The sequence below is a fragment of the Alnus glutinosa genome, chromosome 9 (genome assembly GCF_958979055.1).
Source record: "Alnus glutinosa chromosome 9, dhAlnGlut1.1, whole genome shotgun sequence".
Taxonomy (NCBI): domain Eukaryota; kingdom Viridiplantae; phylum Streptophyta; class Magnoliopsida; order Fagales; family Betulaceae; genus Alnus; species Alnus glutinosa.
In genome coordinates, this window is record NC_084894.1 from 1,027,746 (window position 1) to 1,099,834 (window position 72,089).

A 72,089-nucleotide genomic window follows, 5' to 3' on the forward strand; every position below is an offset into this window, starting at 1 on the left:
CATGAATCTTATTGCCCAACACCGACAATATAAAATGGGCAAGTGTACCACGGGGGTTTGTGAGAAAAGTATGGGTGAAAGTGAAACTGCAAAATTCCACTGTGTTAAAGTCTTTATTGTGCCCTACCCATTACCCAAGCAGATAATTCTAGATGCATGCTTCAAAAGGAAGACAAGGACTTGGAACAGGAACCTATATGGCTACATGGAATATAATCTTCTTCAATTACCTAACTCACACCCCATAGGCTATACGCCAGAATTTATTAGTAAGATCCAAGGAAAGCAATTTGCTTTTCATTTTCAACAATCTTTTAAGCTTTTCAACCCCACAAACTACAGGCCTAGGCTGCTCACTAATTCTCCCCGTCGACCTTTTCAACCCCAGGAACTAGTATTATATATACGCTACCTGCTCGATCAATAATTCTCTCCGGCCGGCCGCCAGCCATTTTTCATGACATGCGTGTGTTTGAAGCAAATTAATTTTTGAACTATTAGACTGGCAATAGACTCCTTAGAGCATTGTCATCCGATGATCTATTTTCACCTTTAAGGTAGAATAGATAACAAAAACTTCAAAAACTCACTTCAATATTGGATTATCTAAATAAAAGCTAGAATAGATTTCTCATCCATTTGTGAATAATGCAACTCCATATGTGGACTTGCACTATTCACATATTTAAAATTATTTTATTGTTTTTCTTTCACCTTTTGTCTTCTTTTACAATTAAAAGAATATTTAACTGTAAAAATACTTATTTTAATAAAAAAGAAGAAAATTTAGATAATCGAATGGGAATGCTCTTAAGATAATTCTAGTTCCTACCGCTTTTTTACTTATAATATAATTAGGCCTTGTTTGATAAGAGAGTGTGAGTTGGGGGTAGTAATAAGAAGTGATGGATGTGATATAAAGTAAAAAGAATTTGTATGAAAAAGTGAAAAAATTTTGTATTGTAGTGAATTTTTTATTTAAATAGTAATAAAAAATTATTGATGTGATATAAAGTTATAATGTTTTGAAGTTGATTTTTTTTTGTGAAAAGTGAAGAAGGGAATGAAGAATTTTCTCTCCTTTGCCAAACAAGCCCTAAGAGAAAGAAGACAATGACTAGTACCAGCTACAAGGCTAGATATATGGCCAGATTGGTAACGGCTCTAATTACAGAACAAGATAAGATTACACGAGTGATTGATGGCGGCCAAAAGGGGTCAGAGGAACATTTGATAGTTAAGTTATCATGGTATTTTTTTAAAAGAAAACCTAACAAAGAGAGTGGGGGATAAAAAAAATGTACGTATTTTGAGATGTATCCCTTTTAATGGAAGAAACTCCTCGTCCAATACGATAACATTGGTGTCAATGGTGTGTGATTTTCCTTATAAGGTGTGACTTTTCTCGTTGGTTGCATTAATAGTTGTCTAGTGATTGATGAGCGTATATGGTTTCTATATATGTGGAGACAATTTTAAAAGTTGTCAAGTGAGTTTATTTGTGATTGTGTGATCAGATGGCTAGTTGGAGCACTCTTAGTAGCTTTTCATTGTTTTCGTGTGTTTTTTTTTTTTTTTTTTTAAATAAAAATAAAAATTAGGGAACTAAACTACTTTTTATTTTCTCATCTAAATACACTTCACAATAACTTCTCTTATCTTTTCCTGTACCATTAAAATATTCTTTATTTACAAAATGCAAGTTCCCTATGTACTCTCGTCTTTTTTTAGAAAATCTCAACACCATTCTCAATGAAAGGCAAATAAATGACAGAAATATTTTGTGGTAAAATAATGAATAGAGAAGTTCAAGTGTTACCCAATGCATTGGGTAGTAGTATTGTACGTAGCTTACCCAATGTTTAAGAAATGTATAGGTATTTGTTGTATGTGGCTATTTGGAAATTTTTTTTTTTTTAAATAATTTTTCTTATATTTAGGGAAGGGAAGAGACTTTAGAAAAGCTGTTGAGAATGCTTTAATTATTTTTCCTAAATTTTTTAGAATTTTCCCAATGTTTATGACTTAATTATTTTCCATGTCAAAGCTGTTTGAGTGGGCTTATAGTATTATTTACTTTCGCTCTGACATGCATGCATGCATATGGACTACAACAATGTCACATAATTCATGCATTTCTAATCAATTTTAGACTTTCCCAATCTAATGAGCTTTTTAAGGTGGTGCGTTTCTGACTCACTTGCCAAATGCCTTCGCAATGATTTTATGTTATTAGATTGTCTGAATAATAAATAAATGTAAGTAGCTTAAAAGATGGATTATTTATTCCACTCCAACAACATGCATGCATACAGACTATAACAATGTGTCTCTAAGAGGTAGCTCAATCGACTGTGGACCACGTCTTATGAAGTGAATGTCACTAGTTCGAATCCCACATCCCCATCTTATATGGACATGTAAAAAAGAAAAAAAGAAAAAAAAAAGAAAAAAAGACTACAATAAAGTCACAGAATTTATGCATTTCTTGTCAACTTTAGACTTTCCCAATCAAATGAACTTTTTAAGGTGGTGCATTTATGACTCACTTGCCAAACGCATTAGGAATAATTTTATATTATTAAATTGTCGGAATAACACATAAATTTAGGTAATTTAAAAGATGGATTACATATGGAGCTACTTGTTCCGAATAGCCTAATATGCAGACTTAATAGTTGTTTAGGGCAAATAAGCCTTATTATCTTTTTTTTAGGTTGATCGAATTTTTATATTATTCAGACAATCTAATAAGATAGGATCTTAGTCGAAACGTGCATGTTATATTATTTTTCATGTAAAAGCGGCTTGAGTGACCTACAGAACATATTATATAATTTTTTAAGGGTTTAGATTTAATTGTATTTTTTATATATAAATAAAATAAAAACTTAAAATTAAATCTAAACTGTAAAACAAACTACAAACCTAATTAAGCCTAATCCTTAATTATAATTTACATGCCCTCCAACATGGATGCATATATACTACTGTTAAATTAAGTCGCAGAATTTATGCATATATTTCTAATTAACTTCGGACTTTTCCAAGAAAAGCAATTTGCTTTTCATTTTCAACAATCTTTATGGCTTTTCAACCCCCACAATCTCTTTACCGTTAAAAAAAAAAAGAAAAAAAAGCCTGAATTTATTAGTATTATCTTTTTAGCTTTTCATTTAATTCTAGTTATTTTTCTTATTGGTTGCATTAATTAATTGCGGTTTGGTGATGGATGAAGGTTTTGATGGATCAGGACCTCTCAAATTCTTTGCCCGAATTTGATACAATTCGGGCAGGTTGTTGTGAGTAAGTATTTATGAGATTTACCTGACCGGATAAGCAGTTGGGCAGCCCAACTTTTATTTAGTCAGGTGGGTCTCATAAATGCTCACTCACAACTACCTACCCAAATTCTATCAAATTCGAGCAAAAAAATTTGAGGGGATCTTAATTCAGTTTTGATAGCCGTCGAGTGAAAACATTTTTGTGAGTACTGTTATTGTGTGATTTGATGGCTGAGTTATGATGTAATTATTTTATATGTACTTGAACATGCATGTGTAGCAGTGTACCCATTAACTACAATTAATAAGGTCACAGAATTTTTACTTTAGGTCTCACGTTTGGTTTAAATAAAATTTTTTAAGGCATTTTGATTATTTTTATCTTACATTTAGTTTCTATTTTTTAACTATTCTTTGGACATGAATTAATAAAAAATTGATGAAAGTCGTAGATATATAATATTTTATTGTAAAAATTTTATTTATATTTATAATTTTATAATTACTTTATAGCATGTGGTTATGATTTTGCAAAACTTTATACTTTATAATATAAAAATTTTATATTCATAATTTTTTAATCATTGAAATACTCAAATCTTTTATTAAAAAAAGAAAAGGACAACTTTTCAATGGAGTGCGCCTGTAACTCAGTCTTGCCAATCGCCTTTATAATGATTTTATGTTATTATACTGATCGAATAACACATAAATTTAGGTAATTTAAAAGATAAATGATGTATGGAGTCTATTTGTTTTGTTCGAATAACACATAAATTTAGGTAATTTAAAAGATGAATGACGTATGGAGTCTACTTGTTTCGAAGCCTAATTAGCATGCAAGATTCAAGGCAAATGATCGATCTTTATAATCTTTTTATTTTTTATTTTTATTTTTAAGCTGCCTGAATTTTTATATTATTCACATTATCTAATAAACATAGAATCTTAGTTCAAACATGTTAATTATATTCTTTTTCATGTAAAAAAATGCTTGAGTGGCCCTGTAGTCTAATCAATTTAGACTTTTCCAACATGAATGCTTATGAACTACGTTAATGTCACCGAATTTATGAATTTCTAATCAATTTTAGACTTTTCCAATCTAATGAACCTTTCAAGGGTTCTGGCTTTATTTGACAAAGTACTGTACAGAACAGAATAGAGTAACACTATTTTTAACCTTATTTTCATATTTTTTAAAAATAATTAACATCAAAACATTCTTTTTTTTTTCTTTTTTTTATCACATCAATAATTTTTTATTACTATTAAAATAAATAAAACATTCACTACAATACAATTTTTTTTTTTTTTTACTTTTCTATACAAATTCTTTTTATTTTATATCACATCTACCACTTTTTACTAATTCTAAAATTAACTCTCCACTATTCTATTATGCACAATACTTTTCCAAACAAAACTTGTACGTCACTTGTGCCAAACATCTTGTCAATGATTTAATATTACTAAAAGATGGGATTATGAGCTTACCGTATTCTGAATAGCTTTATATGCGAGACTCATCTGTTCGGAATAAATTAAACTTGCAACTCTTTTTTCTTAAATATTTAAATTTTTGTGTTATTCGGATAGTTTATTGTTTATTTTATTATTATTTTTTTTAACGAAAAATCTGAGTATTTCATTGATTAAAGATCACGAACATAAAGCTCTTACATCATAAAGCATAAAGCTGTGCAAAATTATAGCCATATGCTATGAGGTACAAAGTTATAGATACAAACAAAATTCTTACAATAAAGTGCTATCTATGACTTTCATCTTCCACTAACCCACGTACAAAAATAGTTAAAGAACAGATCTGTTATGAGTAGACTAAATATAAGACAAAGGTAGCCAAATATTAATTATAGAAAATGTTATTTAAACTAGTCGTGAGAGATAACCCTCCATACCGAACTATCAAGATCGTGAGAGATAACCTTTCAGACATGACTAATCTTCATCTCATAGATCACCCATGAGGACAGATCTAAAGAGAAGAAAACTCTTATTCAAATAAAAAACACAACCAACAAATAACAGCAGTGATCAGGAAGAAGACGAACAGCACAACACAGATTGAAGTAAATGGATGGATGCATAGTAAAGAGGCCAAAATTATTGATCTAATCATAAAATATCTAAAAATAAAAGAAAATATCAGAATGAAAAAGGAGGGAGCTGATGCGCTCCGAGTAAGTGTTATTCCGATAGCTTACGGAACATCGATATCAGGCAAAACGTGTTATACTTCTTTATTTTATCTTCTTTTTCCTTTTTTTTTTTTTTTTTTTGGTGGGGGGGACTTTATAAAGGACCACAATTTGCTAGCTCTATCAAACATCCAAGTCATTCTTGTTTACAGAGAAAGATCGATGTCTTCTTCTTCTTCTTCTTCTTACTGTACTGTGATTGGTCTACTCTTGGCATTTTTGCTTGGAGGATCATCATGCAATGGATACCTGACTCCAACATTTTATAACGAAACATGTCCAAACGTGACGAGCATCGTACGTGGAGTCATTGAGCAGGCGTTGCTGACCGACACCCGGATTGGCGCCAGCCTTATCAGGCTTCATTTCCATGATTGCTTTGTCAACGTACGTCTCCCCAGCTCCTCATTTTTTGCTCTATTTCTTCCTCCCTTAATCTAATTAATATTGGTCATCAAGTACACTTTTGATTGTCTAAATTCTGCAGAAACATGTTAACTTTGTTGTAGGGGTGTGATGGATCAATTTTGTTGAACAACACCGACACCATAGAAAGCGAGAAAGAGGCTGGCCCAAATAATAACTCAGTAAGGGGTTTTGGTGTTGTCGATGACATAAAGACTGCGTTGGAATGCGCTTGTCCCGGCATTGTTTCCTGCGCCGATATCCTCGCCATTGCATCTGAAGCATCAGTTTCACTGGTATTGTATATATAAAACAACAAGACACCCTTCTCGATCTTCGATCAAACATTTATTTTAGTGTATGTTGTTTGCATGACAGACAAACTAATTATATCCATGCTCACTGCAGGCAGGAGGTCCCTCGTGGGATGTTTTACTTGGAAGAAGGGATGGCACAACAGCAAACCGAACTGGTGCTAATCTTGCCCTTCCAGGACCCACCGAGACCATAGCAGCTATAAAATTAAAGTTCTCAGACGTCGGCCTGAACACTAGTACCGATGTAGTTGCTCTCTCTGGTAACTCTTACTAACTTAGAGCATTCTAATTCATCTACCCAAATCTAATTTTTGCTAGTTAGGATACCAAAATAGCAGTAAAAGAAGCTGTACATATGTTCAGCAATTTGGATAAACATTTGTCATGATTTGGTTAATTGCTAATATATAGTGCTCACAAATGTAAACACAAAGTACTTTTAATCGATCTCTAAGATTCTCCATAGTCTCAATAAAGAACAAAGACAAAAATGGCATATTTGTGATGGAAACAATACACGTTTTCATAATTAAGGAATATTGGGCATGCATGCATAATCTTCAGGTGCTCACACTTTTGGACGCGCTCGGTGTCTGACTTTTAGCAACCGGCTATACAATTTTACCGGTGTTGGTGATTCTGATCCGACCCTGAACTCAACCTACTTAGAAACTCTCAAAGGAATATGCGCGGAGAACGGAACAGGGTCTGATCTGACCAATCTCGACCTCACCACGCCGGATGCTTTTGACAATAAATACTACTCTAATCTTCAAGTCAACGAGGGCCTACTGCAGAGTGATCAAGAGCTGTTCTCAACTACCGGGGAGGATACTATTGACATTGTTAACTACTATAGTGCTAACCAGACTGCTTTCTTTGTTGACTTTGTGGTATCAATGATCAAAATGGGGAATATCAGCGTGTTAACGGGGACACAAGGAGAAATTAGACTCAACTGCGCCGTAGTTAACGCAAACACTACTTCTGGATCAGATGGTCTCTTGCATAGCTCTATTTAAATGAGAGATAAGAGATGAGGCTGATCGAGTACGAATAAGCTAAATGCAAGCAAATATATGGTGTGTATATCTACACCTTTTGCTGCACATGTGGTGCTTTTGTGCAACTAACTATACGTATATGCAATCTTTTATCTGTGTTTTGAGTGTTTGATGCAAATAATTCTGTATGAATAAATGAGGGAGGCTTGAGTGATCGATGCTTTTCTCCCCTTTCATATATCGAAAGATCGAGTACGGTATGGACTATGTGTATTGAGATGGGGAATTTTTAGTGCTTTTATCCACCTGTTGTACTATATTTTATTAGTGAATTTCTTTTATGCCAAACCATATATATAAATTTTTGTGCTCTCTACGCGTACTTTCCACACTTTTTTTTATCATTCAAAATCTTAATTTGTTATTATAAACTAGTAAAATTTTGGGATACAAATCCACAACTTGGTTAGCGAGATTTGATTTGAAGAATGATCTCAACTTTTGTCATTTAAAGATGTGTGCTTTACTTTCATTAGCGGTGACAATTTATCTTCGTGTGTCGTGTTTGAATTATGTCGAAGTATGGGTATATAAAAAATTATATACCCTTTAATCTTAACCTAATAATTTCGTGTTTGGTTTGTGTTAAGTTCGTGAATCGTGTAAAAAATTATTAGACCTAAATGCCGCGTATCGGGTTCGGGTCATCTCGATGCATATATGGGTATAAAAATAAGACTGTATAAGTCAACCATAACCCATCATATTTAATTAAATGAGTTAAACTTTTCAATCTTAACCCACTAATTCTGTATTAGATTTATGGATAGTGTCAAAACTTGCTAACCCTTCCACACTTTCAGATTCTCCTCAATCGTCGCCAACAACAGCTTCGCCACCTTCCGAGGGAACAAGCCATCGAAATTGGCGTTGTCCACGACCATCAAAACCACCGACCGGGTCCCGCTAGTCGACGCCAACCTCCGGCTGATCGTGTGGTCGAAATTGAAGTCCGACAAGAGGTTCTCCACCGTCGGATCCCTCACCTTCCCGTAGTGCCTCAGCGAGTGGCACCGTGCGCACACCACTACCTTCTCAGAACTGAGCGTTTCGATCTCAGTCTCAGTCTCAATCTCGGGGTCGATTAAAAGGCCCTTCTTGAGCGAGCTAGGAAACTTGAACTCGTGAGTGCCCAACATGAGTTGGGCACGTGAGTGATAACTCGGGCCCTTCTCGGAGGGCTTGAGGAAGAAACTAGGGTGTTTAGGGTCCGAGCCTGCATGTGGACCCCACAGCTGGTGCACACGACGTGGGTAGTGGCCTCGTCGTAATTTCCATCGCGGGTGAGGGACAAAGATGGGTCGAAGAAAAATAACAGAAGGAATTGAGTGGCGGGGGTTTGATAGTGCTTTGAGGTTGGGGGTTTAGGGTTTGTGAGAGTGAAAAAGAAGGACAAGGGTTCGTGAGGGATTGGGCTAAGATTGAGAGTGAAAGGAAGAGAGGGTGATTCAACTTTTTGGTGAAGAAATGTTTCGAGCAATTGTGAGCATTTCTACTATGACAATTGTTTTCAACTCTTTCTTCTTCTTCTTCTGGGATGACAAGGGGTTTAAGTGCCTGTTGACTGAAGCAGTGTCGTTTCAGATGTAAACCAATTAAATGATGGCGTTTTTGTGTGACGAGGGCCAGTGAAGAGGAAAATTGCCCAAAACTCTAACCTAGTTGCTTTCCCAATATAAGCCCAGCCCATTCAATTCAACACACTACAAAAAAAAAATGACAATTATGGACAGTTTTTTTTTAGACGGTTTCTAAAACCATCTAGAATTAAAATTTTACAGACGGTTTTTAAACAACCGTCTGTAAATAAATAAATATGGACGGTTTGAATAAACCGTCTATAAATTTACAGACGGTTTGAAAAAAACCGTCTGAAATTATTGATATTAATGATATTTTTTTTAAAAAAATGATGACAAAAATCGTAGGAATTAAAAAAAAAATTATTAATTATGGACGGTTTGAGAAAAACTGTCTGGAAATTCATAAGGTAGTCAAATGACACGGATCAACCCCTCAGCCGTAGATTGAAACATTATCAACGGCTTATACACGTCTAAAAGAAAATGACGCAGATTGATAAGAAAATGAGTTAAATATGAACCCCAGCTGCCCCTCGATCTGAAACCCACATCGCACATTCACATGCAAAGAAGGCGTACAACCCACCACCACAGCCCCTCGATTTGAACCTTAGTCGGCCAAACGACAGCCCTCAGGACGACGGGATCTTGACGGAACATCGAGATTGGGGCGATGGGAGAGAGTGCTGGAGATGGAGTGCATGTAACGATCCACTCCCAATGACACAATACTGTCCGCTTTTGGCTCCCCATATCAGACTTCCCAGGAGGTCACCCATCCTGAGATTGCTCTCGCAGCGGCTTGCTTAACTGCGGAATTCTGATAGGTTCATTGCCATCACGGCTTTAAAACGCGTTGTGTCATAAATGGTACATTTATACATATAAGCACATCCTCATTCCCAGGCGATGTGGGACGTCACAATCACCCCCTCTTTGGACCCAGCGTCCTCGCTGGCGACCCTCATGGGATCACCCCATTCTTGGCATCCCAGCGAGTGCCCGTCGGCAACTCTCTTGGGCTTGTGCACGCTCCCACCATCTCAGGCTGGGCAATGGCTCTGATACCATTTGTAACGATCCACCCCCAATGACACAATACTGTCCGCTTTTGGCTCCCCATATCAGACTTCCCAGGAAGTCACCCATCCTGAGATTGCTCTCGCAGCGGCTCGCTTAACTGCGGAGTTCTGATAGGTTCATTGCCATCACGGCTTTAAAACGCGTTGTGTCATAAATGGTGCATTTATACATATAAGCACATTCTCATTCCCATGCGATGTGAGACGTCACTAAAAATAAATAGAGGTTGGTTCATTGTGACGCGTCCCACATCGCCTGGGAATGAGGATGTGCTTATATGTATAAATGCACCCTATATGACACAACGCGTTTTAAAGCCGTGATGGCAATGAACCTATCAGAACTCCACAGTTAAGCGAGCCGCTGCGAGAGCAATCCTAGGATGGGTGACCTCCTGGGAAGTCTGGTATGGGGAGCTAAAAGCGGACAGTATTGTGTCATTGTGGGTGGATCGTTACAGTGCAGGATTTGTCAAACCCATGCCAGTGTGCGTGGGTTTTCTGTCACTACATTTTTGGTCGGATTTGGCGAGGCCATCTGGGTTTCCGGCCGGATCTGGCGAGGTCATCTGGGTTTCGGGCCGGATCTGGCCGAAACCCACGCTCAGTATCTCTCTGCCTGGATACAAAGAGAGATTTGACCGGAATACCACGTATTCCGGCCGGTTCTCTCTTCCTCTCTCTTTCTCCGTCGCCGGCCGGTGTGCGTGGGTGACGGATCTCTCTTCCTCTCTCTCTTTCTCCGTCGCCGTTCGGATCTCTCTTCCTCTTTCCTTCTCTGTCGCCGGCCGGCATATATATGAAACATTCAGACCATATTAATATCCAAAAGCTAATTAAAATAAAATAATAAACGGAAAAAAAAAAAAAAAAAAAAAAAAACTAAGTTTGGACGGTTTTGGGCAAAACCATCTAGAATTTTTCTGGACGGTTTAGGCAAAATCGTCTAAAAATGTTTATGGACGGTTTGGACCAAACCGTCTGAAATTAAGGATGGTTTTGCCAAAACCGTCTAGAAATTCATTTAGCGACATTATATCCTAGACGGTTTTAAACTGTCTAGAAAAAACCGTTTGGAATTGTTTCCAGACGGTTTTAAACCGTCCAGAATTTGCTTTTTTTTTTTTTGGTAGTGACACCACAACCTCGGAGGACTGGAGGATCAGAATATCATAACATTACGTTACCCAAAAACAATAATAATAAAAATAAAAATAATGTAAAATCAATCTTAATGTTTGTACCGATTTGTAATAAGTTTTTAGGGATTTAAAAAGTAACTTAAAATTTCATATGGTAATCATAAATAACAAATAAATTCTTATGTTAACTTCTTATTTAAAATCTTTGCAGAAACTATTAGTATGTCACATTATCCCCAATCCGCATTTGGCACGTTTCCTTTTATAAAAAATAAAATAAAATAAAATAAAAAAGTACTGAAAATAAGAATAATAGGCTTCCAAATAGTTGGAATCGCATGAATTACTTTGCCAATTATTCTTAGAGAAGTTTACATGCGAATATACATATAATTAAACATATCTTTATTTTTATATCCAGACAATGTGTAACGTTGGGTTTAAACCATTAATTAATGTCCCCCCACACAAGAAATGGACAGAATTCTAGATGCTGGAAAGCTGAAATGAAATTTGCTATAATCTTATTGAATTACGCAACTCAAACGGTCAAAAACCATATAAATTAATGCAAGGCAGAATTTATTAGATAGTAAGAATCCAAGGAAAGGAATTAGTGTCTGACAATCTTTTCAGATTTTCACCCCGCCGATCGACCGCTTTTCATGATTAATATTGGTACTACGTAGTCTACGTTAATGTGACAGAACTCAAGAATTTCTAACCAACTTGAGAATTTTCCAATCTAACGTACATTTCAACGGTTAGAAAACACATATTTGTCACTTTATATAGAAATATTGAAGTTAATATTCTTGTTTATAGGATAATGTTACAGAATTAAAGATGTCTTCGTCTTATCACTGTACTGTGATAGCTCTATTCTGTGCATTTTTGCTTGGAGGATCTCTATGCCATTGCCATGGCAGGCTGACTCCAAGATTTTACGACGAAACATGTTCAAACGTATTGAGCATCGTGCGTGGAGTCGTTGAGGAGGCGTTGCAGAGTGATCCCCGGATTGGCGCCAGCCTTATCAGGCTTCATTTACATGACTGCTTTGTCAATGTACGTACTTGTAATTATTTTCTGCTCCAATTTCTTAGCAATTAATTAAACTTACTTATATATCGCTTAAATGGGATTAATTAATCATGTTTTAACTTTGTTGCAGGGTTGTGAATCTTGTGATGGGTCAGTTTTGTTGAACACCACCGGCAACGTACATAGAAAGCGAGAAAGAGGCTGTCCCAAATAATAACTCGGTGACGGGTTTTGGTGTTGTCGATGACATAAAGAATGCGTTGGAAAGCGCTTGTCCCGCCATTGTTTCCTGCTCTGATATATATCCTCACCATTGCAGCTGAAGCATCAGTTTCATTGGTATATATAATGACCAGACGCCCTTCGATCTCTTTAATCTTTTGTTTTAGTATATGTTGTTTGCATCACAGGCTAAGTAATATATATTCCAATCAATTTTTCTATTTGGATAGATAGTAATTTATTAACTTACTATTATTAACTTATGTCCCAAAAAAGGGAATTTACTTAATTTCTCAAACTTTGATCCAAATTATAATGTCCAAATTTTACAAAGTTGCAATTGATTCATTTCACTTAAGTCCCTTTCATTAGGTTTTTCAGTTACGTCCGTCCAACCAAAAATAGATAAAATGTCCCATTACACATAAAGAGGGTGGTCGAACCACCTTTTGACCAAATGGTAGTGGCCTAACCACCCAACTACCTCTCAGGTTTTATTTTTTCTTTGTAATTAATTTTTATATTTTTTACTTTTTATTGCGTATGTTTTGATGAAGAATTGGCATGCATAACTTTTCAGTTGCTTACACATTTGGAAGTGCTCAGTGTGTGACTTTCAGTTACCGATTATATAAGTTCAATAGCACCGGCAATCCCGATCCAACCCTGAACTCAACCTACTTAAAAACTCTCCGAGGAATATGCCCAGAAAAAGGAACTGGGTCTGGGACTGAGCTGACCAATCTGGCAATCTCGACGTCACCACGCCGGACGCTTTTGACAATTCCTACTTCTCTAATCTTCAGGTCAACAAGGGGCTTCTGGAGAGTGATCGAGAGCTATTCTCAACTACAGGGGAGGATATATCTACCATTGACATTGTCAACAGCTATAGTGCTATAACCAAACTGCTTTCTTTGCTGACTTTGTGGTATCAATGATCAAAATGGGGAATATCAGCGTGTTAACGGGGATAGAAGGATAAATTAGACTCAACTACACCACAGTTAATGCAAACACTATTTCTGGATCAAATGGTCTCTTGCATAGCTCTATTTAAATGAGAGACAAGGCTTTCTATTCCTTTTTGAATAGCCCAAGGTTTGATGGGCCTCCAATGAATTTAAAAGAGTTGTCTCCTCCTCCTTATTCTTTCTCTTTGCTCTTATTTATAGGATTATGGGCGGTTTAAGCGGCTGCGGGCTAAAACGATGAAGCTTCAATTGTAAAAAGTTAAAATGATGAGACATCTTAAAATCATTCATTGACGACTGACGCCCTACCTCCAAAAACAGGTCAAACCAATGTATCCTACGGCCCACAGGCCACAGTGCTCCAAAAGGTCAAACCACGAGTCCCTCTTTCGCTGTGCCTGTGAGGGAAAAAGAAAAAGAAAAAGAAAGAGAAATAGAAAAGAAACAGGGACCATCGAGCCACGCAAAAGCCTGTCACTCACAACAGGGACCATCCAACCCTATTAACTTGAAGGAATGTGTGCACAATCCACATTCACAATTCTTATATAATTTAATACATATCGATAAAGAAGAATGCTAGACATTCAAATATTTTTTTTTTAAGAATTTAGTTTTAGCTTAATGTGTCATAATTTTATAAGATTTATCATTTTGAGAAGCGTGAATTGTGACACATCAGGTTAAAACCAAATTAAATTCTAAAAAAAAATGTTGAGATGTCTAGCATTTTTTATTGGTGAGATTCATGCATATGGGTCTTATCATGCATGGATCTCATCAATATTTTTTGAGTTGCATGTGTAAGAGTTGTGAATTTGGGTTATACAAAAATCATTTTCTTAACTTAAATTTTGGAGGTTCTTTCAAACTCTTCTACATGACTATCGTCTACAATTATTTGTTTAAAATTTAAGAAAATTCAAACGGAAAAGTGTGAGATACCAATTATAGAATTTATTCATCGAATAAGTGGTTGAGCAGTCGACTTATGGAACCTACTGCCCGAATTTAAGAGCGAGTAATTATAGAATTTAGACTATCTTAATCCTTTTTTCTTTATGCATGTTTTGATGCCAGCCTTTTTGGGTGACCGCACCACCATAACCCCTCAAAGAATCTAGTGTTGATGCGGCAATGGCTATGGATCCACTCTTTATTGTAGCATAGATCTGAAAATTGTAATGCTATTGTTAATTGTAGGAGTTCATATATGAGCAATGGGTTATAAACACTATCATACCATATAAAGTGGTGATTTAAGGTTATAAGGACACATGTTCATCAATTTTATACTTCATCATAGAAAATAAATTCTTCTAAGCATTTTAACCTGAGCTACACGTTTTCTTTTGAAATTTCTTTTTATTTGCAAGCTACATATGCACCCAGTGTGTCTTGAATCCACCTCCATCCCACTATAATGGGTGAGAAAGCACATTTTGAGGGGCGTTGAAGTCCCGAACTCACCCTATACCCTGTTCTTCTTATAGGGGAGGAAGTACCCTATGAGGTCTTAAAACTACAACCTCAACCTTCAATCCATTCTTACACGAAAGAAGTGTCATTTGAACCAGAGCTCATTATCTTATAAAGAGTAATGCTAGTTAATAGACTCTTGTACAACTGTCTGTATAAGAGTATACTAAATAGAATTACTTTCTTATAAACTATGAAATGAATTTAAGCCTACATTCTCTGTTTCTCTCTCTCTCTCTCTTTCTCACACACACACACACCTATTATTATTTTATATATATATATATAGTGATGGAACTAGAGGGGGGGCTGGTGGGGGCCATGGCATCACCTTCAAGATCACTCATCTAAGAAGGAAGCATAAAGAACAAAAATAAATAATAGTGATCCCAATTGGAACTCATGATACTTGCGAAAACCAATCAATATAGAGCACAAAAATAAATGAACCTGTCAATATTAATTAATTGATGGAGATTGATCATTAGATAAGAATTGCTTAAATAACAATGGTAACAGTGCTGAAAGCACAACCACAATATGCTGCAAAAATTTAACAAAGATACAAGGGAAATGTAAGACATACGGCAAGCAATGTCTGCACATAGTGTTCATCGGGAATACAGTTATGTTGCTTCTGAAGTTTCTGCATTTGGTATTTAGGCCAAAATCAGAACACATTATCATTCAATTGAAAGGGGAACATATATATTTCTTTAGCATAAGATAAAGGGAACTGTCGCAAGAACATCTGCAAGACAATCTATAAGATATAAGCTTAACTCCTCCTTCACTATAAGCCATGTAAACCTACATGAAGAGAGTAACTTTATTTCTTTTTTGGCATTTATATGCGTGCCACTTGATTTACTATGGGCATATTCAGTGCTGCTGCTAGAAGAGCAAGGGAAAATACAAAAGAAGAAGAAACATCCAAGTATAGAAGTTATAATAAAATCTATATGTCAAAAGGGTATGAATTTGCAAGTGCATTTCCCATATTGATGAAGCTGATGCTTCAGCTTCATAAAAAAAAAAAAAAAAATATTGATGAAGCTGATGCTCTTCAAATTATTGACTGCATGTAAACTCTATTATAGACTGATACCTCAAATTTATTTACTTAAACTAGAAACCAGTAAATTGTTACACATGAGAAATTGTTTTTGCAAAATATGATATTAAAGAAATTGTTTGTAGATAAAGGTAAGAGAAACTATCTTCTACATCTATCAACAAAAGTCAGCAATCAAAGATCACTTACAATATTCAGCTTTCCCTATCTTGCATCTACAGGGGGGCGTCTCTGCAATAGGAGAAGCACTGAAAATAAGTTGTTGCATATTGAAAAAACTGAAATTTCAGCTTTGGACTACTTCCTGTCAACTAGAAATTTTCTACAGCGTAAGGTCACAATTGTAAGACCAACCATGCATTGTTTTAACTTAGAAATAAAGAAGAAAAGCATAAGAATACATATAAAAACAATGTCATACTCTCAACATGGTAAAGGTACACATCATTATTTTTTAATTAGCAAAAGATATGAATGCAAAAGTTTTTAATGGCGGACAAAACATTTATGCAGAGGTACGTAGCTTTCAAAACCAGTGTAATTTTGCTAATTAACCTTACTTTTTTATAAATGATCACAAAGAAACACATTTGAAGTTTTGAGCACCACATCAGAGTAAGGGTACACATGTATGAAACCTGATATAAAACACTCAATTACATACCTTGCAAAACTTCTTGAATACTGAAAGAATATCTTCATCATCTACAATGACTTCTGCATGGCTTCGAACTAAAGTGATCCACTGCAATTGCAAAATCAAAATCATCTTAGAGCGCATAGTATGAATCTGTAGCAATAAAAATGCGCATTTCTATCCTGATCCTAGGTTAAATGATAATGACATCTAAACAACTAGCGCTTTTGAAGACTGTTTATTTCGCTCCCCAAACAAAGAAGACTGGCTCTACAACCTACAAAGTGGAACTGATGGTCTTTAACAAAAGTAGTTCCCAGAGTTAAGGCCAGGCTCAAGAAGCAACATCCTGTGGGTATCTACAGCAACTTCTTATATCCACATTTCACACAACTTAAACCCCTGAATCTAGATTTTGCTCATCTTTTCTCCACTTCTGGGTCAGCTGAGACTCCAGATTTCCTTCATTTATTTGAGCCAATGATATCCGATGAGGTTAACCAGGACCTTTGTGCTATTCCTTCGGAACAGGAAATTTCTGAGGTCCTCTTTAGTATTGGTGCTACCAAAGCCCCTGGACCTGATGGATTTACGGGATTTTTTTTTTTCAGACATATTGGAGTACTGTCAAAGAAGTGGTCCTCAATTGTGTTTGGGATTTTTTTAGGGGACATCACCTTCTGCGGGAGCAAAATCATACCTTTATTGCTCTTAACCTGAAACGTCTGGGACCTTTCATGGTAAATCATTTTCGACCTATCAGTTTGTGCAACCTTGTCTATAAACTTATTTCGAAGATTTTGGCCAATCGCTTAAAAGGTATCCTTCACCTGTTCATCTCTCCCCAACAATCTGCTTTTGTTCCATCACGAACTATTCAAGATAGCTCCATCTTGGCACAGGAATTGTTGCATACTCTTAAATCTAAACAAGGTCGGGGGGCCTTATGGCTGTTAAAGTAGACATGGAAAAGGCTTTTGATCGAATGGAATGGGAATTCCTTTTATCCATCTTGGGTAAGCTGGGTTTTCATCCTACCTGGATTTCGTGGATTCACATTTGTATATCTACCACCTCCTTTTCTATTCTCATTAATGGCCCTCCATTTGGGATGTTTTCCCCCTCCTGGGGTCTTCGGCAAGGGGACCCTTTATCCCCTTTCCTTTTCATCCTCAGTACAGAAGTTCTTTCTCGTTTGATTCATCATCAGAAGTCTATAGGTCTTCTTAAAGGCATTAAAATAGGGAAGCACTGCCCCCCTATAACTCACCTTTTATTTGCTGACGATCTCCTCATTTTTGCCAAAGCTACTTTAACTGAGGCTCATACTATCAAATCCTGTTTAGATTCCTATTGTGCTTGGTCTGGGCAACAGGTCAATGAGGCTAAATCCTCCATTCTCTTCAGTAAAAATACCTTGGCCTCAACGATTAGAAGCATTAAGGGTATTATTCCTTTCCATGATTCATCCTTATCAGCTACTTATCTCAGTCTTCCGTACTTTCTTGGGAACTCCAAGAAGAGAGCGTTTCAACCGATTCTGGATAAGGTTTTACATAAAATTGAGGGTTGGAGAGCCAAAACTCTCTCTCAGGCTGGCCGTATAGTTCTTATCAAGGCTACTGCTTCGGCTATTCCATCTTATGCCATGAGCACCTTTCTTCTGCCTGATTCCCTGTGTTCTTTGCTAGATCGCCATTTTAAAAATTTCTGGTGGGGTTTTCCTCGTGGTAAAGCCAGAAATCTATCTCTCAAGTCTTGGCGTTCCATCTGTCTTCCTCAGGATAAAGGTGGTTTGGGGATCCGCACTAGGAAGTCTACCAATTTAGCTCTTCTGACAAAGCTTGGATGGACATTTATAAATCAGGGCCATAAAGTCTGGGTTCATCAGCTGTCAAAGAAATATATTCCTTATGGGAATTTTTTCTCAGCCCTCCTGCCCCATCTTCTTCTTGGCTATGGAAAGGTATTCAGAAATGTAAACCTTTCCTTACTGCAAGTGCCTGTCTCCAAGTTTCAATCTCTTCGGATTTTCCTATCAAGACTACTGCACGGGTTCCTACTCTGTCATCTTTTATTCCTCATGCAAAATTCCCAAATAACAGGGAACAACCGGTGGGTTTTATTTCGGATTTTATTCAGACTGGCACGAATAAATGGAATCTCAATGCCCTTCACTCCGTCTTTGATGATGTCTCGGTTTTGGAGATTTCAAAAATTCATATTTCTCTCGATACCCAAACCCGTTATTTCTGGACCTTTTCTACCTTCGGCAAGTTTTCTACGAAATCTGCATATCTTCAGCTTCAGGAATCCCTGCCTGCTCTTCCTGCTTTGGATGGTGTGTCCTCCTCTTTTTGGAAAAAGCTCGGGAAATTAAAGCTAAATGATCGTTCGTGACACTTCCTCTGGAAAATTGCTTGGAACATCTTGCCTACTAGAGAACGCTTACAGTCTATTTTTCTTTCACCAGATCCATTGACTCATGTCCATTATGCAATCAGGATGTGGATTCTCTATCCCATCTGTTTTTTCGCTGCACCTTTGCTCAGATAATTTGGCGTCTTTCCCCCTGACCGATTGATTCTTCGGTTCTTTCTTTTTCATCAAATGTGGATTGGATTAAGGTGATTCTCTCTCCTGGGAAATACTTGCATATTCCTCTGGACGAACATCATCATTTCCAAATTTTTGCTGTTGTGGCATGTGATTATTTATGGACTTCTCGGAACAAGGCTTACCATGACGGTATTTCTATCAATGCCTTATCCTTATCTTGTCAGATTAATAAAGTGGCTAAGGAACACTCATAGGCTTGGTTTTCTCTTAGCCCTTCGCCGATTATCGAAAAATGGCTTCCTCCTCCTCAGTCTTCATTCAAGATAAACTTTGATATTGCCATCAGGAAAAATTTCTCAGCCCAGTCAGCAGTTTGCCGCAATCATCAAGGGCAAATCACTAAAGCGGTTTCAATCATCAACCCTCCCTATCAACCAAATATGGGGGAAGCTCTTGCGGCTCAATTAGCCATCTCCTTGGCTGTCTCTTTGAATCTCTCACAGGTTCTTATTGAAGGCGATTCTCAAACAGTTATCTATGCTTTGCAGGATCCCTCTATTACTCGGGATTGGACTATTTCTTCTATTATCCATCATACTATTGATTCTATACCACCGCATCTTTCTTGGCTTGCTCGAAAAGTTGATAGAAGTGCAAACTTCTGTGCTCATTATTTAGCACAAAGGGCCGCAGCCAGCATCACAACTGCCAGCATTCCCAGTTCTTTTTCAAGTTACTTGTCTCCAGGCTCCTCAATCCAAATTGTCAACGGGAAGGATCCACCCTCTTTTGGTTTCTTCTTTTTCTCTTAGTTTTCTCTTGTTCTTGTTTTTAGTTTCGGTCTGTTGTTGGGTTGTTCCCTACGTACTTATAAAAAAGAAAAAAAAAAAAAAAAACCCTGAATCTAAGCCAACTTGTCTAACATTTTGTCACACATAAGAGTACCAAAGTAAGAGAAGTATATGTTAAATCGAAGTTTACTTCTTTGTCAACTCTGCAGTACACAGTAAATGGAAACATAAAACAATAATTCTTTTTTATAATTGACCACCAAAGTGGGAGTGAAGGGGACTATGATGCACGCAAAGGTCATGAAAGATACATAACCTGGGACCCTTTTCGCCATTTCTCCTTTGGTATTATAGGTGACATCTTGGGGTTGTAGCGGCCCTCCTTCTTATCAAGAAAGCTACAACAAAATTAACGACACAAATCACAACTTAAGAATTCTTCGATTGACAAACAAGTCGAAAGGGTGAAATAATGGCAAAGAAAACTTTCCATTGATATTGAGCCATCTAAAAAGAATTAGTGCTCAGCACCTCAAGAATTAAAGTCGTCCATCTACCTGTCCATCAAACTCCTTGGAGAATACATCACATAGTTGTATATGTAGCTAAAGTTGTACAGAGGAACACAACTGCAATATAGAGAAGAGAAACTTTGATGTATACAACATTGCCAAGTGAACATGACTAGAATATAGAGAAAAAGAAACTTAGATGTACAAAACGTTGGCAAATTAATTCCCCCCCTAACCCCCTACCCCCCCACCCCTACCGTGGGCAAAAGAAAGGACGACATAACAATTCTGTTGATGGGTAAGCAGACATAATATGATGCAAAAGTTCATTTTCTTGTCCTAGAAGTCACAACACTCTGAATAAGTTGTTCTCTATTTCTTTTGTTCGTCATTGTGATGGAGGCATTTAGTAAGCTGTTCTTCATTTCTGTTCAAAGGGGCTTTCTCTTTGGCTTCTCTGTGGGCTCTAGTAGCAATGGAGTGATTAATATTTCTCATTTATTATTCGCAAACGATACCTTAGTTTTCTGCAGGGCTAGTCCTGATCATCTTCTCTATCTTCGTATGTTATTACTGTCCTTTGAAGCTGTTTCAGGTTTGAAGATTAATTTGGATAAGTCAGTTTTGGTTCCTATGGGTCTTGTGGATAATATGGATGATCTTGCTAGCATTTTGGGCTGTGGAGTCTCTTCTCTTCCTTTAAAGTACCTTGGCCTTCCGTTGGAGGCCCCTTTTAAGGCTAAGTCTAGCTGGGATGAGATAGTTGAAAAGATCGAGAGACGGCTGGATAGCTGGAAGCGGTTGTATTTGTCGAAGGGTGGCAGAGTAACCTTGATAAAAAACACTCTCTCTAATCTTCCTACGTACTTTCTATCTCTACTCCCTATTCCTTCCAGTGTTGCTAGTCTTATAGAGAAGCTGTATCGAGACTTCCTGTGGGGTGGCATAAGTGAAGAATTTAAATTTCATCTGGTTAATTGGTCCAAGGTTTGTTCTCCTATATCAAGTGGTGGATTGGGCATCAGGAATTTGAGGATTTTCAATTAGGCTCTTTTAGGGAAGTGGCTGTGGCACTATGTTCATGAGAGAGAGGCTTGGTGGAAATCTGTAGTAGATGCAAAGTACGGTTCTACTTGGGATGGTTGGTGTTCTCTAGATCCCCCTGGGTCACATGGAGTAGGGCTATGGAAGAATATTAGGAAAGGGTGGAGTTTGTTTTGCAACCATACCAGACTCTTGTTGGGAAACGGATCTAGGATCCGTTTTTGGGATGATGTGTGGTGTGGTGAGGTGCCTCTTAAGGAAGCTTTCCCAGTTTTGTATAGCATTGCGCGTGACAAGGATGCTCTTGTTGCAGACCATTTGGTTGTGGTGAGCGGGTCTTATCAGTGGGATGTTAGTTTCTTCCGAGCGGCCCACAACTGGGAGGTGGATGTATTGGCCTCATTTTTCTCTTTGTTGTACTCAACCAGAGTGAATTATGATGGGGAGGATCAGCTTTGGTGGTCTCCTTCTCACAAAGGGAAATTTGATGTTAGATCTTTCTATAAGGCTCTTGCTTGCAAAGAGGCTATTCATTTTCTCTGGAAAAGTATTTGGCGGACCAAAGTTCCCTTGAAAGTGGCTTTCTTTGCTTAGACGGCAGCGCAAGGGAAGATCCTTACCTTGGACAATCTCAGGAAGAAGCGTGTCATTGTGATTGATAGATGTTGCATGTGCAAAATGAATGGGGAGTCAGTGGATCACCTTCTTCTCCATTGTGAGGTTGCACGTGCCCTGTGGAACGTCATCTTTAGTCGCTTCAGTCTGTCTTGGGTTATGCCTCTTCGGGTGGTAGATTTATTCGCTTGTTGGTGGACGGGTGGTCACTCCCGGAGTGCAGCGGTGTGGAAGATGGTCCTTTGTTGCCTTTTGTGGTGCTTATGAAGGAAACGTAATGATAGGCAGTTTGAGGACAAAGAAATAACCATTGAGGATCTCATTTCCTTTTTCTTTCATTCTTTGTACTCTTGGTCAGCTGCGTTCCTCGCACATCTAACGTTTAGTTTTAATGATTTCTTTGTATTGTTTTATACTTCCTCTTAGATGCCTTTCTTGTATACTTCCTGTGTACTTGATTGCGCTTTGCACTTTTTTAATGATATTTCTCTTACTTATAAAAAAAAAATAAAAGTAAGAAAATAACCAAATTCATTTATATTGCACAATAGCAGAATGAGACTAGTGCAATGGTGATTCTAAGTCGTATGCAGATTTTTTAAGCATTTAGAAAGCCCCTGAATAACGGAAATATATATAATTCATTTGTTATAATGGTAAGGGCATCGACCTGTCAGAGAGTAGAACAAATCTTTGATTTGCTGGATCCTCAAGAGTTGCCTCAAGTAACAACTTCTCCGCGGCAATCATACTTGATTCTCCCCATCCCACCTGCAATACATGACCACCCAATTCACATTCATGTCAACAACATCCAATAACCAAAAGGAGATTAAAACAAAAGTAATTAGCACTACATTTGGTCTCCAAGAATATATGGGAAAACAAGGGAAATAAAAATTTTAGTCTTAAATTTTCAATACTGAATATATCTTAGCTCGGTTATCCATATCATCACTATTTAGCTTACTTGTCAGAGTTTTCAATATTAACGAAAAGAAAAGGAGAAATGTAAAATAGAAAAGATTTTTTAAAAAATGACTACCCGGCCCCTTTGACGGATATGGCAACCGGACCACCTCATAGACGATGCAAAAAGAATTGCTATCAGCGTGGCTTAAAGGGCTCCTAGGTAAATATAACCCTATACTAAAATAAAAAGTAAAATGTTTAATTATTTAATTAGTATTGTAACATAAAACGAATGCTTACTGTCGGTTTTTATATATTGGCTATATTATGTCGATAAAAACGTTACCATATCGGGAACTTCGTATTTCCCTGCAGCCCATCCGGATAGCTTGAAGTTGTAACTCTCTGCTTTTGTAAAAAGCGTAAGTGAAAATTTCGATTTCCACGCGACATTACGACATCATCAGAATTATAAATATTGACAGCGGAATATTTTTTTTTCTTAACAATAACACATCAGAGCTGACTGAATTACCTCAATATATAAAAATACTAACCAATTGTTCTGATATAATAAATACATTCAAAATAATAACATATGTGCCACATGCGTCACTAAATAATATTTAAACATTGTCTTCAACTAATACAACTTAACATATAAAAATATTACATATCAACTTAAAAGTCTTTAACCACACTATAATAATATTATCATAATATTCCTAGTAGTTCCGTTCTTCAATCCATCATGCAAAAACTCGCATGAGATTGCAGTAACCACCACAATCTCATGCTGTGGTCAAGTGAGTCAACGGTCCTTGACCACATAATGAAATATTGAATCATTTAAAAGTACACTATACAATCATATAATGACAATTATATGTATGCACAATTTCAATATTCATTTATGCCTCGGGATTTAAACCGTGTGACTTATTATTGATTAATGCCATAGGGTCTAAGCCTTGGTCTTATTATTATTAGTGAATTACTGATCAGTGCATGTGGACTCTCACCATCTTAGGTCTTATTAAAACCTATAGTCTGAATCAGTACTGCCTCAGGACTGTTTCCCTTGGTCTTTGCCATGGGACTATACCCCTTAGTCTTTGCCTTGGGACATTAACCCTCAGTCTGACTGATTGATTGATGCATTGAGACTTTCACCCGCAGTCTTCGCCTTAGGACTATACCCCTTGGTCTTTGCCTTGGGTTGCTAACCTTCGGTCTTTTCTTGTTAACAAGTCATATGTTCTCACAGTAAAATATGCAATGACAGTTTATCAATATAATCATTAATCATATCAATAATATATTAAATAAATAGGCACAGTTCCAAACAAAACATGTTACACACAACTCGTATACAATTACATAAATCAGACTTCAACACATAATCAAAAATACCACACGTATCATCCTCAGTGAGTAAGAAATACTCACTGCAGTGACATATACATTATTCCAAACAAACATGTTAAATACCAAACAACTCACATACAATTAAATAAAACAGACGTCACAATATCATCAAAGACCACCGACACGTATCATCCCCAGTGAGTAAGTAATACTCACAACAGTGACATATTCAAAGCTCCAAACAAAGCATGTTACAAACAACTCGTATACCATTAAATAAAACAAAGATCACTACATTCATCAAAGACTGCCAACACGTATCACCCCCGGTGAGTAAGTAATACTCACAGTCAGGGACGGATCTAAGGGGGGGCTGGCAGGGGCCATGGCCCCCCCTCAATTCCAAAAAAACAACAAAAAAATATTAGGTAAAAAAATATTTATAAGGGAAAAAAATAAAATTTAGTCTACTGCATGGCTCCAACCAATAATATTTTTTTGGCTCTTGGCCCCTGCCCATAAGTGTTTCTGGCACCATCCCTGCTCACAGTTATTTCCAGCTTCCAAAAAGGTTCACAGATAATTGTTCACTGCAATATATATTTAATACAAATAATAGTGAATCAGTACAACCCATTAATAAACTCATCTTAACTTTATTTTTATTTTTAACCTTTAAATCTTAACATAATCTCTAACATCATTTAGACATAATAATGACATATAAAATAGTTTAATTATAATGCCACATATTTCATGTGGGCATTATAACATCATTTATTATTAAATAATTAAAATACCCTTTTACTAAAAATGATCATTTTCATTTTTAAACCATAGTAATATAATATATCATAATAAACATAACTATTAATATAACTAAATGTTATATTTATAAGATAATCCAATTTTATTCTTTTATTAAATTGAGCAGAATTACAGCATTAATAATGTCTAATAATATTTAAAAATATTTAGGCAGAGCAATAACTCTTTTTATAAAATAGTGACTTTTATTCGGGCATCACAATTGCGTGTTTTATAAATCGGGGGGGGGGGGGGGGGGGGGGGGGGAGCTGCACATGGGTTGTGGGTCTTCTTCACGTGGGCTGGGCTTTTAATAAATAGAAATGGGCTGGACTGTTATGTAGGAATAAATAAAATGGGTTCACAAATTATTAATACTAATTTTCGTCCAAATCATGGTACTATTTCTCGTGGGTATTTTCAGAAACTAAACGAAGTCCAAAAATTATGAAATTTGGAGGGTAGCTAGAGGACTTCGAGACGAGTGTTCTGCCTTTTGAATTGACCAAAACGGAGTTCGTTTGACCCTATTTTCATTATTCTAAAATTTAAGGTTCGTTTGAACTTTTATTAAATTATAAACACTTCTTAATAAATGAATATTTATTTTTATAAATATTTATATTTATTCATTTGCCTTATTATTAGGTCTTAAATTCTATTTTAAGATATTTATTTTATATCTTAAAATCTTGAGCGTTATAGAAGTAGCGTCTGAACGTCAGTCACAGAAAGTCGGTGTTCGATACCTATCAGAATGGCCCAGTGAACGTGAGCCATAGAGAGCTCATGTTCGCAACTTATCCGGACAGACCAGCGGACACGAACCATAGAAAGCTCTTGTTTGCAAGGGTGTTCGAACGCAAAATTGAAGACTGCGAACGGAGAAGCCTTTTTATGCAATCGTTCGGACGCTAGGGTAAGTTGTCCGGACGCCCTTCAGCAAAATATGAAGTTGTTGTTGCTTGTCCGGACGCCCTATGCCCTGTCCGGACGCCGTTGCTTAGAAATCCATTCCTGACTAGTTTTAAAATTTTCAAAGCCTATTTAGAGGAGCTTCTAAGCAGTGTTATTGCAAGAATTCATCTAGAGAATTCCAGTTTGCTAAGAAAAGATTATTTAGGCATAAACGTTTATATGCATTTCTCTTAAGTTTTATTTGTGTTGTAACTGTTCAATCGTTGAAGTCTAACTAGAGAAAGAAGTCAATTGAAAAACTCTCTAGACGGGTCTGGGAGAGAGGCAGACAAGTAGACGCTTGTTAGAGTTAAATGTGTGACTACTGCAAAAGGTTTTTAATACGAACTTCTTGTAACTAGTTATTTATTCTGTTAGTTGATTTTTCTGGGTTTGGCTGCCTCGAAGTGATTTTTCTCTTTGGTGCAAAGATTTTTCAGTTTGTAACCAAATATCTGTGTTTTGTCTTCTTACTGCTTTTTATATTTAGTTATCTATTTGGTTGCGGTTATCTAGAAGTCAAGATTTATTTTCGCTTACAAACTCCTGCACTATATATATATATATATATATATATATATATATATATATATATATATATCACTTCCAAATAATGTGAGTAAAAGCACCGAAAATTAGAATAATTTGAATTACGTTGCCAATTCTTGGACGGGATTGCGTAGCACATGGGTTTTTAAGAAATCTATGGATGAAGTTAAGTATAGTACTCTACTCTAGGGTTAAAACCATTGTCACCCACACAAGAAATGGACAGAATTCTAGATGCTTGAAATGAAAGGCCTGGTCGATCGATCTAAACCATATAATCTCTTATTGTATTACGTACGCAACTCAAACGCACTACAAGAAATTTGCCCATTAGGGACGACACTATCAGCGTCGACTTTTTAGTCGACGCTGATAGTCGACTATTAGCGTCGACTTTAACTGTCGACGCTAATAGTCAACTATCAGCGTCCACTAATAACACTATTAGCGTCCACCACTTAGTCGACGCTAATTATCCAAAAAAACACACTTTTAGCGTCGACTTTGGTGTCGACGCTAATGTGTCGTTGCTAATAACCTGGCGGGAAATTTTGCCTCGCGCGGGTTGAGAAATAGCAACGACATTTTAGTATTAGCGTCCACTTTCGTCGACGCTAATAAAAAACTATCAGCATCGACGACAGAGTCGACGCTGATGTGGTATCTAAAGAACCACATTAGCGTCCACGTAAATGTCGACGCTGATAACCTATTATCAGCGTCGACTAATTTTTGTCGACGCTGATAATAGGTTATTAGCGTCAACTCAGGGGTCGACGCTAATGATCCTGTGTAAAAAATTATTTTAAAAAAAAAACATTGAAAAGCATCAGCGTCAACCAAAAAGTCGACGCTGATAATAGTTTATCAGCATCCACTTTAGGTAGACGCTAATGACCATGTATACATTTTTTTAAAAAAATATATATATATATATATATATATTGAAAAGCATCAGCGTCGACCTGAAGTGGACGCTGATAATAGGTTATCAACGTCAACTTCAGGTCGACGCTAGGGATTATATATAAAAAAAATAAAAAAATAAAAAAAAAATTGAAAAGTATCAGCGTTGGCGCTAATGACCATGTATGAAAAAAATTATTTTTTTTTTTTTTGAAAAATTGAAAGTATGAGCGTCCACTTTAGGTCGACGCTAATGATCCTGCATAACAAAAAAAAAAAAATCATATAAACTTATTTAAACTTCTTTTTTAAAAGAATAAAAAATAAAATAAAATTGAAACCTGTAGAAAAAAAAAAAAGTACTTCTTTTTATATTATTAGTAAAGTTTTTCTATTTTTTAAATTTTTTATATGATCGATCGGACTAGTTAATGCACTATGGTTGATCAGATGGTCTATCAATCATATTGTTCTATCATGATCGATCAATCTACTACACTAGGATCGATCGGACGTTCGATCGAACCTTCACTGTGTCAAATCTAGTCGATCAAACTCTATCACGATCGATAGATCATCTGATCAATCATGATAGATCAATGTGATCGATAGATCAACCGATTGATCATGATAGATCAATAGGATCGACAGATCATCCGATCGATCATGATAGATTAATAGGATCGATAGATCATCCAATCAATCATGATAGATCATCCGATCGATCATAATATATCAATATGATCGATAGATCATCCGATCAATCATGATAGATCAATAGGATCGATAAATCAGCCGATCGATGATGATAGATCCATAGGATCAATAGATCATCTGGTCGATCATCTGATCGATCACGATATACCAATAGGATCGATAGATCATCCGATCAATTATGATAGATCAATAGAATCGATAGATCATCCGATCAATCATGGTAGATCATCCGATCGATCATGATATATCAAAAGGATCGATAGATCATCCGATCGATCATGATATATCAAAAGGATTGATAGATCATCCGATCGATCATGATATATCAATATGATCGATCGATCGTGATAGATCATCCGATCGATCGTGATAGATTAATAGGATCGATAGATCATCCGATCGATCGTGATAGATCAATAGGATCGATAGATCATCCGATCGATCATGATAGATCAATAGGATCGATAGATCATCCGATCGATCGTGATAGATCAATAGGATTGATAGATGATCCGATTGATCATGATATATCAATAGGATCGATAGATCATCCAATCGATCATGATGGATCATCCGATCAATCATGCTATATCAATAGGATCGATAGATCATCCGATCGATAATGATATATCAATAGGATCGATAGATCATCCGATCGATCGTGATAGATCAATAGGATCTATAGATCATCTGATTGATCATGATCGATCAATAGGATCGATAGATCATCAAATCAATCACGATGGATCATCCGATGGATTATGCTATATCAATAGGATCGATAGATCATGATATATCAATAGGATCGATAGATCATTCACTGTCTCAAGTATTATTGATCGAACTCATTCACGATCAATTGGACTAATGCACTAGGATCGATAAGATGGTATATCGATCATATTATTCTATCATGATTTGACACGTTACTAATAATTTAAAATTCAATTTTTTTTTTAAAAAACATTATATCAACTTAATATTTTGGCACGTCACTAATCATTTAATTTATTTTTAAAAAAAATTATATCAACTTATTATTTAGTGAGGTGTTAAATTTGACACGTCATTAATAATTTAAAATTTTAAAATATTATTTTTTTTTAAAAAAAATCATACCAACTTAGTAACGTGCAAGAATTTTGCATGTTACTAATTAGATTTTATTAATAAATATATATTAATTGTTTTTTAAAAAATTAATTGGTTCAATCAATTTTTAAATTACATAAATTAATAAATTTTATTTACTATTAGCGTCGACTTATAGTAGTTGACGCTGATAGTCTGATTATCAGCGTCAACTATTTAGGTCGACGCTGATAGTGTAATTATCAGCGTCGACTTCGTCGACGCTGATATGAAAACGATGCCGTTTTACTTGAAAAATAATGCAAGATGTAATGGCGGGATTTCTGAAATTTTCGCGAAATATTTTTACCCGCCCCCTCTTCCTTTAGCTTCTGCACCAATTTTATTTTTTTTATTATCCCACCCCCTCTTCCTCCCATTCTCTCTTTCTCAATCCATCCTTTTGCCCTGATTCTCTCTCTCTCAACTAGTGTTCTCCCCTGGCTTCCTTCTTTTCGTTCTTTTCTTTTTTTCCACCGAGAGACCGAGAGAGGGAGATCGGAGAGGGAGGCCGAGAGAGCTGAAGAGAGAGCTAGAGAGAACCTGAGATAGACGCGAGGTGGGCTAGCCACCGTTGGGGGTGGACAACGACGCCGGAGGCCGGTGGGTCACGGCCCGATGCCGGTAAAGCCAGGGGACGTCTTTTTCCGGCATTTTCTCGGCACCCAAACATGGAGAAATTCATTTTTCGGTAAGTAGGGCTTTGATTTCCATTTTTTTTAGTTTGTTTTGGAAAGATTTTCAGTAGAGAAATCATATGGGTATCGTGATTTTGGGTTTTATTTTGTGTGGATTTCGGTAAACCGAATGGGTACTGTTGGATCCTTTTGGGTTTGTAGATGCAAAACCATGTCTTTTACAAAATCCCAGCTGGGTTATTTGACAACAAAGGTTCCTCGTCCTTCAGCAGTAAGCACACTTCTAACTTCTCTCCCAACTACTCTCACATTTGTTCGATAGAGTTTTACATAGTTTCTTTGAATGTTCCTTGAATTTATTGATCAGATTCGGAGGGTCATGAATTAAGGTTAAGGTTCTTTTGTACTACTTTTTGCAATACACTTTCTTTTTGAAATAAGTAAAACTCAAATACTTCACCAATCCTTAGCAAATATTTACTTTGCAGTGTAACGATTTGCAATTGATTAAATGTGGCAAAAATACTACAAATAACGGTTGAATTAAGTCCCAGTAACCAATGAGGGTTTTAGATAATGAATTCATTTCTGTACCAAGTGGGCCCCTCCCTTTTTGTTCTCTTCTAGCTTTTCCATGGAAGATTTGCAGGATATTATTTTATTTTCTTTTAGTTCCATATTCTGTTAATGTCCTGAAGTTTGATAGGCATAGGAATTGAGTTGGATTTTATGTTCTTGTTGAAGAAGGAATGGGTGATTGCATCCTAATTTTTCTTGATTGATGAAGAAGAGTTTGAGAGTTGTAGTGTTATACTCCTACTCTTTGAAATTTTTAAATGCTAATTCTGGTTATTACTGAAATGGAAAGCCAACTACCACCTTTCTTGCACCACTCTTATAATTCTATTTGTTAAAACTCTCTCAATATAGTTGAGTTTTCCAAAAATGGTGTGGCTTGCAGTTATGTCATGGCCATTGGCGAGGCAGAGGCATTTTCTGAAAGGTTGAAGAGAGAGCTTCTGGCTTTGGAAGCTGCAAATGTGCATGCCATTTTGGAAAGTGAACCTTTGATAGATTAGTTGATTTTTATTCTCTTTTTCTGGAACACTTGATGAATGGTTTTGCTGTTTGTGGTTATAACAACTTGTTCAATTTTGATGAGCTTTGAGTTTTCATAGACTTCTTCTTAGTTTGTATATTTATTTACTGGTTCCGAGATCCAATAGTTGAAGGGCCTTTTGTTCTTTGTTGTTATGCTATTACTAGATTTCATTCTCGATCGAGAAAGGTTTCAACTTCTTTATTTGTTTGTATTTTGTCAGACTGATCTCACTTCTAGACCATGGTGTGCAATTATTATCATCTCTAATGATGGAAATCAGCAACTGTTAGAGACAAAAAGGATTCTCCAAGTTGGTGAGAACTGCTTTTATTTGTTGATTTTGTCTCTTTTGGTACCAATTCGTAGTTCATATTACATGCCGTAGTTCAAGATTTGACTTTCTTATCTGCCAAATTTGGAGTATGTAATAGGTTGGTTTGACTTTCTTATCTGCCAAATGATCTCTTTCCCTTTTCCTCTTTTATTTGCTTAGGAAAAAAAAATGTGTCCAATTAATGTTTAGTCTCAATTTTTTTTCTTGGCTTGCATATGCCTTGATTGCTCTCTTTTTAAAAAAATATAACTTAATTGAAACTTAGAGACCAACTATAACATATATGTATATGGATACCTGATTACCTAAATTTTGTGGTTCTTGGCTCAATTTAACCTTCTGTGTATTTGAGGCCAGACTATTCTCTTGGTGAGCCTTACCCTCCTCGCTTGTTGATTTGTTTTAGAGGCTGGGAAGAAGGTTTCTAGTGTTCTAAAGCTGTCAATTCTGGATACATTCTGTTTTAACTTATGTTGAACTCTTATAGGATATGAAGCAATCAGTTTCCTGCATGTGCACTCTGCTTTAAAATTGAGAAAGATTGCATGTTATCAAAATTAATTTCTTTCCGACCATGCTTATGTTTTTTATTCCGCATGCTTCCTTTTACAGCGTGATTGTGGAAGACCTCCAGTTCCTAGAAAAGATCCAGGAGACAAGCCAGAAGAGGAACCTTTGTTGTCAAATCACCCTTATGTTGATAAGGTATGTTTCTGACAAGGAATTATTTTCTGAGAAGTCTAGCTATTAGATTTCAATGTTTTGAACTATGTGTTTGCAATTAATACGAAGGGGCAAGTGCATTTACATAGCATTTTACATAATTTTTGCAAGTCTCAAACTGAGATTTTGATATATGTGTTTGCAATTAATACAAAGGGGCAAGTGCATACACATAGTTTGTTCATATGTGTCTATATTACAACTGCCCCTGGAGCCGATTGCCTAGATAACATTGTCAAAGTCAAATGCAATTGCTGTAAATGCACTCAAATTGGATCTTGTGCTTCTAGTAATTGAGCTTCAAGTGGTATTTTGATGTAACACCTCTATGCATTTGTTTTATATCGAAATGTAAGCAGTATAATCAACTTAGACATTTTTCTGTTCATTTCAAATTCCAAATTTCATCTTTTCAGCCTGTTTGTAATATGTAAAAAGTTAGAATTGTATTAAGTTTCCCATTTATTTGTATGTTTCATCATTTTTTTTCTTGTGTATAAATTACGAAATATGTGTATAAATTACTAATGGCGTATTAAAAAAAATATATATAATTTTTTTTTTTTCTAATTTTTTAGGGTATTAGCGTCGACTTAGTCGATGCTAATGGCCCATTAAATTTTTTATTTTTTATTTTTATTTTTAGGTCATTAGCGTCAACACAGTGGACACTAATGACCTATTAATTTTTATTTTTTTTTAAATTTTTTTTAGAGCATTAGCGTCGACTCAGTTGACGCTAATGACCTTTTTTTTTTTAAAAAAAAAAAAAAAAATTAGTGTATCAGCATCCACAAAAAGTCGACGCTAATAATAGACTATTAGCGTCGACTTAGATGTCGACGCTAATAGTCAATCATTAGCGTCAACTCATGCCATATGTGGTATAAGTTTTAGGGTCGACCCCATACATCATTAGCGTCGACATATGTCGACGCTAAAAGTCTATTATTAGCGTCGACCCTTCAGTCGACGCTAATGATAGGCTGAATATTATCAGAGTCGGGCTTTTAGCGTCAACTTATTAGCGTCCAAAAGTCGACGCTAATACTCATTAGCGTCGACTTTTGGACTTTTAGCGTCCACTTGGTGTTGACGCAAATAAGCAAATTTCTTGTAGTGACGGTCAAAAACCATATATATACAAGGTAGGTAGGCAGAATTTATTAGTAAGAATCCAAGCAAAGCAATTAGTGTCCGACAATCTTTTCAGATTTTCAAACCCCGCCGAGCGCCGACGCCTTTTCATGATTACATGCATGCATAATAGTACCACGTAGTCTACGTTAATGTGACAGAACTTAAGAATTTCTAACCAACTTGAGAATTTTCCAATCTAACGTACCGACATTTCAAGTCTTGCTTGTATAGATCAGAGAATATTACAGAAAAAAAAAATTGTCTTCTTCTTATCAAGCACTGTACTGTGATTGCTCTATTCGATCTGTGCATTTTTGCTTGGAGGATCTCTATGCCATTGCCATGGCAAGCTGACTCTTTGATTCCCGTATTCTGTCAATTTTAATGTCAATTTGAGGGGATAAAGTGTATGTCATTGCTTTATTATGGTATGGTCCTGAAAGGGGATGGATTGATTGGATTCTTCTCTTACACTTGGTTTTTGGTTTCTGCAATTAGAGTGTTCTTGTGTTTTTTTCTAATGTCTGCCAAAATGCAAAAAGCACTTCCGATGATAATGAGATAGATGCGCAATTTGCCAGACATGGGCAGCATTTTCTAATGATGTAAAAGCCTGAACTTCATCTCGACCTTAGGTCAAGAGATGAAAAATCTGGGAAACTTCGACTGTTTGAGAATAATTTAATTGGAGTATTTTTAAAAACTGAAAATCAGTGTTTGGATATAGCTGAAAACCCATTGTTTTCCTTATGAAAAGGAAAAAAAAATCAGTAAATCCCAAGTAGTCCAGGGCGATAATATGGGTAAAGTGGATGATGCTGTTAAGTTTTGGGACGAATGCAAGAGAAATGGTATGGTTTCTAACGTTTATACATATGGGGTGATGATAAATTTTTACCAAAAACTGGCCCACTACAACCATTATCATCGAGAAAGAAAAATAGAAGGAAAATAACAAATTTCTAGTTCAGGCGATGCAGACAATCGATTCTAATGCTAATTATATTCAAACAAATTTTGATTTATTTCTTGCCCACCACGAATTTTGCTTCAACTCTGAAATTCACAGTGCTTCCTTTATGTCTAGAACCTGTTGTCTTTTTTTGAATCAGTTTGTGATCTTCCAGTGAGTGATTTTTGCACGGTTATGTCGTCCGGACACAAATCATGTTTGCTGCAATTTTCAACTGAGTTTCATGGAACACTGAGTCTGATATTATTACTGATTTGATCTTCATATTTCCAAGGAGCTATATGTGTCTATCTCATTATTAATAAGCCGTTGCCTGATTGTTTTGTTTTAATTAGGTTTTCTTGAGTTAAATTTATTGAAATGGGTTAATTAACCCATGAGTTGGTGTCTATCCTTACTCTCTAGTGGGAGCTCCTGGCTCTCCCCTTACCCCTGAGCTGCTAATTATCCCCATTAAATCTATAGTTGAAAGTTTAAGAAAAGTTTTACCTTGATTTCTGGAGAAAAAACAGGTTTGTTTTTAATGTTTCTAGTTGAACAAAAGAGAGAAGATTTATTTGAACGGATCAGGCTTGTGTGCTGTAATTTTATTTACAGCACACATGCTGTAAAAAAAATTGAAGGGTTCAGATTTAACTAAATAATTGATTCATTGCAAGTTAAAGAAACCATATACATCGCCTCAACTTTCAACTATAGATTCATTGCAAGTTAAGGAAACCATCAGTTAGGAAACAAAAAGTTAAGGAATGTATGATATGCATTATAGAGATTTAGGACAACATTTGCTAAAACTTATATCTTTATGTTGAAAACTGTTAGCTATTACAAATAATGTTTGCTGCAATTTGCGTTGATGTCGGTTTTTTTCTCCTTCAGCCAAATATTTTAATATAGTTATTAGATGGTGTAATATTTTTTCTGGGGGCATATATATATATATATATATAGATTGGATATTTCTTTGCCTCTGCAGGAATTGAACTTACAAGATGGTACTGTGTTAAAAAAATTCTGATTTGTTGTTGGAGACAGCATATTGAGTCTATGGATGGCTTTTGTTGTTAATCTACACATTTGAATTTAGAGCGGCTGTTGAATTTCATTGGTGTAGAACAAGGTTGACATATATATATATATACAATAGGACGTCAAGCATAACAATATAATGTTTTGGTCTTTTTTTTTCTTTTTAAGTTTTTTGTAATTAAGGAATTGAAGTAATGATACCATGAGTACATTGATTTTAGGTGTTTACTTAATTATTTTGAAACAATGGTACAACTTATATATATGACTACATTGTTGGCAATCTAATGATATATAGTATTTTGTCCATATGATTTTGTTTTCGATTAAGTTATTTTGCATATAATTTATGAGGTGAAAACAGATTTAAAAAATGAGGAAATTTCATATGATAACCAATTTGTTTTTTTTTTTTTTTATTTTTTTTTATTTTTTTTAAAAAAAATTAGTTTATGGAATGTTTATGACGTTTATTGAGTAAACGACATAATTTTGTGACACTTACACAAAAAATGTCATAAAGTTTTAACGTCACCAAATAATGATGTTTCATACATAAGTGTCATAAAATTTTAACATCGTTTATACTTATACCATTGCCGTCACAAAATAATGATGTTTACTATGTAAGTGTCGCCAAAAAAACGCGTCATTTACACAAAAATGACATTATTTGTAATTTATGATGTTTACGGAAGAAGCGTCGTTAAAAATCTATTTATGACGCTTACAGAAGAAGCGTCTTAAATTTATGATGCTTACTGAAAAAGAGTCGTTAAAAAAATTTTTAGACCTGTGCGCACACGACACTTAGCTAGCAAGCGTTGCCAAATAAGTGACACAAATGTATATATTAGCTACATCACTTCCAAAAGATGTGAGTAAAAGCACCGAAAATAAGAATAATAGGCTTCCAATTAAATAGTGGGAATCACATGAATTACGTTGCCAATTCTTGGACGGGATTGCGTAGCACATGGGTTTATAAGATATCTATGGATGAAGGTAAGTATATACTCTACTCTAGGATTAAAACCATTGTCCCCTACACAAGAAATGGACAGATCGAGTTCTAGATGCTTGAAATGAAAGGCCTGGTCGATCGATCTAAGCCATATAATCTCTTATTGAATTACGTACGCAACTCAAACGGTCAAAAAACATACATATACAAGATAGGTAGGCGGAATTTATTAGTAAGAATTGGGCAAAGCAATTAGTGTCCGACAATCTTTTCAGATTTTCAACCCCGCCGACTGCTCTTCATGATTACATGCATGCATAATTGTACTACACGTAGTCTACGTTAATGTGACAGAACTCAAGAACTTGAGAATTTTCCAAAAAATTGTCTTCTTCTTATCATGCACTTTACTGTGATAGCTCTATTCGGTCTGTGCATTTTTGCTTGGAGGATCTCGATCTATGCCACTGCCATGGCAAGCTGATCACTCCAAGATTTTACGATGAAACATGTACAAACGTGTCGAGCATCGTGCGTGGAGTCATTGAGGAGGCGTTGAAGACTGATCCCCGGATTGGCGCCAGCCTTATTAGGCATCATTTGCATGACTGCTTTGTCACTGTACTTCTAAATATTATTTTCTGCTCCAATTACTTAGCAATTAAACATATAGCTTAACCTATGAGGGGAGTGGCCTGAAAAAGTCAATAGCCATTGATACTCTCAAAAGATGCCTTGAGAGAGGATGGCATACCATAACTTATAAAGTATTAAGGTAAAAGAAATCTTAACGATTTGAGACACTTTAACTCTAATGATATGCATCCGAGTTCAACAATAAGAGTAAGGTCCTAAGGTCGAATCTCAAAATGAATTAAAAGCACTTGGTTTATCTCTATTGGCTTGGATATCATTAGTGTCCTCAGTAGGGATGAACTGTAAAATTATGATTTTATTGGACTTAAGAGAGAATTTGCAGTTTCTCGTAATTTCGGCCCCTCATTTGCAATTTGGAATCATGTAATATATATCTTAGTATGTGTCACGGTTTCTTCAGTACCACATCTAGAAAACTCTGGACTTTAATATGAAATGGCATATATAGATGCATGATAATACCAAATTTGGCACGTTCGGACCGGTTGCAGATCGATTGCCTACAAAACAAGAAAAGAACAGGAAGTTTCCGACGGAAGGATTTATTTTATGATTTATATTAAATTTTATAGATATAATAATATATATTATAACGTCATTTAAAATTTTACATGAGATAATGCCATGTATTACTATTACTGTTGAAGGGTTTAAGCGGCTGCTGGGTAAAACGATGATGTTCCAATTGTAAACGACAAAGACATCTTAAAAGTTAAAAAATCATTCACCGACGCCCCGCCTCCAAAGGTCAAACCAATGTATCCTACGGCCCACAGTACCCAAAAGGTCAGACCAAGAGTCCTCTCTCTCTCTCTCTCTCTCTCTCTGTGATACACAGAGCTCGCTCAGCAATGTGGCCTGTGAGGGAAAAAGAAAAAGAAAAGAATAATTAATGGTCAAAAAACAGGGACTATCGAGCCACGCAAAAGCCTGAAACTCAGAAGAACAGGGACCATCCCAAGTACCTCTCCTTTCTCTCTCTCTCTCTCTCTCTCTTCTTTATGCATTTTTTGTTGGCAGCTTTTTGGGTGGCCACACCACCCCAACCCCTCCTCTCTCTATTCTTTTTATTATTTTATTTTTTAATCGGGCTTTTGCAAAACAGGACCACCACTATGTTTGGAGATTAGATATGGAAAAATGAAAATAGCATTTTTCTTCGGTAAATTTCTCGTATAATAAGATACGATGAATATTACTTATTTAAAGAGAAGAAGAAATCAAATTTGATTAATATTTTAAAAGCTATCTAAAAAGTACGGATGATTTATTTAGTAAATTATTATATAATTGTCATATAACTTGATGGTAATGCAATGAAATTAAGAGTCATCTTACAATTATATTACAAATTTTAAGTGTTAATCCTGAACACCTATTGAGATTGACACGTTAACATTGTAAAATAGATGTATGATAAAAATGTTTACTCTTTATTTAAACAATCTAATTTAAAAATTATAATCTAAATCCCTATATACGATAATACGAATGCAATTAGAATATCAATCAAATAATTAAATTTTAAATTTTTTATAAGTTTAAGTTTTTAGAATAAATAGTGATTTAACATAATATCAGATCAACATTTATGAATTCCAACTCTAATTCTACAATCCCATTTATGGGAAATCCTTCTAACATAAAAATATCACCTATAAAAGTTGTTAGTAAAAACACCAAACATTATGGATAGTAAAAACACCAAACATTATGGATACTAGTACGTAGCCAAGTAATTAGATCAGATTCTTAACAATTTATTGTTCAAATTACTAGTAATTTAGACAATAAATATGAAATAACTCTTACAAGACTCAATAGAAAGACATGAGATTGCTCAAAACCTATTCGGATAAATAAGTTTTATATATATATATATACTATACAAATTGTTAACCATTCATTTTTTGTTTTTTATTTTTTATTTTGAAAAAAAAGCTTCCCAAGTAGAGGGAATCACATATTCACATGAATCTTATTGCCCAACACCGACAGGATAAAATGGGCAAGTGTACCATGCACGTGGGTTTGTGAGAAAAGTTTGGTGAAAGTGAAACCGTAAAAGTGGACTGTGTTAAAGTCTTTATTGTGCCCTACCCATTACACAAGAAGATAATTCTAGATGCATGCTTCAAAAGGAAGACAAGGACTTGGAACAGGAACCTATATGGCTACATGGAATATTAATCTTCTTCAATTACCTAACTCACACCCCATAGGCTATAAGCCTGAATTTATTAAAAGAGAAATGCTAAACAATTTAATACTTTTTTTTAGAATTTGGTTCTAATTTGATAAGATTGTGACACACTTGATCTCAAAATGATAGATTTCATGGAATTGTAACATATTATATTGGAACCAAATGTAAGCTTATAACTAAATTCAGGAACCTATATGGCTACATGGAATGTTAATCTTCTTCAATTACCTAACTCACACCCCAGAGGCTATAAGCCTGAATTTATTAGAGTGGAAAAAAATTAAGCCTGAATTTATTAGCAAGATCGATCCAAGGAAAGCAATTTGCTTTTCATTTTCAACAATCTTTTAAGCTTTTCAACCCCACAAACTACAGGCCTAGGCTGCTCACCAATTCTCCCCGTCGACCTTATCAACCCCAGGAACTAGTACTATATATACGCTACCTGCTCGATCACTAATTCTCTCCGGCCGCCGGCCATTTTTCATGACATGTGTTTGAAGCAAATTAATTTTTGAACAGATAGACTGGCTATAGACTCCTTAAGATAATTCTAGTTCCTATTGCTTTTTTACTTATAATATAATTAGGCTTTGTTTGATAATGGAGTGTGAGTTGAAGATAGTAGTAAGAAGTGATGGATGTGATATAAAGTCAAAATAATTTGTATGAAAAAATAAAAATATTTTGAAGTTGATTATTTTTGTAAAAAATCTCTCTTGCCAAACAAGCCTTAAGAGAAGAAGACAATGAGAAGTGGGAGCTAATACATGGGGGACACTTTACAGTCCCCTAACCTCCCCTTTTTAATATAAAATTTTTTTAAAAAAAAAAACAAAAAAGTGTCATCTGATAATCTGATATCACATCAGATGACACTTTTTTGTTTTTTTTTTTGTTTTTTATTATTTATAAACAAAAAAGGGATTTCCCATGAGTAGTACCCGCTAGAAGGCCAGATATATGGCCGGATTGGCGACGACTCTAATTACAAAACAAGTGAAGATTACACGAGTGATTGATGGCGGCCAAAAGGGGCCAGAGGAACATTCGATAGTTTACATAACATGATATTCTTTTAAAAGAAAACCTAACGAAGAGAATGGGGGGAAAAAAAAATGTACGTATTTGGAAATGTGTCCCTTGTAATAGAAGAAACTCCTTGTCCAATACGATAACATCGGTGTTAATGGTGTATGATTTTCCGTATAGGGTGTGGCTTTTCTTGTTAGTTGCCTTAATAGTCGTTTGGTGATTGATGAGGGCATATGATTTCCATATATGTGGAGACGATTTTAAAAGTTGTTGAGTGAGTTTATTTGTGAGAGTGATTGTGTGATCGGATGGCGAGTTAAAGCACTTTTAGTAGCTTTTAATTTATTTATTTTTTTTTATAAAATTAGGGAACTTCTCTTATCTTTTCTTATACTATTAAAATATTCTTTATTTATAAAATGCATGTTCCTGTGTACTCTCGTCTTTTTTTTTTGACAAAATCTCAACATAATTCTCAATGAAAGACAGAGAAATGAGAGAAATATTTTGTGGTAAAATAATGAATAGAGAAGCTAAAGTGTTACTCAATACATTGGGTAGCAGTACTGAATGTAGCTTACCCAATGTTTAAGAAATGTATAGGTATCTGTTGCATGTGGCTATTTGGTTTTTTTTTTTTAAAAAAAATTTATAATTTTTTTTTTCTATATTTAAGAAAGGGAAGAGACTTCAAGAAAACTGCTAAGAGTGCTTTAATTAGTTTTCCTAAATTTTTGAGAATGTTCCCAATATTTATGACCTAATTATTTTCCATGTAAAAGCTGTTTGAGTGGGCTTATAGTGATTATTTACTTCCACTCCAACATGCATGCATGCATACGGATTACAACAATGTCACAGAATTTATGCATTTCTAATCAACTTTAGACTTTCCCAATCTAATGAACTTCTTAAGATGGTGCGTTTCTGACTCACTTGCTAAACGCCTTCGCAATGATTTATATGTTATTAGACCGTCTGAATAATACATAAATGTAGGTAGCTTAAAAGATGGATTATTTATTTCCACTCCAACAACATGCAAGCATCAAGAGTACAACAATGTCACAGAATTTATGCATTTCTTGTCAACTTTAGACTTTCCCAATCTAATAAACTCTTTAAGGTGGTGCATTTATGACTCACTTGCCAAACACATTAGGAATGATTTTATATTATTAAACTGTCCGAATAACATATTAATTTGGGTAACTTAAAAGATGGATTACATATCGAGCTACTTGTTCCAAATAGCCTAATATGCGAACTCAATAATTGTTCAGGGCAAATAAGCCTTATTATCTTTCTTTTAGGCTGACGGAATTTTTATATTATTCAGACAGTCTAATAAGATAGGATCTTAGTTGAAACGTGCATGTTATATTCTTCTTCATGTAAAAGCGGCTTGAGTGACCTAGAGAACATATTATGTAATTTTTTAAGGGTTCAAATTTAATTGTATTTATATATATAAAATAAAAACTTGAAATTAAATCTAAACTCTAAAACAAACTACAAACCTAATTAAGCCTAGTCCGTAATTGTAATTTACATGCCCTCCAACATGGATGCATATGTACTACTGTTAAATTAAGTCGCAGAATTTATGCATATATTTCTAATCAACCTCAGACTTTTCCAAGAAAAGCAATTTGCTTTTTCATTTTCAACAATCTTTATGGCTTTTCAAACCCCACAGTACGTCTCTTTAGCGTTAAAGAAAAAAAAAAAAAAAGCCTGAATTTATTAGTATTATCTTTTTAGCTTTTCATTTAATTCTAGTTATTTTTCTTATTGGTTGCATTAATTAATTGCGGCTTGGTGAAGGACGAAGGTTTTGAAAGCCGTCGAGTGAAAATATCTTTGTGAGTAGGGGTGTGCATGGCGGGGCGATGCGGTGCGGTGCGGTTTCTTCTTTTTTTTGGCTTCGTCCTGCATCTTTGCGGGTTGAAAATTTTGATAAAGACTAACCGTGAGGGGCGGGTCACTGCGGGGCGGGTTCGCGAGGGGCGGGGCGGGTATTTTGAGTGGCATTTATGTAATTTTGATTTTATTTTGTAAAAAATAAAAATTCGAAAAAATACTGGTTTTTTTAATAAAAAAATTAAATTCATATTAATTTTTCACAAAATCTTATGAATGCAAAGTCAAATTTTTAGGAAATCAACTCTGGTTCATTAAAGAAAAAAATTATAATTTCAAAGCTCTTTAAATTTAGTCCTTTGACATGTTGACACATATCTTTCAATCGTTCCTATTTCCATACAAGAACATTTTTCATGTAATTAGCCTTGTAAACTAAACTAAAAACCCTATTAATTATAGATAAAATTATAAGAAACATGATTTTTTATTTTTATTTTTATTTTTATTTTTATTTTATTTTATTTTTTTTCTTTTTCTCCTTTGTGCGGTGCGGGGCGGGTACCCGCATTTTTTAAAAGGCTAAACCCGCAACCCGCCCCGCATAAATTTCTCAAATTAAGACTCTAACCCGCAAAAAAAACTGAAAACCCGATCCTCTGCGGGGCGAGGTGGGGCGGGTGCTGCGGGACGGGGCGGGGATTGCGGGTTTTGCACACCCTTATTTGTGAGTGTTATTGTGTGATTTGATGGCGAGTTATGATGTAATTATTTTATATGTAAAAGCTTTTTTTACATATATCTACTCCAACATGCATGTCGGCCCATTAACTACAATATTGTCATAGAATTTTTACATTATCTCGCAGTTGATTTAAATAATTTTTTAAGGATATTTAAATACTTTTATTTTAAATCAAGTCTATTCGAAGCAGATTTGATCTTTAACTATTTTTGTACATAGGTTAACTTTATAGTATGTGATTATGATTTTGTATAACTTTATATTATGATTTTGTAGAACTTTATACTTTGTAATGTAAGAGCTTTATGTTCGTAATCTTTAATCAATAAAATACTCAGATCTTTTGTTAAAAAAAAAACTTTTCAATAGAGTACGTTTATAACTCTTGCCAAACGCCTTCGTAATGATTTTATGTTATTATACTAATATAATAACACATAAATTTAGGTAATTTAAAAGATGAATGACGTATGGAGCTCCTACTTGTTTCGAAGCCTAATATAAATTAACATGCAAGATTCACTTGTTCATGGCAAATGATTTTTTTAATTTTTTTTTTTTTTTAAGCTGTCCGAATTTTGATATTATTCGAATTATCTAATAAACATAGAATCTTAGTTCAAACATGTTATATTCTTTTTTATGTAAAAAAAATGCTTGAGTGGCCCTGTAGCTAGTGATTATAATTTACATACCCTAGCCTCCAACATGGATGCATTATGCATATGTACGTACCACGTTAAAGTCACAGAATTTGTGCATTAATTTGGAATCAACTTTAGACTTTTCCAACATGGATGCTTATGAACTACGTTAATTATGTCACCGATCGAATATATGAATTTCTCATCAACTTCAGACTTTTCCAATCTAATGAACCGTCCAGGGTTCGATCTGTTTGTACCTCACTTGTGCCAAACATCTTTTCAATGATTTTATATTACTAAAAGATGGGATTGCGGGCTTACCTATTCCGAATAGCTTTATATGCGAGAGTCATCTGTTCAGAATAAATTAGACTTGCAGCTTTTTTTTTAAAAAATATTTAAATTTTTCCATTATTCGGATAGTTTATTGGTTTATTTATTTATTTATTATTATTATTTTTTTTAACGAAAGATCTAAGTATTTTATTGATCAAAGATCACGAGTATAAAGTTTTTATATCACAAAGTATAAAGCTTTACAAAATCATAGCCACATGTTATGAGTACAAAATCATAGATACAAATAAAATTCTTACAATAAAGTACTATTTATGACTTCATCTTCCGCTAACTCATGTACAAAAATAGTTAAAGAGCTAGCGCAGATCTATTTCGAGTAGACTAGATCTAAGACAAAGGTAACCAAATATTTTAGAAAAAATTATTTAAACCGGCCGTAAGAGATAATCCCTCATACCGAACTATTAAGGTCGTGAGAAATAACTCTTCATATCTGATTAACCTTCATATCATAGATCGCATATGATGACATATTTAAAGAAAAGAAAACTCTTATTCAAATAAAAAATACAACCAGCAAACAGCAGCAGCGGTAACTGAAGAGATGAATGGCACAATACTGAAGTAAATGAATAGATGCATAGTGGAGAGGATAAAATTGCTGATCTGATCATAGAACACCTAGAAACAAAAGAAAAAATCAAAATGAAAAGAAGAGAGAGCTGATCTGCCCCGAATAATTGTTATTTAGATAGCTTACACGAGATCAGCATCAAGCAAAACGTGTTATACTTCTTTTTTTTGGAGTTGCGGGGGGCGCGCCCGGGGGGGGGGGGGGGGGGGGGGGGGGGGGGTTGTAACATGTTTGTCACTTTATAAATAAAGGACCACAATTTGCTAGCTCTATCAAACATCCAAAGTCATTCTTGTTTACAGAGAAAGATGTCTTCTTGTTCTTCTTCTTACTGTACTGTGATTGGTCTATTCTTGGCATTTTGGCTAGGAGGATCATCATGCAATGGACAACTGTCTCCAACATTTTATAACGAAACATGTTCAAACGTGACGAGCATCGTACGGGGAATCATTGAGCAGGCGTTGCAGACCGACACCCGGATTGGCGCCAGCCTTATCAGGCTTCATTTCCATGATTGCTTTGTCAACGTCCGTCCCCAGCTCCTCATTATTTGCTCTATTTCTTCCTCCCTTAATCTAATTAATATTGTGCATCAAGTACACTTTTGATTGTCTAAATTCTGCAGAAACATGTTAACTTTGTTGTAGGGGTGTGATGGATCAATTTTGTTGAACAACACCGACACCATAGAAAGCGAGAAAGAGGCTGGCCCAAATAATAACTCAGTAAGGGGTTTTGGTGTTGTCGATGACATAAAGACTGCGTTGGAAAGCGCTTGTCCCGGCATTGTTTCCTGCGCCGATATCCTCGCCATTGCATCTGAAGCATCAGTTTCACTGGTATTGTATATATAAAACAACAAGACACCCTTCTCGATCTTCGATCAAACATTTATTTTAGTGTATGTAGTTTGCATGACAGACAAACTAATATCCATGCTCACTGCAGGCAGGAGGTCCCTCGTGGGATGTTTTACTTGGAAGAAGGGATGGCACAACAGCAAACCGAACTGGTGCTAATCTTGCCCTTCCAGGACCCACCGAGACCATAGCAGCTATAAAATTAAAGTTCTCAGACGTTGGCCTGAACACCAGTACCGATGTAGTTGCTCTCTCGGGTAACTCTTGCTTACTAACTTTAGAGCATTCTAATTCATCTACCCAAATCTTATTTTTTTTAGTCAAGATACCAAAATAGCAGTAAAAGAAGCTGTACGCATGTTCAGCAATTTGGATATATAAACATTTGCCATGATTTGGTGAATTGCTAATATATAATGCTCACAAATGTAAAAACAAAGTACTTTTAATCGATCTCTAAGATTCTCCATCGTCTCAATAAAGAACAAAAGACAAAAATGGCATATTTGTGATGGAAACAAAACACGTTTTGATAATTAAGGAATATTAATTGGGCATGCATGCATAATCTTCAGGTGCTCACACTTTTGGACGCGCTCGGTGTCTGACTTTCAGCAACCGGCTATACAATTTTACCGGTGTTGGTGATTCTGATCCGACCCTGAACTCAACCTACTTAGAAACTCTCAAAGGAATATGCGCGGAGAACGGAACGGGGACTGATCTGACCAATCTCGACCTCACTACGCCGGATGCTTTTGACAATAAATATTACTCTAATCTTCAAGTCAACGAGGGCTTGCTGCAGAGTGATCAAGAGCTGTTCTCAACTACTGGGGAGGATACTATTGACATTGTTAACAACTATAGTGCTAACCAGACTGCTTTCTTTGCTGACTTTGTGGTATCAATGATCAAAATGGGGAATATCAACGTGTTAACGGGGACACAAGGAGAAATTAGACTCAACTGCGCCGCAGTTAACGCAAACACTACTTCTGGATCAGATGATCTCTTGCATAGCTCTATTTAAATGAGTGATAAGAGATAAGGCTAATCGAGTACAAATAAGCAAAATGCAAGCAAATATATGGTGTGTATATCTACACCTTTTGCTGCACATGTGGTGCTTTTGTGCAACTAACTATACGTATATGCAAGCTTTTATCTGTGTTTTGAGTGTTTGATGCAAAAAATTCTGTATGAATAAATGAGGGAGGCTTGAGTGATCGATGCTTTTCTCCCCTTTCATATATCGAAAGATCGAGTACGGTATGGACTATGGAGTGTATTGAGATGGGGAATTTTTAGTGCTTTTATCCACCTGTTGTACTATATTTTATTAGTGAATTTCTTTTATGCCAAACCATATATATAAATTTTTGTGTTCTCTACATGTGCTTGTTATAATTTTCTTCTTCTATTTCTCCACACTTTTTTTATCATTCAAAATCTTAATTTGTTATTACAAACTAGTAAAATTTTGGGATACAAATCCACAACTTGGTTAGTGAGATTTGATGTGAAGAATGATATCAATTTTTGTCATCTAAAGATGCGTGCTCTACTTTCATTAGCGATGACAATTTATCTTCGCGTGTCACGTTTGAATCATGTCGAAGCATGGGTATATATAAAATTATATACCCTTTAATCTTAACCCAATAATTTCGTGTTTGGTTTGTGTTCAGTTCGCGGGTCGTGTCAAAAATTACTAGACCTAAATGCCGCGTGTCGGGTTCGGGTCATCTCGATGCATATATGAGTATAAAAATAAGATTGTATAAGTCAACCATAACTCATCACATTTAATTAAATGAGTTAAACTTTTCAATCATAACCCACTAATTTTGTATTAGATTCACAGATAGTGTCAAAACTTGCTAACCCTTCCAGACCTTCAGATTCTCCTCAATCGTCTCCAACAACAGCTTCGCCACCTTCCAAGGGAACAAGCCGTCGAAATTGGCGTTGTCCATGACCATCAAAACCATTGACCGGGTCCCGCCGGTCGACGCCAACCTCCGGCCGATCGTGTGGTTGAAATTGAAGTCCTACAAGAGGTTCTCCACCGTCGGATCCCTCACCTTCCCGTAGTGCCTCAACGAGGGGCACCGCGAGCACACCATCGGCTTCTCGAAACTGAGCGTTTCGGTCTCGGTCTCAGTCTCAGTCTTGGGGTCGATTAAAAAGCCCTTCTTGAGCGAGCTAGGAAACTTGAACTCGTGAGTGTCCGACACGAGATGGGCACGTGAGTGATAACTCGAGCTCTTCTTGGAGGGCTTGAGGAAGAAACCAGGGTGTTTAGGGTCCGAGCCCTGCATGTGGACCCCACAGCTGGCGCACACGACGTGAGTAGTGGCCTTGTCGTAATTTCCATCGCGGGTGAGGGACAAAGATGGGATTGAAGAAATATAACAGAAGGAATTGAGTGGCGGGGGTTTGATAGTGCTTTGAGGTTGGGGGTTTAGGGTTTGTGAGAGTGAAGAAGAAGAACAAGGGTTCGTGAGGGATTGGGCTAAGATTGAGAGTGAAAGGAAGAGAGGGTGTTTCAACTTTTTGGGTGAAGAAAGGTTTCGAGCAATTGCGAGCATTTCTACTATGACAATTAATTGTTTTCAGCTCTTTCTTCTTCTTCTTCTTCTTCTTCTTCTTCTGGGATGACAAGGGGTTTAAGGGTTTAAGTGCCTGCTGACTGAAGCAGCGTCGTTTTAGATGTAAACCAAATGACGGCGTTTTTGTGTGATGAGGGCCAGTTAAGAGGGAAATTGCCCAAAATCCTAACCTTGTTGCTTTCCCAATATAAGCCCAGCCCATTCAATTCAACACCTCAACCTCGGTGGACTAGAGGATCAGAATATCATAACATTACGTTACCCAAAAATAATAATAATAAAAATAAAAATAATGTAAAATCAATCTTAATGTTTGTACCGATTTGTAATAAGTTTTTAGACATTTAAAAAGTAACTTAAAATTTCATATGGTAAGCATAAATAACAAATAAATTCTTATGTTAACTTCTTATTTGGCACGTTTCCTTTTATAAAAAATCAAAAAAATAAAATAAAAAAGCACCGAAAATAAGAATAATAAGCTTCCAAATAGTTGGAATCACATGAATTACTTTGCCAATTATTCTTAGACAAGTTTACGTGCGAATATACATATAATTAAACACATCTTTATTTTTATATCCGGACAATGTGAAACGTCACGAGTATATATCATCTTTGGGTTTAAACCATTTATTAATGTCCCCCCACACAAGAAATGGACAGAATTCTAGATGCTTGAAAGTTGAAATGAAATTTGCCAAAATCTTATTGAATTACGCAACTCAAACGGTCAAAAACCATATAATTAAATTAATGCAAGGCAGAATTTATTAGCTAGTAAGAATCCAAGGAAAGGAATTAGTGTCCGACAATCTTTTCAGATTTTCACCCCGCCGATCGACCGCTTTTCATGATTAATGTTGGTACTACGTAGTCGACGTAGACTACGTTAATGTGACAGAACTCAAGAATTTCTAACCAACTTGAGAATTTTCCAATCTAATGTACATTTCAACGGTTAGAAAACACATATTTGTCACTTTATATAGAAATATTGAAGTTAATATTCTTGTTTATAGGATAATGTTACAGAATTAAAGATGTCTTCTTCTTATCACTGTACTGTGATAGCTCTATTCTGTGCATTTTTGCTTGGAGGATCTCTATGCCATTGCCATGGCAGGCTGACTCCAAGATTTTACGACGAAACATGTTCAAACGTATTGAGCATCGTGCGTGGAGTCGTTGAGGAGGCGTACGTTGCAGAGTGATCCCCGGATTGGCGCCAGCCTTATCAGGCTTCATTTACATGACTGCTTTGTCAATGTACGTACTTGTAATTATTTTCTGCTCCAATTTCTTAGCAATTAATTAAACTTACTTATATATCGCTTAAATGGGATTAATTAATCATGTTTTAACTTTGTTGCAGGGTTGTGAATCTTGTGATGGGTCAGTTTTGTTGAACACCACCGGCAACGTACATAGAAAGCGAGAAAGAGGCTATCCCAAATAATAACTCGGTGACGGGTTTTGGTTTTGTCGATGACATAAAGAATGCGTTGGAAAGCGCTTGTCCCGCCATTGTTTCCTGCTCTGATATATATCCTCACCATTGCAGCTGAAGCATCAGTTTCATTGGTATATATAATAACCAGACGCCCTTCGATCTCTTTAATCTTTTGTTTTAGTATATGTTGTTTGCATCACAGGCTAAGTAATATATATTCCAATCAATTTTTCTATTTGGATAGATAGTAATTTATTAACTTACTATTATTAACTTATGTCCCAAAAAAGGGAATTTACTTAATTTCTCAAACTTTGAACCAAATTATAATGTCCAAATTTTACGTACAAAGTTGCAATTGATTCATTTCACTTAGTCCCTTTCATTAGGATTTTCAGTTACGTCCGTCCAACTAAAAATAGATAAAATGTCCCATTACACTTAAAGAGGGTGGTCGAACCACCCTATGACCAAATGGTAGTGGCCTAACCACCACTACAAAAAAAGGCGTAAATCGCCGCGTGTCTACAGTACATGTTACTGTAGACACGCGGCCAGATGGCAGCGTGTTTCTCTGGACACGCTGCCAGATGTAGCGTACAAACAATTGGCAGCGTGTATTTTATACACGCTGCCATCTGGCCGCGTGTAATTTCTACACGCGGCCAGATGGCAGCGTGTATAAAATACGCGCTGCCATATGGCAGCGTGTAATTTCTACACGCTGCCAGATGGCAGCGTGTATTTTATACACGCTGCAAATTGGCCGCGTGTATAAATTCCACGCTGCCATCTGGCAGACACGTGTAATTTAATACACGTGGCTAACTGAAAAACACTTTTTTGGAATTCCCTTTTTTTTTTTTAAAATAAAAAAAAAAAAAAAACAAATAAATTGGAGTATAAAATTGCTATGTACCCTATACCAAATTAGAGTATATAAACTAATTAGTTTTATACAGTACTTGTATTTAAATTTTTTGGAATTTATTTATATTAAAAATTCCTATTATATACCCCAACAATAAATTTGTGCTACACATACTTATAGTTATGTTTTAGGATTTACATGCAAGTTGAGTTTCTTGAATATGGTTTATGCGTTAGGACTTAATTTATTGTATGTGTAGTACATACTCTCAGGGTTAGGGTTCGTTGAACATCCATCTGAATGTGTTCGCCTTGTGGTCCCGATCATTATGGCATACCTTACACAAGTATAAAATTGCATGCCTCTATCATTTGATCGAGTTCAATGTTCAAAACTTGGTCGAACTATCATTTGATCCTATAGTTAGGGTTTAGCACTATACATATAGTACATATATTTAGGGTTAGGGTTTATGGCTTACATATATATGGTACATACACTTAAGATTTGGGTTAAGATTATGGGTTTTAGGGTTCAATTTTATGGTCAGTGTTTAGTATAGTATATATATATATATATATATATATATATATATATACTATACTTAGGGTTAAGATTTAGTTTTAATTTATAGTTTACGGTTTAGTTTTATGACTTAGGGTTTAGCAAGAATGTACATTACATACACTTAGGGTTGCATGTGTCTGTGTTTGTATTTGTATTTGTATTTCAAAACTATCTTGTCATATTATGTACATACATATATATAATATATGCATGCATGCATGTAAACGGCGTGCCGAAACTATATACCTTTATAGTTACTTGTATACACCCTAACATTGGTGTTTATGGCTATATATATATATATATATATATAGTATACTTATATACCTATATTGTGTATAGCTATATATAGTATATATATACACTTAGGGTTAGAGTTTATAGATATATATAATAACGTTGTATATACCCAAATTTGGGCTACAAATATATGCATAATTATACGGCGAGGAACAAAAATAAAAATATGCAACATAACAAAGTACATACACTTAGGGTTAGGGTTTATGACTATATATAGTATATAGACATAGGGTTAGGGGTATGGGCTACGTGCAATATGTTTATAGTATATTTACGTTTTACGTGTTGAGTACTTTAAATATATATGGTATACTTATAAGTAAACCCTAACTCTAATTAGGATTTACGTTAATGGAATAGTAATCTAATAAAACCCTAACCCTATATATATATAGGACCTATATATATATATATGAAACTTAACACAGACTTAAGGTTTAAGAATTAGTTTTAGGGTTACCGTTTAGGGTTTAGTTTTATGGGTTAGAGTTTACGTAAACCTTAACACTATATATATTACATACACTTAGGGTCGGATTAGGGTTTGTGTTTGTGTTTACAAATACAAAACTATATATATATATATATATATACATACAAAACTATATATATATATATATTAAATATATATATATATATATAGATTATATCTATATATATATATATATATATATATATATATATATATATATATATATATATATATATAGATATAATCTATATATATATATATATATTTAATATATATATATATATATATATATATATATATATAGATATATATAGATACAAAACTATATATATATATATATATATATATATATATATATATATATATATATATATACCATTTTTCGTTTTTAAAAAAAAATAAAAATAAAAAATAAAAACAGATAGAGACGTGTATAATAATACACGTCCCTAATTGGCCGGGTGGCATTACGCCACGCGGCCAATTTTTGGCCAGGTGACCTGCGCGGGACATTTCCCGCGCGCCACCTGGCTAATATTTCAATTAAAAAAAAAAAAAAAAAAAAGGGTAGCTTCCAGAGGAAGCTACCCTCGATCCTCGCATTTCCCTCTCTCTCCCTCAGCTCGATTCTCTCAGCTCGCTCACTCATCTCTCCCTCGCTCACTCAGCTCTCTCTCTCTCTCTCTCTCTCTCTCTCTCTCTCCCTCTCCGTCCACTGACCACCAGGATCTCCGGCCAGCTCCCTCTCCGGCCGTGACTGCACCACCCGTGTTCAGCAATTATTACGGTGCATGCTCTCTCTCTCTCTCTCTCTCTCTCTCTCTCTCTATCTCTCTCTCTCTCTAACTGAACCAGCAACCCTAACCCTAGGTCCGGACCTATCTCTCTCTACACCTCCCTCTCACTCTCTCTCTAGCTCTCTCTCTCTCTAGCTCTCTCTCTCTCTCTCTCTCTCTCTAACCGAACCAGGAACCCTAACCCTAGGTCCGGACCTATCTCTCTCTACATCTCCCTCTCGCTCTCTCTCTCTCTCTCTCTCTCTCTCTCTCTCTCTCTCTCTTTCTCTCTGTCTCTCTCTAGCTCTCTCTCTCTCTCTCTCTCTCTAACCGAACCACATACTAAACCCTAACCCTAGCTTTCTCTCTCTCTCTCTCTAACCGAACCACAGACTAAACCCTAACCCTTTCTTTCTCTCTAGATTTCTCTCTCTCTGACACTATCTCTCTCTACATCTCTCTCTCTCTCTGAAACCTCTCCCGGTCTCTCTCTCTCTCTCTATCTCTCTCTCTCTCTCTCTGCCTTGTACGTGATTAGTATTTTTTTAATTGTTTTGGGATATTATTTTGGGACTAATATGTTTTAATACAGGTACATTTTGGCAAAGGGGCATACAAATCACAAAAAAAAAAAAAAAAAAAATTGTGAGTAATTTTAGCATTAAATTTTTTTCTGATATCTTTTGGCTATAATAAACTTGGTGCATTTAAATTAATTTGTTTAAAATCTGTTTCTAACTTTTTTAATAGTTTCATATAATAATTGTGGATTTAGCAATTAATAATGGTCTATGCAATGCTGTTAATTTTGTTGGGTTTGAATATCTATTGTTGTGTAATTTTATGTGTTTTGATGTGGTTGGTTGTTATGCATGAAAAATATTCTTACAGTTGTGGTATTTTTTTTTTTTTTTTTGTAATGTTTTACTGTACTACGAATTTGTGTGTGGATTATTATTTGTCACAATTATTTTATTAACTTAATCATAAAATAAATGATCAAAACCAATAAAATATAAATAAGTATTCGGTACTACAAAAAACAATTTTTGGGTTTTTTAAGAACAAAGAAAAAAAGTTTAATTGTTCATTTCAGGTAATTTTTTTACAAACAAAAAAAAACCAATTCAAAGTAAACTCGCCATCATTTCACAATAAAATGATCGTATCTAACGATTATTGGATAGATACAGAAAATTAAATTTCGCCACCGTCTACCATTTATAATTATTTTTTTTCTTATTCAATTTATAACAAAGGTGTAAACAATTTTCCCTAAACCCTAAATCAAAACCAATATAAAAATGCCTATGATCAAATCTCAAAACCAAACCCCTAAGCTTTATACTCTAAAAAACAAGCATAAACCATAAACCCTAAACCCTAGCCCAAATTACCGTTCACCCTAAAAACCATAAACCCTACAAAAGAGTGAAATTTTTTTATTACTTTTTTATTGTAGTTAAACCCTAAACCCTAACCTTAAAACCCTAACCCTAAAAACTAAACCCTAAAAACCTAAATCCTAACCTTAAAACCCTAACCCTAAAACCCTAAATCCTAACCTTAAAACCCTAAAACCTAAACCCTAAAACCCTAACCCTAAAATACTTAAAACCCTAAAACCCTAATCCTAACCTTAAAACCCTAAAACTTAAACCCTAAACCCTAAATTCTAACCTTAAAACCCTAACCCTAAAAACTAAACCCTAAACCCTAACCTTGAAACCCTAACCCTAAAACCCTAAACCCTAACCTTAAAACCCTAACCCTAAAATACTTTCTCCCTAAAAACGTAAATCCTAACCTTAAAACCCTAAAACCTAAACCCTAAACCCTAAATTCTAACCTTAAAACCCTAACTCTAAAAACTAAACCGTAAAAACTAAACCCTAAAAACCTAAATCCTAACCTTAAAACCCTAAAACCTAAACCCTAACCCTAAAACCTAAACCCTAACCCTAAATTCTAACCTTAAAACCCTAACTCTAAAAACTAAACCGTAAAAACTAAACCCTAAAAACCTAAATCCTAACCTTAAAACCCTAAAACCTAAACCCTAACCCTAAAACCTAAACCCTAACCCTAAATTCTAACCTTAAAACCCTAACTCTAAAAACTAAACCGTAAAAACTAAACCCTAAAAACCTAAATCCTAACCTTAAAACCCTAAAACCTAAACCCTAACCCTAAAAACCCTAAAACCTAAACCCTAACCCTAAAAACCCTAAAACCTAAACCCTAAACCCTAAATTCTAACCTTAAAACACTAACCCTAAAAACTAAACCGTAAAAACTAAATCCTAAAAACCTAAATCCTAACCTTAAAACCCTAAAACCTAAACCCTAACCCTAAAAACCCTAAAACCTAAACCCTAACCCTAAAAACCCTAAAACCTAAACCCTAAACCCTAAATTCTAACCTTAAAACACTAACCCTAAAAACTAAACCGTAAAAACTAAATCCTAAAAACCTAAATCCTAACCTTAAAACCCTAAAACCTAAACCCTAACCCTAAAAACCCTAAAACCTAAACCCTAACCCTAAAAACCCTAAAACCTAAACCCTAACCCTAAAAACCCAAAAACCTAAACCCTAAACCCTAAATTCTAACCTTAAAACACTAACCCTAAAAACTAAACCGTAAAAACTAAACCCTAAAACCTAAACCCTAACCCTAAAAACTAAACCTTCAAAACCTAAACCCTAACCCTAAAACCTAAACCCTAACCCTAAATTCTAACCTTAAAACCCTAACTCTAAAAACTAAACCGTAAAAACTAAACCCTAAAAACCTAAATCCTAACCTTAAAACCCTAAAACCTAAACCCTAACCCTAAAAACCCTAAAACCTAAACCCTAACCCTAAAAACCCTAAAACCTAAACCCTAAACCCTAAATTCTAACCTTAAAACACTAACCCTAAAAACTAAACCGTAAAAACTAAACCCTAAAAACCTAAATCCTAACCTTAAAACCCTAAAACCTAAACCCTAACCCTAAAAACCCTAAAACCTAAACCCTAACCCTAAAAACCCTAAAACCTAAACCCTAACCCTAAAAACCCTAAAACCTAAACCCTAACCCTAAAAACCCTAAAACCTAAACCCTAAACCCTAAATTCTAACCTTAAAACACTAACCCTAAAAACTAAACCGTAAAAACTAAACCCTAAAAACCTAAATCCTAACCTTAAAACCCTAAAACCTAAACCCTAACCCTAAAAACCCTAAAACCTAAACCCTAACCCTAAAAACCCTAAAACCTAAACCCTAACCCTAAAAACCCTAAAACCTAAACCCTAAACCCTAAATTCTAACCTTAAAACACTAACCCTAAAAACTAAACCGTAAAAACTAAACCCTAAAACCTAAACCCTAACCCTAAAAACTAAACCTTCAAAACCTAAACCCTAACCCTAAAAACTAAACCTTCAAAACCTAAACCCTAACCGTAAAAACTAAACCCTAACAACCTAAACCCTAAACCCTAAAACCCTAAACCCTAACCTTAAAACCCTAAACCCTAAAAACTAAACCCTAAACCCTAACCTTAAAACCATAACCCTAAAACCTTAAACCCTAACCTAAAAACTAAACCGTAAAAACTAAACCCTAAAAACCTAAACCCTAACCTAAAAACCCTAAAACCTAAACCCTAACCCTAAAAACCCTAAAACCTAAACCCTAAACCCTAAATTCTAACCTTAAAACCCTAACCCTAAAAACTAAACCGTAAAACCCTAAACCCTAACCTTAAAACCCTAAAACCTAAACCCTAACCCTAAAAACCTAAACCCTAACCTTTTTAACCCTAACCCTAAAAACTAAACCTTCAAAACCTAAACCCTAACCCTAAAAACTAAACCCTAAACCCTAAACCCTAACAACCTAAAATCCTAACCCTAAAACCCTAAACCCTAACCTTTTTAATCCTAACCCTAACCCTAAAAAAAGAAACCTTAAAACTCTAAACCATAAATAAAGAAAGAAGAATATTAAAAAAGAAAAAATTAAAAAAGGGAGAGATCTCTTTTTTTTTTTAATTACTTTTTATGGTCAGGTAAACCCAAACCCAAACCCTCACCCTACAAACTAAACCGTAAAAACCTAAAACCCTAAACCCTAAGAAAAAAAAAAAACCCTAAACCCAAAAAAAAGAAAGAAGATTATTAAAAAATATAAAAGAAAAGGGTTCGAGATCTTTTTTTATTTTTTTTTAACTATTTTATTTTAGTTAAACCCTAAACCCTAAACCCTAAAACCCTACACCCTAACCTTAAACCCTAAACCCTACAAATATTAAAACCTAAACCCTAAACCCTAACCGTAAAAACTACACTCTTAAAAACCTAAACCCTTAAAAACCTAAACCCTAACCTTAAAACCTAAAAAGGAAAAACCCTAACCCCTAAAAAAAGTATGAGAAAATGATACTTTGAGTTAACTGTTTAAAACAAACAGTAAACAAACAAGCACTTTATTTGCTGTAATCAAATAACATATTTCGTTTCAGACTGTTATCTCGCGTACAGAGGAATATGGATAAGTCGTGGATGTCAGCACCTAGAGGAACAACACAGTATAACGACGGGTGTAGAGCGTTCGTGGCATTTGCCGTTCGTAACTGTAGGTCTGGTGATGGCAAAATTTACTGCCCATGTAAGTACTGCCGGAATAACCAGCGGCACCCCCCAGATTACGTTCTTGCACACCTGACAGGGGGGAAGGGAATGTCCACGGGATACGGTTTCTGGTATATGCACGGTGAGACAACCCTAAACCCTGCTGGTCCTGTTCGGGGTCACGACCATCCCAATGTCACAGATACGGCTGCATGTGGCATTGAACATGTAGAAGTCACAGAACAAGGCGGAGACCTGGAACAAGGTGGTGACATGCACGCAATGTTGCGTGACGCATTCGGCGTGCACGAAGTAGGTGACACTGATAATGTTGGCCAGCCCGGAGAAGTAAATGAAGGAACCTCTGCAAGGGACACATTGAAGTACCTTGAGTTGTTGAAGACTGCCGACAAGCCACTTCACCCCGGTACAAAGCACAGTAAATTGAGTGCTACTGTACATTTCTACAACTTGAAGTGCATTGGAGGTATTAGTAACAAGATTTTTTCTGATATTCTGGACCTTGTCTGTCAGTTATTGCCTCCTTGCGATGATGCATTGCCGGTTAATACGTACGAGGCGAAGAAATTCCTCAGTTCCATGGGTCTCGGGTATGAGAAGATTCCGGCGTGCCGTAATGACTGTATGCTATTCTGGAAAGACAATAAAGATCTAGATATCTGCACCGTATGTGGAGAATCTAAGTGGATGGCTGATATACATTTCGATCAGGATGGTGAGGTAATATCGTCGAGGAAAAAACGTCCAGTGAAGGTGTTGAGATGGTTTCCACTCATCCCACGGTTACAGAGGTTATTCATGTCGGAGCACACGGCGCACAATATGAGGTGGCATGCAGAAGGCCGCACTAGGGACGGGGTATTGAGGCACCCCGCGGACGGTGAGGCATGGAGATCGTTCGACTCTCTACATCCGGATTTCATGGCCGATAGTAGGAACGTGCGGCTGGGACTGACAGCAGACGGATTCAATCCATTTGGGAACATGAGTACATCCCACAGCACATGGCCCGTATTGCTTGTACCGTACAATTTGCCTCCTTGAATGTGCATGAAACAGACGTCGTTCATCCTGTCACTGGTTATCCCCGGACCGAGCTCACCTGGTATGGATATCGACGTCTACCTTCAGCCACTGATTGATGAGCTGTTGGAGCTGTGGGATGTAGGGGTACGAACACTAGATGCTGCGAAGATGGAGAATTTCAATCTGCGTGCTCAGTTGATGTGGACAATAAACGACTTCCCGGCGTATGCAGATTTATCCGGTTGGCCTAACAAAGGTGTGAAGGCATGTCCTTGTTGCATGCATTCGACACGTTCTAAACATCTGAAGAACGGTTGTAAATTTTGTTACATGGGACACAGGAGGTACTTGCCAGCCGAACATCTGTGGCGGCTGAACAGAAGAACGTTTGATGGGACTGAGGAGTTAGAATGTGCTCCGGATGTGCCTTGCGGGGACGAGATCCTCCAACAGTTGGACGGAGTTGCGTTTGGGAATGAGAATGCGGGTAAGACGAGACGGAAGAAGCGGAAGACCGGTGCACGGGGTGCTGATGATGTTGTATGGAAGAAGAAAAGTATTTTCTTCAGATTGCCGTACTGGAAGGACAATTTGCTTCGGCACAATCTTGATGTCATGCACATAGAGAAAAATGTCATGGACAATATACTTGGCACTATTTTGGACATCAAAGGGAAAACGAAGGACAACTTGGCAGCTCGGCTGGATTTGCAGGAGATGGGGTTGAGACCTAAATTGCATCCGTTCACCGCCGCAAATGGTAAAACATATATACCCGCGGCTTGTCACACGATGTCCAGGGAGGATAAAGAAAGCTTTTTAAAGGTGCTTCGAAATGTGAGAGTTCCAGACGGATATGCGTCGAACATTTCACGGTGTGTTCGGATGAAGGACCGTACAATTTCAGGGTTAAAAAGTCATGACAGCCACATACTGATGCAGCAGCTTCTACCAATTGCATTGCGTCAGTCATTGCCAGACAAAGTGGTCAGACCTATCGTTGAGATGTCAGCATTTTTCAGAGGCATATGCTCAACCAAGCTAACCCAAGCCGAGATGGACCGACTGCAGGGTGACGTCTGTATCACACTGTGCAAGCTGGAACAGGTATTTCCTCCTGGGTTTTTTACTAGCATGGTCCACTTGGTCGTGCATCTTGTGCGCGAATGTAGACTCGGCGGACCCGTTCAGTATAGGTGGATGTACCCGGCAGAGAGGTAAAATACAACATAATATATATATATATAAATTTTTTTTTTGTTCATGTAACTCATGGCATTAAATGGGGGCAAGTCCTTAATGTTTGTGTGTGCACCAGGAGTCTTGGGGGTTTCAAGTCGAATGTGCGCAACAAAGCGGCTCCTGAGGGGTGCATTGCGGAAGGTTACATAGCGACCGAGCTAGTAACGTTCTGTTCGAGATATCTAGAAAATGCACCAACCTTCCACAACAGACCTTTGAGAAACCCTGATGGTTCCAAGGGGGCGGGAACGCGAGTTAGATTGAACCGGTTGACGATGCATCAGATTCATCGTTATATTGTGTTCAACTCTGACGAGTTTCTCAATTTGCGGATGTAAGTAGTGTTTACATATTGAACCGGATTCAAATGATATAATTGATAATAATTAGTTTTTTAATTATATCCGCTGAATGTAGGATGCATAAAGACGCTATTAGGCGATCATGCGTTAGGGGTCGCATCACGGACGCTCTGATTGAAGCCCAACATCACGAGCAGTTCTGCGAGTGGTACCGCGCATATGTAAGGAAGTAGTGGTATTTTCGTATATAATATTTACTTATGTTCAGTGTCAATTTAAGATAGGGTTCGACAATATGCCGCTATTAACCGATGTACTCTTTTAATATATGAAATGATAACATAGGTTGATGGCCTTGACGATCAAAGTAGGGAGGAATTGGGGCTGAAATTGGTTATGCGGAGTAGAGGGTTGAAGGAGACAGCAGTGAAGTATAACAGGTACGTGGTAAACGGGAAATTGTTCCGCACGCTAGCCCATGATGTGGGAAGGAGGACTCAGAACAGCGGGGTATGTGTGCCAACCGTTGAATGCGAAACCTACTACGGGCAGTTAACCGATGTGGTTGAAGTCGAGTACTACGATAGGACTACGTACGTCCTATTTAAGTGCAATTGGGCGGACCCCACGATGGACAGAGGATTTAGAGTCGACGATTATGGTCTAGCGTTTGTCAACTTCACTCACCTCGTCCACAGGGGAGAACTGCTAACTGACGAGCCGTACGTGCTTACATCTCAGGTAGACCAAGTGTTTTATGTCGAGGATGAAAGGAACCCAAACTGGGTTTGTGCCGTGAGGACTAAACCGCGCAACGTGTACGATGTTGGTCAGGGGGAAGGGAGTAGTGATGCAGATAATGCATATCACGAGTGTGTACCGATCGTATTATCCACTGATGACCTGCATGATACGAATGATGAATTCGATCACGACAGGCCCGACATTGATCCGATTGAAGCTCATGTTATACAATGATTGCTATATTTATTATTGGTACAATTTGCTTAAACTCAAAATACTTTCTTATTTTGCATAGAGCTCATTGTATATTATGCATATTTTATTTTAATATTAAAATTAAAACGAATTTCAAGTAATTTGTCTCACATTTGTTCGCAGGTTTCGATGGACCCGAGACCCCCTACTTGCGCACATCGTGCACCACGCCAGCCCGTGCATTGCACGACTACATCCACACCGGCGATGTCAGCGGCACTACATACCACACCGTGGCCACCCCACCCGGACGCTGTATACAGACCATTGCCCCCGGGTACGGCGGGGATGAGCAGGTCAGATCCCGGGCAGACGAGCACAGCTGGATATTCTCCTTCTATATACCCGCCTACGTCGACACCGGCGATGTCAGCGGCACTACATACTACACCGTGGCCACACCACCTGGACGCCGTTTATAGACCATTGCCCCCGGGTGCGGCGGGGATGAGCAGGTCAGATCCCGGCCAGACGAGCTCAGCTGGATATTCTCCTTCTCCATTCACGACGTTATCGCAGTTGGGGCTGACCTCACCGGGCCATGTTGATCGATGGTGGGCGCGAGACTGTCATGATCTGAGCAGATTTCCGTTGTACTATCCATACCCCCTTCCACCACCTATGCCAGTCATTCCTGATAGTGAGACTCAGGATGACAGATTCCCGCTGTCACAGCGGGGGGGGATGCCTATGCCGGCTATGCGGTCGGGACAGCTGTCGTCACCGGCTGGGGGCCAGGGCCCGGCACCTGGGGAGAGCCAGATGCATGTTTATGGACAGAGCCAGTTGCCGCTTCCTGGGGAGAGTCAGGACCCAGATGTGGGGGAGAGCCAGCTGCCCCACGAGGGGGATGATGTGATGTTGGGGCTTGATCAGTTAGCACATGATGTCCCCCAGGATATGCCTTCGGATGACGATCATGATGATGAGCATCACCCAGAAGATCAGGCAGGCGAGGAGCATGCTGGTGACCCAGCGACCGAGCACATAGCGTTCGACCATATTCGGCTGATGGGTAAGTACATTTGTATACATTATTATAAACTAATTAATTTAGTAAGTTCATATAATATTTAAATTGAATTTTTAATTTATTGATATAATTAAGTTATTTAGTGTTAATATATTAACGTTTTATATTTATTGACTAGGGTATAACCCAGACGGGAGCATATATTTTGAGGTGATTAAGGACCCTGAGAGAAATTGGGTGCTCCCGAGGGGTAAGAAAGTTGTGTTGCAGTACAATGCTGCAACACAACCAGTGGGACGAGCATGCAATCGTTATAGACGGGCTGCGGGCAAGCTGTTACGGAGCGGGTCCCATATTCACTTGCGGGACAAATGGGGAAAGGTAGATAAACAGGTTAAGCAGGCTATGTGGGATGCCATAATGGTATGTGTATGAAACTAATATATGTATTTTGTGAAATTAAAGTTAAGATGATTTTTTCTTTATTGAACTGCTAAAATTAATCATTAGATTGAATGTGCAGCAAGAATTTTATGTACCCGTATCCGTCGACCAGCGCCTGGCACAGAATGAATTCTGGGGTGATATGGGCCGTAAGCACCGTTCGTGGAAGTCGAAGTTGAGGACCCAGCTAAATATTCGAGACGGTGACACGCCATTGACAGTACGTGCGAGAATGCCAGAGACGTTTTTTGATAAGTATGACCAAACGGATGTGGAGGACGTACTGCACGAGTGGTGCACAAAAGTAAATGTGGTATGTAGGTCTTTGAATGTATTACTATAATGTTGTGTTTTTTTAATAAACAGTTCATTCAAATCATAACACATAAGTAATTAAAAGTATCAATTCTGACATTTGTTTTGGGAATGTTCAATGTAAAGGAGAGGTCTGAACGAATGAAGCGGCTGCGGGAGCAGCAAGACATCCCCCATAGTCTGGGGTCCAAAAGTTATGCCAGATTTAATCACGATGAGGTATGGAACAATATGTAAAAACCCTAATTCTTATTTGTGCGTAATTGTTCTTTCTTAACGTTAAATGAATATCCAATGTTTGTTATATATTTATACTGTATGGCGACAGGCATCTATATCTGGCACGCCCCCCACTCGCGCCGAGTCGTTTGTGAAGACGCACACAAGGAAAGACGGCACTTTCCTGAACGAGCGGACACGGGACCTATGCGTATGCTACTGTTATAGGTTATCGATTATTATTAGTTATGTGTGTGATAAAGTATTTATTAATTACCATTGTTTTGTATGTTGACGACGTACAGGAGCGGATGACACAGAGTTTGTCCACTGATCCTGCTGCCTCGGACCCCGTCTCATCAGATACGGTGCGTTGGGCACCTGGCGACGCGTACGAGCAAGCGGTTGGGCGACCCGAGTATGCGGGTAGGGTTCGGCAGGTTGGGCCGAACGTTACTCCTGTTCGCGGGACTTGTTTCTCGTATAGGGGTCGCACACGGGGGGGACCGGCCGAGGGCACTTCTCAGGATTGGGCTGCTCACAAAATTGCGGAGTTGGAGGGCATAGTGCGGGCCGAGAGAGAGCGGGCTGACAGCATGGAGCAGCGCATACGACAGATTGATGATATGGAGCAGCGCATGCGACATTTTGAGGCCTTCATGTCCTCTACAGGATTATCGTTCGTATGCCCTGGTGCTCAGCAGTCTTCACCTGCACACGTCGGTAGTACGTCATCTGTTAGTAGTGCGCCTGCAGGTATGGTTCATATTATGTATACACTTAGGTTTATTTTTAATTTGTTCTCATTACTTGTTTAAATTTGCATATAATATTATGTAGGTTAATTATTTTTAGTACTTGCAGGTAATGCGACAACGGTTGGTCCGTTGTCGCCTTCTGGACAATTGCTGACCCAACAATCCCCTCTCGGGACTCCTTCGCCCGTTACACCATCTCTTGCGGGACAATCGACAGTTGGCGAGCTCACGCCCGGGACTGCACCTCGTGATCCGCAGAGACGTCCTCCAGATTTGTAGATATTTTGTGTATTTTTTTTTTTTTAGTACCGAATAACTTTATTAAATTAAGAATCTCAAATTTGTTGATATTGTTGTGAAAGTAGTTATATATAGTAATGAATATATTTATTAGTACATGGTATTCGAATTTTTAAAAAACGTTGTTTTGATTAATTTGTGCAATTTGATTTTGTGATATTTTTGGATAAAATAAATTTGGAGAATTTTAGTAAAAAATAAATATATATATATATATATTTTAAATAAAAAGAAATTAAAAAACAGAATTAAAATATATACATATATATATATATATATATATATATATATATATATATATATATATATATATATAAAATAATATTTATATAAAATATATAAATATATTTTAAATAAAAAGAAATTACAAAATAGAATTTATATATATATATTTATATATATAAAATATACTGCGGCCAACATCTGGCCACGTGTACATTAATACACGCGGCCAGATGTTGGCCGCGTGTAGATATATACACGCTGCCATTTGGCAGCGCGTATTAATGTACACGTGGCAAATTGGCCGCGTGTATTAAAATACACGCTGCCAAATGTGCAATTAGCATTGCCCAGGTCCACCGCGTGTATCTACGCGGCTAATTACACGCGGCGAACTGTTTGCCACGTGTACAGTTACTGTACACGCGGCGAACTGCATGTGGCGATTTTCGATTTTTTTTGTAGTGCACCCAACTACCTCTCAGGTTTTATTTTTTCTTTGTAATTAATTTTTATATTTTTTACTTTTTATTGTGTATATATGTTTTGATGAAGAATTGGCATGCATAACTTTTCAGGTGCTCAAACATTTGGAAGTGCTTAGTGTGTGACTTTCAGTTACCGATTATATAATTTCAATAGCACCGGCAATCCCGATCCAACCCTGAACTCAACCTACTTAGAAACTCTCTAAGGAATATGCCCAGAAAAAGGAACTGGGTCTGGGACTGAGTTGACCAATCTGGCAATCTCGACATCACCACGCCGGCCGCTTTTGACAATTCCTACTTCTCTAATCTTCAGGTCAACAAGGGGCTTCTGGAGAGTGATCGAGAGCTATTCTCAACTACAGGGGAGGATACATCTACCATTGACATTGTTAACAGTTATAGTGCTAACCAGACTGCTTTCTTTGCTGACATTGTGGTATCAATGATCAAAATGGGGAATATCAGCATGTTAACGAAGACTAAAGGAGAAATTAGACTCAACTGCGCCGCAGTTAATGCAAACACTACTTTTGGATTAGATGGTCTCTTGCATAGCTCTATTTAAATGAGAGACAAGGCTTTCTATTCCTTTTTGAATAGCCCAAGGTTTGATGGGCCTCCAATGAATTTAAAAGAGTTGTCTCCTCCTCCTTATTCTTTCTCTTTGCTCTTATTTATAGGATTATGGGCGGTTTAAGCGGTTGCGGGCTAAAACGATAAAGCTTCAATTGTAAAAAGTTAAAACGACGAGACATCTTAAAATCATTCATTGACGACTGACGCCCTACCTCCAAAATCAGGTCAAACCAATGTATCCTACGGCCCATAGGCCATAGTGCTCCAAAAGGTCAAACCACGAGTCCCTCTTTCGCTATGCTGTGAGGGAAAAAGAAAGAGAAAAAGAAAAGAAACAGGGACCATCGAGCCACGCAAAAGCCTGTTACTCACAACAGGGACCATCCAACCCTATTAACTTGAACGGATGTGTGCACAACCCACATTCACAATTCTTATATAATTTAATACATATCGATAAAGAAGAAGGCTAGACATTCAAATATTTTTTTATTAGAATTTAGTTTTAGTTTAATGTGTCATAATTTTATAATATTTATCATTTTGAGAAGTGTGAATTGTAACACATCAGGTTGAAACCAAATTCTAAAAAAAAGTGTTGAGATGTCTAGCATTTTTCATTGGTGAGATACATGCATATGAGTCTCATCATGTAAGGATCTCATCAATATATTTTGAGTTGCATCTGTAAGAGTTGTGAATTTGGGTTATACAAAAATCATTTTCTTAACTTAAATTTTGGAGGTTCTTTCAAACTCTTCTACATGACTATCGTCTATAATTATTTGTTTAAAATTTAAGAAAATTCAAACGGAAAAGTGTGAGATACCAATTATAGAATTTATTCATCGGATAAGTGGTTGAGCAGTCGACTTATGAAACCTATTGCCTGAATTTAAAAGCAAGTAATTATAGAATTTAGACTATCTTAATCCTTTTTTCTTTATGCATGTTTTGATGGCAGCCTTTTTGGGTGACCGCACCACCATAACCCCTCAATTTTTTTTTTCCTCATGCTTTTGCAAAAGAGGACCACCAGTCCACCACAAAAGAGTGTTTTGGGTGGCCCGTGAGCCTCCCTTTCTCTTTTTTACATTTTTAAAAATTGAGTTTTGTATTATTAATCTCAATGAAGGAGTTTAGACAACAAGTCAAGTTAGAGGAATAATTATTGATGGATGGATGAAGATGAATGAGAGATGGATGAGAGATGCAAAATAGCTAGCATAAATATCTCGTATAAGATAAGAGGAATATTAGTTATTTAAAGAGAAAGAAGGAAATTTTTATTATTTTTTAAAAGCTACCTAAAAAGTACGAGCCATCTATTTAGTAGATTATTATATGATTGTTATATAATTGGATGATGTGACAATAAAAATTAGGGAGAGCGGCTCACAACTATCCTACAATGCTCATGTGTCAATCCCAAACAACTGTTAGTTATTTATTTATTTTTTTTAAACAATGACTGATCTAATGGTTGGTTGAGATTGACAAGTTAACATATTGTGAAATAATTGTGTGATAAAAATGTAATTTCAAGCATTACTCTTTATTTAAACAATCTACTTTAAAAATAATAATCCAAATCCCTATATACAAATGCTATTTGAATATTAATTAAATAATTAAATTTAACATTTATTACAAGTTTAAGTTTTTAGAATAAGTTACAATTTAACATGATACTAGAGCAAAATTTATGAATTCCAACTCTAATTCTACAATTTAACCCATTCATGAGAAATCCTTCTGACATAAAAATATCACCCGTAAAAGTTGGCAGTAAAAACACCGAACATTAAGGATACTAGTAGCTAAGTCATTGGATCGAATTCTCAACAAATTGTTAGTAATTTAGGGCAATAAATTTAAATGTAAGAGAATTCTTATGAGGCTCACCAATCAAGTAGAGAAATGGGCTGCTCGAAATCTATTAAGACAAATTAGTACTATAATTTTTTTTTTTTCATATTTACCATACAAATTAATTGTTAACCATTCTAATAATAATAATAATAATAATAATAATAATAAAAACCTTCCCAAATAAAGGAAATTATATGTATTAAACCACTACTTATTTTAAAAGTTTAAATTAATAAAAAAAAATATAAATTTAAAAATTTAAGTAATATTTTAATACTCACCCTTACATCTAAGCTCAAACTCAAACTTTCTCGTAATAGGTGAGGATTAATGTGTGAAACTGAAATGTTAGAAATATGCATAATAAGTGCACTGTGCGAGTGTATAGATATTTTTTTATATTAAATTATTATTTATCTTAAAAATTTAAAATAATAAAAAAATAATTATTTATTTAATATCCTAACAACGTAATCATGATGGTCATCACCGACACGATAAAATGGGTTAGTGACTAGTTGACCACGTGGGTTTGTCCTTGTGAGTAAAGTATGGGTGAAAGCTAGTGAGAATGGGTTAAAGTGACCGTTTAATATTTATTGTGCCCTACCCTACCCATTACCCAAGATAATTCTTTTTTTTTCTTTTTTTAGATTACCCAAGATAATTCTAGATGCTTCAAAAGGAAGACAAGGTCTTAGGAGGAATTGGAACAGGGACCTATATGGCTATAGCCTATATGGAATCTCCTTTTCACAGCTATGGCCCTAATCTTCTTCGATTACCTAACCCCCGATTACCTAATTCTATTAAACAAAGCCTGAATTTGTTAGTACCAATCCAAGGAAAGCAATTTGTTTTCATTTTCAACATTCTTTTTAGCCTTTCAACCCCACAAACTACACGCTGTCGCCAGCCATTTTTCACGACATGTGTTCGAAGCAAATTAATTTGTGAACGATTAGATGGCGATAGGATCATGTAAAACAAGAGAATTAAGAAGACTATGATTGGGGCCAGCTAGAGGGTCAGATAGCCAGACCGGCGTTTATCAGTGCGATGGCGGTCAGAGAGGAAGTTAGAAGAACATTTGATGCTTAAGTTAGTTGGGTATTTGTTAAAGAAAACTGGACGAAAAGATTGAAAAAAAAGATGTCCGTATGAGGTGATGTGTGCCCTTTTTAATGAGAGATACTTTTTGTCCAATATGATAACATTAATGTCAATGATATTTACGGTATTTTCTGTATATCAAGGTGTGACTTTTCTTGTTGGTTGTATTAATAGCCGTTTGGTACGTGATTGATGAGAGTGTATGGTTTTCTATGTATGTGGAGACGGTTTTAAAAGTTATCGAGTGAGTTTATTTGCGAGAGTGATTAATTGTGTGATCAGATGGCGAGTTTGAGCACTCTCAATAGTTTTTCTTTGATTTTCTATAAATTTAAGGAACAAATATACTTTTTTACGTCTATATTAAAATACACTTTACAATAATTTCTCCTGTCTTTCTTTATACCATTAAAATATTCTTTATTTACAAAATGCAAGTTCCCTAAGTACCCTCATCTTTTTTTATAAAATCTCAACACAATCCTCAATGAAAGGCAGAAAGAGGATATAAATATTTTGTGTTAAAATAATTGATAGAGAAACTAAAGTGCTAATTAATGTAATATTGGATAGCACCGTAGCATTGTAGCTTACCCAATGTTTAGGGTTGACATAGGGTATTTGCTGTATGTGACTTTTTGGAAATTTTTTAGAATATTTAGGACGGAGAAAAGACTTTAGGAAAGCTGTTGAGAGTGCTTTAATTATTTCCCTAAATTTTTGAGAATTTTCCAATCTAATGAACTTTCTAAGGGGATGTCTTTGTAACTCGCTTGCCAAACACATTCGCATTGATTCTATGCTATTAGACTGTCCGAATAACACATAAATTTTGGTAGATTACGTGTGTAGTCAGCCTACTTATTCCGAATGGCCCAACATGCGAGACCTACTTATTCTAGGCAAATAAGTTTTATAATTCTTCTTTTTTAAGTTATCTGAATTTTTATATTATTCAAACAGCCTAAAAACATAATATCAGTCCAAACGTGCATGTTAAATATATTCTTTTTCATGTTAAAACTGCTTGAGTGGCGCCCTATAGTACTGGTTATAATTTACATCCCCTCCAACATGGATCCATGTGCATTTCTAATCAACTTCAGACTTTTCCAAGGGAAGCAATTTGCTTTTCATTTTCAACCATCTTTATAGCTTTTAATTCAACCCCCCAGTATTTTTCAACAACCCTAATTTTTAGCGTAGAAAAAAAAAATTCTGAATTTATCAGTAAGAATTTTCTACCTTTTCATTTAATTCTGGGTGGTGTGATATTTTTCTTAGTTGCATTAATAATAGCCGTTGGGTTTGGTGATGGATGAGGGTGTACGGTTATGTGGAGACAATTTTGAAAGTTGTCGAGTACTTTCTTTCTTTGTGAGAGTTTGGGTATGTTTGGCAAGCGAGTCTATAAAAATAAAATAGTGAAAAAAGAATTTTCAAATTGGTAAAAAGTGATAGATGTGATATAAAGTAAAAAGAATTTGTATAGAAATTATTTTGAGATTGGTTTATAAAAGATTTAATTCAAAAAAAATAAAACAATTTGTATAGAAAAATGAAAAAGTTTTGTATTATAGTGAATTTTTTTATTTGAATAGTAATAAAAAAACCATTGATATGATATAAAAAGTAAAAAAAGTCATAGTATTTGATGTTGATTGTTTTAGAAAAATGCGAATAAAGTAAGGAAAAAGACACGCACTACTCTATTCTGGTATGTGCATTGTCAAACAATTAGATTTGTGATCAGATGGCGAGTCATGCCTTAATTATTTTCTATGTAAAAGCTTCTTCGGCGGGCCTATAGATAGTTATTTATATCCACTTCATCATGCATGCATGGTGCTGACCACAATCTAATAAACTGTAGACTTTTTCAATCTAATTACTGAACTTTCCAAGGGGCTGGGTGCATGTGTTTGTAACTCACTTGCCAAACACCTTTGAAATGATTTTATGATATTAGATTGTCTGAATAACATATATAAATTTAAATAGCTTAAAAGATTGATGGGATTTACGTATATATAGAGCTTGCCTGTTCCAAATAATCTAATCAACATGTGAGATCTCTGTACTTATTTGGAACAAATGAGTCCTTTAATCCTTTTCTTTTCGGTTGGCCAAATTTCTATGTTATTCGGACCGTCTAATCTTAGTCCAATCATGTTTTATTCTTTTTCATGCAAAAGTTGCCTGAGTGCCTATAGTGTGATTACAATTTATATCCCATCTAACATGGAATGTACGACGTTAAAGTCACAAAATTTATGCATTTATAATCAATTTTTTTTTTTATATGTTCACATACGAGGAAGAGGAGGATTTAAATTAGTGACCTCCACTTTATGAGGCGTAGTTTCCAACCGATTGAGCTATTTCTTATAAACACATTTATAATCAACTTTAGCCTCTTCCGACATGGAAGCTTATGTAGTTCGTTTATGTAACGGAATTTATGAACTTCTATTCAACTTTAGACTTTTCCAATCCAAATTCCAACGTTTGGGGTGTGTTTATACTTTATACCTCACTTTCGCCAAACGTCTTGTAAAGGATTCTGAATAGCATAAAAAATTTGAATAATTTAAAAGATAGGATTACTGGCTTACGTATTCCAAACAGCTTTATATGCCGGACCTATTTGTCAAAACAAATTAGCGTGCGGGCAACCCTTTACTCTAGCTTAATCATCGGGTTGTTTCGAAGTAAAATATTTTTTTTTTTTTGTGTTTAGCTCATAAAAAAAATTATTAATGGTAAAAAACGATCGGTAATAAAATTTCAGCGATGTGGTTGGATTCGACGGCACTGGCCAAATTCTGGCACTGAAATCTAGCACAGTAGCCAAATTCAGGTCAGTATTGTCGGAGTATGACAGTTGCCAAAATCTAAAGATGGTGACTGAAATTTGGCCGGTGCCACAGGATTTTGGGGACCGGATTCCGAAATCTGGTGAGCTTCGGCTATAGATTCGGGTTACAAATAAACTCTAATAACCAGTGGTGGAGGATTTCCACAAACATACGTGCGAAAATGAGAAGTTTAAAATCAGAAAATGATTTACGGTTTTAAAAACAACAAATCATTTTATAAAAATTAAAGAGATTTTTTTCGGTCAAGTTAAAAATAATTTTTGCTGACCATCATTTTCGGTTACACTAAATACTAAAAAATACTGAACAAAGCCTAAACAAGCGGAACGCCCTTAAATGTCTGAATTTTTGTGTTATTGGAGCCGCTACGTACGACAACAGGCGGCCAAACGTGTTATATACTTCTTCTTTCTTTCTTTTTTTCATCTTTTCTTATTTTTTTCATGTGGGTAAGTAACATGCTTGTCACTTTATAAATAAAGGACCACAATTTGCTCTATCAAACATCCAAGTCATTCTTGTTTACAGAGAAAGATGTCTTCTTCTTCTTCTTCTTACTGTACAGTGATTGGTCTATTCTTGGCATTTTTGCTTGGAGGATCATCATGCAATGGACAGCTGACTCCAACATTTTATAACGAAACATGTTCAAACGTGACGAGCATCGTACGTGGGGTCATTGAGACGGCGTTGCTGACCGACACCCGGATTGGCGCCAGTCTTATCAGGCTTCATTTCCATGATTGCTTTGTCGATGTACGTACGTTGATCTCCCCAGCTCCTCAATCTTGGGAATCAACTACTTTTAATTCTCTAGCTAATTAAATTGTACGTGTTAATTAACTTTGTTAGTTGTAGGGGTGTGATGGATCAATTTTGTTGAACAACACCGACACCATAGAAAGCGAGAAAGAGGCTGCCCCAAATAATAACTCAGTGAGGGGTTTTGGTGTTGTCGATGACATAAAGACTGCGTTGGAAAGCGCTTGTCCCGGCATTGTTTCCTGCGCCGATATCCTCGCCATTGCATCTGAAGCATCAGTTTCACTGGTATTGTATATATAAAACAACAAGACACCCTTCTCGATCTTCGATCAAACATTTATTTTAGTGTATGTTGTTTGCATGACAGACAAACTAATATCCATGCTCACTGCAGGCAGGAGGTACCTCGTGGGATGTTTTACTTGGAAGAAGGGATGGCACAACAGCAAACCGAACTGGTGCTAATATTTCCCTTCCAGCAGCCTTCGAGACCATAGAAGCTATAAAAAAAAAGTTCTCAGACGTCGGCTTGAACACCAGTACCGATGTAGTTGCTCTCTCTGGTAACTCTTGCTTACAAACTTAGAGCATTCTAATTCATCTACCCAAATCTTATTTTGCTAGTCAGGATACCAAAAT

General features: G+C 36.2%; 5 protein-coding genes, 1 long non-coding RNA gene and 1 pseudogene across 6 annotated transcripts in view; 6 read left to right on the top strand and 1 right to left on the bottom strand.

Moving 5' to 3' along the window:
* Nucleotides 1-5,619: 5,619 nt before the first annotated feature.
* Nucleotides 5,620-7,603, top strand: LOC133878269 (peroxidase A2-like). Its single transcript, XM_062316804.1, has 4 exons — nucleotides 5,620-5,893; nucleotides 6,016-6,207; nucleotides 6,320-6,488; nucleotides 6,793-7,603. The coding sequence occupies exons 1-4, from the start codon at nucleotides 5,669-5,671 to the stop codon at nucleotides 7,248-7,250; spliced, it is 1,044 nt and encodes a 347-aa protein (XP_062172788.1). The 5' UTR covers nucleotides 5,620-5,668; the 3' UTR covers nucleotides 7,251-7,603.
* Nucleotides 7,604-11,945: 4,342 nt separating this feature from the next.
* On the top strand, nucleotides 11,946-13,425 carry LOC133877635 (peroxidase 15-like; annotated as a pseudogene).
* A 2,660-nt stretch (nucleotides 13,426-16,085) lies between these two features.
* On the bottom strand, nucleotides 16,086-24,058 carry LOC133877636 (glycosyltransferase BC10-like). Its single transcript, XM_062316026.1, has 7 exons — nucleotides 24,007-24,058; nucleotides 23,310-23,368; nucleotides 22,722-22,822; nucleotides 20,438-20,509; nucleotides 20,197-20,278; nucleotides 16,558-16,638; nucleotides 16,086-16,124 (listed from the first exon to the last, which is right to left on the bottom strand). The coding sequence occupies exons 1-7, from the start codon at nucleotides 24,056-24,058 to the stop codon at nucleotides 16,098-16,100; spliced, it is 474 nt and encodes a 157-aa protein (XP_062172010.1). The 3' UTR covers nucleotides 16,086-16,097.
* A 5,689-nt stretch (nucleotides 24,059-29,747) lies between these two features.
* On the top strand, nucleotides 29,748-32,589 carry LOC133878626 (uncharacterized). The gene is made up of 3 exons (XR_009901938.1): nucleotides 29,748-30,089; nucleotides 31,359-31,452; nucleotides 32,085-32,589. It is a non-coding gene; the product is annotated as an uncharacterized LOC133878626 (long non-coding RNA).
* Nucleotides 32,590-44,662: 12,073 nt separating this feature from the next.
* Nucleotides 44,663-46,634, top strand: LOC133877651 (peroxidase A2-like). The gene is made up of 4 exons (XM_062316041.1): nucleotides 44,663-44,918; nucleotides 45,039-45,230; nucleotides 45,340-45,508; nucleotides 45,827-46,634. The coding sequence occupies exons 1-4, from the start codon at nucleotides 44,697-44,699 to the stop codon at nucleotides 46,282-46,284; spliced, it is 1,041 nt and encodes a 346-aa protein (XP_062172025.1). The 5' UTR covers nucleotides 44,663-44,696; the 3' UTR covers nucleotides 46,285-46,634.
* Nucleotides 46,635-60,664: 14,030 nt separating this feature from the next.
* LOC133878105 (uncharacterized) lies at nucleotides 60,665-63,531 on the top strand. Its single transcript, XM_062316604.1, has 7 exons — nucleotides 60,665-61,538; nucleotides 61,675-61,919; nucleotides 62,020-62,253; nucleotides 62,382-62,474; nucleotides 62,584-62,685; nucleotides 62,780-63,230; nucleotides 63,339-63,531. Exons 1-7 carry the CDS (start codon nucleotides 60,731-60,733, stop codon nucleotides 63,509-63,511), a joined length of 2,106 nt encoding a protein of 701 aa, XP_062172588.1. The 5' UTR covers nucleotides 60,665-60,730; the 3' UTR covers nucleotides 63,512-63,531.
* Nucleotides 63,532-71,201: 7,670 nt separating this feature from the next.
* The window catches only part of LOC133877794 (peroxidase A2-like), a 2,147-nt gene continuing 1,259 nt past the window's right edge, over nucleotides 71,202-72,089 (top strand). Inside the window, exons 1-3 of the mRNA XM_062316208.1 lie at nucleotides 71,202-71,441; nucleotides 71,544-71,735; nucleotides 71,845-72,013. Of these exons, the coding sequence (XP_062172192.1) occupies nucleotides 71,220-71,441; nucleotides 71,544-71,735; nucleotides 71,845-72,013 (583 nt within the window). The 5' untranslated portion in view covers nucleotides 71,202-71,219. The remainder of the gene's footprint in view (nucleotides 71,442-71,543; nucleotides 71,736-71,844; nucleotides 72,014-72,089) is intronic.

What these genes read in the sequence shown, in the direction of transcription:
- LOC133877636 (XM_062316026.1), bottom strand. Translation starts at nt 24,058, where the DNA reads ATGGCAAAGACCAAGGGAAACAGTCCTGAGGCAGTACTGATTCAGACT. An exon ending in AGTACTGATTCAGACTATAG is followed by an intron (nt 23,369 to 24,006) that starts GTTTTAATAAGA and finishes TTACAAAAGCAG; the next exon opens with AGAGTTACAACTTCAAGCTA. An exon ending in AATACGAAGTTCCCGATATG is followed by an intron (nt 22,823 to 23,309) that starts GTAACGTTTTTA and finishes CATGTATTGCAG; the next exon opens with GTGGGATGGGGAGAATCAAG.
- LOC133878269 (XM_062316804.1), top strand. Translation starts at nt 5,669, where the DNA reads ATGTCTTCTTCTTCTTCTTCTTCTTACTGTACTGTGATTGGTCTACTC. An exon ending in CTGAAGCATCAGTTTCACTG is followed by an intron (nt 6,208 to 6,319) that starts GTATTGTATATA and finishes TGCTCACTGCAG; the next exon opens with GCAGGAGGTCCCTCGTGGGA. An exon ending in CGATGTAGTTGCTCTCTCTG is followed by an intron (nt 6,489 to 6,792) that starts GTAACTCTTACT and finishes CATAATCTTCAG; the next exon opens with GTGCTCACACTTTTGGACGC.
- LOC133878105 (XM_062316604.1), top strand. Translation starts at nt 60,731, where the DNA reads ATGTCAGCGGCACTACATACCACACCGTGGCCACCCCACCCGGACGCT. An exon ending in GGTGCACAAAAGTAAATGTG is followed by an intron (nt 62,254 to 62,381) that starts GTATGTAGGTCT and finishes TTCAATGTAAAG; the next exon opens with GAGAGGTCTGAACGAATGAA. An exon ending in AGCGGACACGGGACCTATGC is followed by an intron (nt 62,686 to 62,779) that starts GTATGCTACTGT and finishes GACGACGTACAG; the next exon opens with GAGCGGATGACACAGAGTTT.
- LOC133877651 (XM_062316041.1), top strand. Translation starts at nt 44,697, where the DNA reads ATGTCTTCTTGTTCTTCTTCTTACTGTACTGTGATTGGTCTATTCTTG. An exon ending in TCCATGATTGCTTTGTCAAC is followed by an intron (nt 44,919 to 45,038) that starts GTCCGTCCCCAG and finishes ACTTTGTTGTAG; the next exon opens with GGGTGTGATGGATCAATTTT. An exon ending in CTGAAGCATCAGTTTCACTG is followed by an intron (nt 45,231 to 45,339) that starts GTATTGTATATA and finishes TGCTCACTGCAG; the next exon opens with GCAGGAGGTCCCTCGTGGGA.